Here is a 66,192-nt window from a genome sequence, read left to right as displayed (position 1 = left end):
CTTCAGTAATCTTAAAATCGCCAGATGTCTACTGTCTTCCTGGTTTTATTGAGTCTGCTTAGCATGGGTACTTTCAGGAAGTGGATTTATACTTTACTCACAAACATTACAATAAAAGGTGTGACGTCACTTCACTGACGTACTCTACAACCAAAACAGTCAAGTTAGATGCTGCATATTGCTACTGTTAACTGAATTGAAAATGGGGGACCCTGATGTAAACAAGACGAAAGTCTTTCTCTGGTCTGCATCGCCTTAACAATTGTGTGTATTGAGCTGTACTGTATTGTACCCATTCTGCAATCTGTTAATAGAATTTTCAATCAATCAATCAATCAATCAACACTAATAACACGCATGATTTATACATTTTTTACGATGACAGGACAGTAGAAGCTGATTTATTTTGTACCTATACTGAAAAGTATGTTCTACAAGCATAGAGTGTGGGTAGTAGGGTTAGTAGCTTCTGTCGAAGCTTCTAAACGAGTTTAGTGACAACAACGCCGGTCATATACTGTAGATGTGCTTCGCATCTAAAGAACAAAAATAATAATAACATGTTAGCTCAAACAATAAACAAATGAAAGAATGACACCCTCCATCATATACTAGCTATATAGTCTGACACCCTGTTTTTTTTTTTTTTTTTTTTATCTTTTTCCCCCTCCATTTTCCTCCGATTTTCTCCCATCCCAATGTTAGTCGTATGCCAATTCCCAGTCCCTTCCTGGTCGCTGCGCACTTACCCCCCACAGTCAGATCATCTGGGAGAGTGGAGGCTACCACGTGCTTCCTCCGACACACGTCCAGCCAATCACCGCTTCTTTTCACCTGGCAGCGCGGATTCTCATCGAGAGGGCGTAGCGTGTGGGAGGATCACACTATCCCCCTCAAGTCCTATCCGCGCTTAGCAGGCGCCCCGACCGAACTGTAGGAGTCGCTGTTTACAACGACCCGGACCCACCCCGCCAGCTTCTCCCACCCTCTAATACAGCCAATTGTATTAGTGCAGACGGCCAGCCAAGCTGGTGACAACCCCGGAGCTGTGAGCTGGATTCGAACAGGCGAATCCAGCTCACAGCTCCGGGGTTGGTGACGAACGCAATCTCCGCTCGGCCACCTAACCGCCCTCTGACACCCTGTTCTAACAGTGTCTCCTCTTCTTTGTGCCAGTAGCGTCTGACAGGCAGACTCAAGACTCAAGAGGTTTATTTGTTTATACCAGGGCATACAGTGAAATGTGGGTGGTCATGCCCGCATCGATTGTGCAATAATACAATAATAAAATAGAAAACAGGTAATAAGAAGACATAAGATGTGCATGATACAAATAGACATGCTAAATTCCTGAGAAGGCACTGGTTCCTATGTACACTACTATACAATATACAATATACAATTTTAACTCCGACATTATGCTATACTTACTATATCTAACTATACAAGAACCACAGGCAGGAGTGTAACAGGGAGGAACAGGGGCCAGGCAGTGAGTGCATACCAAGGAGTTTTACTGCACCGTGGAATGGAAAGAAGTATCAAGTACATCTCTGGACAAAAAGCCTCTGCTCTCTACCTCGCTTACACAAAGCTACTACACCAGAGAGACCATATATGGGCACATACACAGAGGATTCTCTCTTGTGTGTGCAAACACAGGAAAGCTGTAACCTTGTGACATAAGGTCAAAAGAATTGAGACAAATATTTGAAGAGTCTTGTCAACAAAATGCCGGTGCAACGTATGGAATGGTTACAGAATAAAGTGCAGTCACCAAACAGTTCTCTGGCGGGTATAGAGACATCTGGCACAGGAAGTTGTCTGCAAAAAGCACCACTAAAGATGACATTGAGTGTTCAGGTCAATGACTTCAGAGAGATCTCCTCCACATATCAGTGGCTTCGCTTTCAACAGCCTCTGATCCCTGGATGAGGAATTTGTGGCCAGGACACGGCCCTGATGCTGGTAAGGAATCTCTTATCTAGAAAGGTTCAAGCTGCCAGTAAACAATCATTTACTCTCTGTGCTCACTTGTTGACGTGCCCCTTTGCTGGAAACACAGTGAACGTGCAGGACACAGTGACTCTCAAGTGTGTTGATTCCTAAAAATATGAAGAGGGACACACACACACACACGTATGATGCGATGGCAGTCGACTTTGGACCAACAGATACACATCGCTGTATGACATGTTATGACTCGGCTCAGAGTAATTTATTTTGAATTTCAACATGGCGCTCAACGTGACTTTGAAATGAGTCGTGACAGTTCCCCACTAATGCACCCCCCCCCCCCCCCCCCCCTTGTTTTTGGTTCTGGAACTGATGGAGCAGCATCAGATACAGCTCTCATTCCTGCCTCTAGGTCCCCGTATGTAGAAGCGGAACACAAACAAACAGTTTGGGAGGAGCCCTTGGTTGGCCACAAATATTCCTCAATTATGACTGCCACCCGCAGCCGCTTTTCCAGCTCAAGAAAACGTTCACATTTTGGTATTTTTACCTCCGTAGTCCAGCTCGTTTTCTTTGAATGAATTCTAGCTTGTCTGTCTGAAGGGCTCTTGAGGCTGTGAGCAAAACCGTCAGAGTTATTTCTGTCTATAATAAACAAATGCAGAAAATGGGGACAAAGTCGTTTTTCATTGAACTGGGACCCATTACAATTATGTCTGCACAAGACATGACATTTAAACATTTGCACAAACATAATAAAAAATATATATCAGACAAGGGATTTACTGTAGACAAATCAATTGAGGACTGGAGTAATAACTGTATCCTTTAACCCTTTCACTACCACACTACAGAAGGTTAACCTTTCACTACCGCGAGTGGTAGTGAAAGGGTTAACCTTCTGTAGTGTGGTTGTGAAAGGGTTAACCCTTTGGTAGTGTGGTAGTGAAAGTTAAGGTCTGCCATAGCAGATGGATGAGCCTTGTGCTGAGAAAGACCACTATAGGGAGGTCGAAACAGACAAGACCCGGGGCCCCATTCCTGGATCGCAGCCGTTTCACCGTAATTCTCAGCGGTCTGAGTGGTGACAGAGCCTTTCTGTCAGTATAGCAGGAGCAAATACCTGCCACAGGTGGAATTCTCCTCAGGTTTAATGGGGGCACCTGCAGCCGAACGCAGCGACCCCAGGAATGTGGCACCTCGTATTGTTCAGCAGGGGCCTAATCGGCAGTGCACATTATGAATAGTGAACTGGACACTGTGTAGGACTCTCAGACGATGAGACAGCATTCCAGTAGCCTTTCAACTTGGGAGATTTGAGTCTTGCTTTGTGCACAATATGTTGCTTATTTCCTATTGCACGTAGGAACTGTCCAACTGTCTCCAACCTGAGCCAATCTGTGGTATCTATTTTTTTTTTTATATATATTTTTTTTTATCCACTTTTTCTCCTTATTTTTCTATTTTTCTCCCATCCCAATTTTCGTATTTCCAATTCTCCCCTCCCCTGTCTTGAACGTTGCTCGACTATGCCTCCCACTGGTCGGTCGTAGGGAGGATAGAAGCCTTGCATCACGTGTCCCCTCCAGTACACGAGGAGGCAGCCTGTCACATCTTTTCACCAGACAGCGCGGACTCTCAGTGGCGAGGTGTAACGCATGGGAAGCTCACACTACCCCCGCTACTTCCTGTCTCTGCTGTGCAGGCGTCCCCCCAACCGACCTGTAGGAGTTGCTGTCCACAACGTCCAATCCCCACCCATCGACTTCCACCCGCTACCTCTGCCAATTGAGATAGTATGACGACTGGCCCAAGCCGAAGGCAATGCTGACACCGGGATTCAATCTCTGGTATCTAGACATAACACTAACAGCTTTAGCCAACACCGTGGCGTCCGCCCTCTCTACACTAGCTGTAAGTGTCAGACGACGTCTATAAGCCAATGGAACATAACTGAAGAAACCTCATGACATCAGGACATTAGACGCACTCGGGTTACAGTTTGCGCTAGGGTTGCGCCCTCCCCGTGCCCCTGCTCCACCCACTCTCCCCCGCTCCCCCTGCTCCCCCTGCCCCCCCTGCAGCTGAATGAATATGCCCCTGCATGGAGCAGTCTGATCCTAAAGGGTGCGGTCACAAGGAGCCAAGGGACTCTATATATATCTGGACCATGTCTGCAGAAATCCTCAGATGGCATTTGACAAGGAGCCCACCGGCACTGTACTTTCACTCCCTGACTATATGCCACCGTCCCGTACTGTATTCCTGCATGAGGTTTCACCTCTCAGATCGGCGACACTAGTGGGGTAGTGGGGTAGCGTATATAACTATGGGATCAAAACGGTACAGCTTCTCACAGTAACTATGAGCTTTGGCCCCGAGAGGTGACCATGTTCTGTGCCAACAGCAACACTGTAACTCTCACTTCCCAGAGGGAGCACCCAACAACACTTCACAACATTCTGTGTGTTAATGCAGGCATTACGGTTAAGCTTCCACAGAGGCAGAGAAATTGTTTTGTGTAACGCAATAGCGTTTTAGCCACAACAGAATTCCCTCCAGCTTCTCTCCCGAGGGGCTCTCTTATGCAAACACGTTCTCAGGCAAGAACAGCTCAGCTCCTCCCAGAGTGAAACCCACCAAGGGAAACCGGACATTCCATATTCACAGGGGGCTGTCACTGTAACAGATCCACCGATACGGCCATATTATAGCATCACATTGAGGCAAATGGAAATACTGCGTTGTTCGTAGACACAACCGTTGTCACCAAACTTCTGTGTGGAATTAAATCAAACTCACGCTGTTATGTTCATGGTTTGATTTGATTTGATTTGAAGTCTTTATTTCGAACATGCAATGAATACAACAAACAATAACAAAAAGCAAAACAACTCAATCTGCATGTTCGAAAAGGAGTAGGAAGAAGTATACACTTATTTAATCCTACCCCTTTTCCACTACTCAAATGAGTGTACTATTTTAAACATAAAAAAGAAAAGAAAAAAAAAATATATATATATATGCAAAACAAGAAACAAAAACTATATATGTATAAAATAAAATAAAATAGAAAACAAAATAAAAATGTAAACACCCGTGAATATCAAGTCCCTTCCTCATCCCTGTACCTTGTGAACATAATTTCCTTATACATCAGTTTGAATTGTCTCATGTTTGGACATTGCTTTAGCACCACATTTAGACTGTTCCACAGTTTCACTCCACATATCGAGATGCAGTGTTTTCTCATGGTAGTGCGTACGTTTAGCACCTTTAAATTGTGTTCTCCCCTCAGATTATAACCCCCCTCCCTATCATGGTTACGGTACAATGCACAAAAGTATCTCAAATCTGTGCCTAAAAGGAGCAATGAGTTGTCATATAGCGAGAGTTGTTATCTACAGGCAAAACACAATTTAATCTATGAGGAATGAGCTCCTGGTCAGGTCTGGAGTGTCCTCACTGTCTTCTGCCACCTCGGAAGACTATGGTATTGAGGCGATTGCTGGCTAATGGCGTGCTGGTCATAACGTGTGAATAGCATGTGGAATCGCACACAGACAAAGCCTATAGTCCAAACACAAAGCGTCAGCTCTCCCATGTGAAAACACAATACGATGCAACATTCACTTGGCAATAACTGTGGATGATGTGACGGCTAGAAAAGCACAGCTTTTAAGCATTAAATCATTTGTTAACTTTGTGTACATTGTTTTTAAAGGTGCTTTATTTAAAACTCAATGGATTACATACTTTTCACATGTACAGTATATCTAAAATGCTACTTTCATACTAAATACTGCACTACTAAATGGTCATTAACATTTTACAGTGTAATCTACATACAAAACAAATGCTTTGAAAGGCCTTCGTCAAAATGCTCTTAAAAAAAATCCAAAACGCTTTGAGAAGTAGAGCAAAGATCACAAAATTATACCTCTGGAGAGTTTTTTACTTCAGCGGCGAAGGAAAGGAAACCCAGTGTAGCTCTGAAGCCACACAGTCAAACCATGTATTGAAAGGAGACCGTCTACTGCTCCTGTTTTTATGTTGCTTTTAATTAAATTAAAAAGGCCTGTGCAGTGCACACTTATTTGTCCCCTTGTCTATCTCCCATGGGCACCTGCATGTAAAACAGCTAAATCTGGATGCGTTGCAGTAAATCTCCCGGTACCTCAGATTTTCCGACAGGGCAATAATGTCTAGTCAAAGAAAGGGGTTTGTGACTGCTTACATCAAAGCCATGTTATTGGTCCTAGGGCTATTTTTACTGTTTCAATATGTTAAAAAGAAAACACGATAATGGAGCTCATTTTCATTCCCAGAATGCCGCAGCAAATCCAGCATGCCACCACAACATCTCCCCAGTGTAGGCCTACTCTAGATGAAAATACTGTGGAGGACAATTTTAGGATCAGATTCGATTGCAATGCAAAAGCACAGAGGTCGTGCAGATACAAAGCCCTTGATGATAACAGTAACATGGATTATAACTCTTGATTAATACTGATGATAACGGTAACATGGATTATAACTCTTGATTATGATAGGCCTACTGATGATAATGGTAACATGGATTATAACACTTGATTATGATATTGATGATAACTGTAATGTGGATTATAACTCTTGATTATGATATTGATGATAACGGTAACGTGGATTATAACTCTTGATTATGATATTGATGATAATGGTAACGTGGATTATAACTCTTGATTATGATACTGATGATAATGGTAACGTGGATTATAACTCTTGATTATGATACTGATGATAACTGTAATGTGGATTATAACTCTTGATTATGATACTGATGATAACGGTAACGTGGATTATGACTCTTGATTATGATATTGATGATAACGGTATTGTGGATTATACCTCTTGATTATGATATTGATGATAACGGTAACGTGGATTATAACTCTTGATTATGATATTGATGATAATGGTAACGTGGATTATAACTCTTGATTATGATATTGATGATAACGGTGACGTGGATTACAACTCTTGATAATGATATTGATGATAACGGTAACGTGGATTATAACTCTTGATTATGATATGCCAGTCTTTCGTTTGAACTGTACTTGCTCGTCTTTTAAAATCAAAAGTATTTGTAAGGCCCGACAACACACGTTAATGTCCCCATGGGCCGGACACGTCTTCTTTAAACAAGTCAAGAAGAAACATCACAATAAATCAAGAACAAAACAAAAACACCATGAAATCCAAAATTAAATGTTAAATAAACAAATGCAACACTCCCAGACATACCCCATATCTTGATTTAAAACTATTTGGAAAATAGAACCAGGATTAAGATTTGAAATATACACACATTTATATACGTCTTATTAAAATCTACAGATTTCCGAAGACTGATAGGAATGTAAGGCTTGGTTGGGGTCCTGACTGAAGCAGCGGCTGAGCTGTAGTTATTTAAAGAAAACAAACTATCACCCTGCATTCACAGCACCAAGGAAAGTTTAAAGGACAAAGTATTTACAGAACCCTAACCTTAAAGCCATATGTGTCAGCCAACGCCGGTTTTCTGCGCCAGAGGAGAGGAAAGTATAGTCAACAATAAAAGACACACGGCAAGTATATTTCACCGCTATACAAGTGTCTCTCTGTTATGCCATGAGCTGGCACTGACTGCAGGAGAAACGTCTACCTATCACTGAAAGTCTACGGGCCACCCATTGAAGATGCATGGGTTTACGCCTGAATTACCATTCCAATGGCAGGGACTATAGAGGGGCCTTTGATTGATTGATTGATTGAAAAGTTTATTAACAGATTGCAGAATGGGTACAGTACAGTACAGCTCAATACATACAATTGTTAAGGGGATGCAGACCAGAGAAAGACTTTCGTCTTGTTTATATCAGGGTCCCCCATTTTCAATTCATCATATGACACACACGACATACAGATAGACAGTACTGCTACATCTATACATTTATGACATACCAGATTTGCAAATACAGTACTGTTTGTGATACAAAAAGTGTCCAGAAAAAGTGTATATACATTTGACATAGAAACTGTAAATTGGAGGAGGTTGGGTAGGTGGGGTGGGGTTGGGTGGGTGGGGCTGTACATTGGAGGTGGGGGGGGGGGGGGGGGGGTTGGGCCTGATCAACAAATGGGTGATTTTATCATACCCTGCTGTTTCCAAGAGTTTATATCACTACTGTGTGACCGGCTGAAAACAATATGAACGCCAGTCGTTGAATTAGCTCCACAAACAGATCATGTGAACAACTTAAGCGTTATTTTATTGCAGATATCGTATACGTGTATCAGTAATAGCCTAAGAACCAGACCAAAGGCGATGCACAACATAAGATCCTATGGGCAGATTATTTTAGGGGCATATCCTGTAACGACGGTCCCCCGGACACTTGGCACTGTCTTGGTTCCTTTTTACAGACTGGGGCAGGTGCTCCAAGACGGAGGCGATCCTAAAAATACCCTCAGGAGAATCTTTGTGGGAACTAGGAGAAGACTGAAGATGTCTTCACTCTGTGACTCTTTTCTCACTATCTCAGTGTAAAGAGTCTCAAAGGGAAAAAATTAATATTCTATTAAAATATTGCACGATAGGTAAAGTTGTCTGCAACGAAAGGCCGTCTTAGTCAACTGATAGTCGTGGAACTTTGTGGATTCATCATTTAGTTGATTTAATCATGTAAAAGTGTAGAATTGTGTTTCCCGCGTGCAGGATCTCTCTCAATCACATGTTTACTAGATATGTTAAAATTGTTCAGGAAATAACTCATTCAGTCATAGACAGACTAATTGACTAACAAAGTTTTGGCCGACTAAGACCAAACCGACCAATGAATTGACTAAGGGGGGGCATCCCAAGTCAACACTCTTGATTCATCAATTAATGAATTAATCTGTGCTACAATTTCCAAACTCCATTTCTGAATCCAGGTTTGCGTTTAAATAAGATATAAATTAGCATTGTTATCTTGGGACAGCTTCGAACAACTTTTCTTCAGTCAATCACATCCCGGCCGTGTGTCACAACAGCTGCTCAGTTGTAAATTAATGCCGTCCCACTTGGCTATTTGATAGATGCCGTCGGCCAAGCGACGCATCAACAGTTTGCAGGAGGCAATTTGGGACACACCTCTTGGTCTTAACACCCCTCTTCTTGTGAACAATACCCCCCCGCGCGGTGCCTCCAGTCTCTCACCGCCACCACCTCTTCTCACAAAGCACTTTAGACCTGGGCCCAATACCACTCATCCCTTAGGAACTAACAAACACACTGATGGCTGTAAGCTGATGAAAGCCCATGCACACAGCCATAGGACCACTGGCTCAGCTGCACAGTATAGTCCCAGATCCCATCCTGTTGGGGGCAAAGGAGAATAGTTATAGAAAGATATGAAGTAATATAGAGAGATAGAAAAACAACAACAACAATAACAATAACAATAATAGTGCATTCTTATCAATTTGACGTCAGACATGGTGAAATGAAAATGGCAATTAAATTGGCTATAACGCAAATGTCACTGAATTACTATAAACAACAATCAATTAATTTAACTAATTATTTATGCTTTAACATGTGCAGTGAACTAATGATACTCCATCCAGTGCCCCTCAGTTGTCTTCATCCCCATCTTCTCTATCCGTCAATGGCTTTTATTACATGAGGCAAAGGAAGCAGGGGCTGTTGGCTTGCCCATCGAACCCCATATATAGGCATATCAACGGTCAAATGTCTGGGAACGACGAATCGCAGAGCAGATCTTAAAAAAACTACAGGGCACGCCGAAGGCACCCCCACAAGCAGTCTCCAAAAAAGTCTTGGATGACCAAAAAGAATCCAGGCGCCCCCCCCTTGAAAGTACATAATTGACAGGGCACAGTGGAGAAGAGCTTGCACTCAGCTTAGCGTTCGGTAAGGCACAGACGCACTTTCCTCTCCTCCTTGTTTCTCTGGACTTTTGGGTCACACAACAATAAGCAGCCATGGATGCCATTAAGAAGAAGATGCAGATGCTCAAGCTCGACAAGGAGAATGCCTTGGACAGAGCTGAGCAGGCTGAGGGAGACAAGAAGGCAGCAGAGGACAGGAGCAAACAGGTCGGCATTTTTTCTCTTTTGCTTTTTTTTTGGAAAATCCCAAAGATCCTTAGAAAAAAGGCAGGAATTACCAGTGGTTGTGAGCTTGGTTACACCGGTGAAATGGATCACCTCCTCAATGTGGATTAATTGCTTTTAAAGGATGTTTCCAAATAAGGAGCATTTGAGGGGAAATTTAAGAATAAGCTAATTTTTCTTGATTTTTGGGATATTCTAAATCTTCACCTCAACTTCTTGGCTAATTGGTGATGTGAATAATGATGTATTGTGTTGACTATTCTGTCAATAATGTAACGTATAGTCAACCATGGATAGATGGATACATACATAGGCTATAAGATAATTAAACATATTTTGATAAATAATCATTAGTAAGTGCATGTCTGTGCTGTTACTCCTGATAACATGTCATTTATATGCACGTATAGTTAGAGGATGATATGAGAGAGTTGGAAAAGAAATTGCGTATTACCGAGGACGAGAGGGATAAAGTGATTGAGGAATTCCAAACTGCGGAGGAAAAGTTGCTGGGCGCCGATGAGGTGGCCACGAAGGTACTTTCTTTGACTTGCATGCAATTCTCCTAACTTTTCTTTCCTATCTCTCTTCCCTCTGTGTGTCTGTCTCTCTGTCTGTCTGTCTGTCTGTCTGCGCTCCTGCGCTCCTGCGCGCTCACGCACTCTGTTTCCTCGCTGATCACGTCTTGAAACTATCCGCACTGAAACACTGAACACACACCAGCTTGAGGACGACCTGGTAGCTCTGCAGAAGAAGCTCAAGGGAACTGAGGATGAGTTGGACAAGTACTCCACGTCGCTTAAGGACGCACAGGAGGCTCTTGAAGTGGCTGAGAAGAAAGCCGCCGACGTGAGTAAAAGGAGAACAACAACAAAAAAGGGCGCACACAATTGCACCATTCCCGCACTAAGCTTTCACACATCTCTGCTATGTCACTGCGAATATGTGAAATGACAGTATAACATTATGGGATTATCTGGCCCTTGGTGGGCATTTCAAATGCATCTATCAGTTTACATGATTTAATGATTTAGGCTATATGGATACAGTAGCCTATAGGTGCTACACACCTGCCAATCATTGGCAACAGGCTGCAATAATAACAATAATGATAATAATAATAATAATAATAATAATAATAATAATAATAATAATAATAATAATAATAATAATAATAATATAATTTGTTAAACTGTCATTTAATATTCTGTCAATGTCACAAATGCACAGGCACGCATGCATCAACGCAAATAATGGTGGTGCTGTTTATACAGTTGAACACATGACTGTATCCGAGCAACTGATCCCATCAGCCATCACAGTTAAACAACCTCAATGTCCCATAATCGTCTCTTGCTCTACAGAGTTTTTCATTCCTTTAGTTCTTCGGCTGAAGACGACATTTATGAGTGGAAAGTGAACTCTCTAAATGTGCAGACTGGTCTCCCAGGAGCGCAGAGAGCACCGTCTGGATAAATATAGCCCACTGCTTTATATGGTCAAGATTGAGCTGCTTCTCTGCGCCGTGCCCGTTTTCGCAACAGGATCAATTGGAGTCAAAATGACACTGTCTCCCACTATTCTCACTGGGGAGTAACGTTTTCCCTTTTATCGTCAGTGGAGAATGCTTATTCATTTCTACCTATTTTTATTTAGATTACCGGCAGTGGGTAGTTTATTATAATTCTTATAATTTGTTATTATAAATGAAAGGAAATCTATACACATAATACATGTGACACCTTGAGAGAAAGCATGCTAGGGTCTCATAAAACATATTTCCCCCAAGTTAAATTATATAGAAAAGTATGGAAAGGCATAAAAGGGCCAATCAAGGATGGTCCTCAAGATCAATTGCTGTAGGAGCCGAGGATAAAATAAAACGATTAGCCTGGCCTACATATGCATAAGGCAGTTACGCTTAGGTTACATTAATCAGTTTGTAATGAAGATCATATTTGCCCCTTGGCTACTTTGAGTAACATTCTTTCTCAGTATAGACTTTATTTCACCACCACTTGCACTGCTCAAAGTTGACCCCCAGAGGGTGCTGTCGTGCCATCCGTATAGGATGCTCATGATAATAACGGGGCGTATCCTTGTCATTTGTCATCATGTAACATTGATATTTTGTGTCAATCAATTGTCACCCATTATCATTTTTATGAACTATCGCGGCAATTTGATGCAGAACCAAGCTTTACCAGAAAATACTTTCGCTCTATATAAACATTGTGATTGTGACTTCCGGTGTAATTTCCCAGGCACTGCGTGCGTCCTTAAAGCGCGTGCACTGACCGTGCAGCCTCTCTCCACTTAGTCTACATTCCAGGGCGTCATCTCGCTCCATGGACATTCCTACTGTTTCATTTGATAATAATAATAATAATGGCAGCTGCATCGCTGGAGGCGGTCAAACGGAAAATAAAACAGTTGCAAGAGCAGGCGGACGGTGCAGAGGAGAGAGCTGGGAGACTGCAGGGGGAGTTGGGCTTGCAGAGGAAATCCAGAGAATTAGTAAGCATGTCTACACCGTTGTACTAATCCAACGCATACGTGCCAAACGGAGCATCACTACAACCTAGGCTCGCTTCGTTAATCTAGGTCATCACTTTGAATTTCTCTCGCTGAGCTGTACTTGGCGTGCAGTGCTATATGATGCTATCTCCCACTCACTGCCCATGTGTCTAGCCTGCAGGCTCCAACTCACTGATTTACTTGTGCCATCATGGATATCATTCGGTATAGGCTTCGATTTCAATAATTAAAAGAGATCATGTCACATTGTAGCCAAAATGTCATTGTATCATCCACAGACAGTAATTGTCATCTGGCTGGCAGGTGCAAACAGAATGGTCCACCTGCTTTACCTCCCAATTCCAAAAGTGAATAAACCAGTTTCATGTTAACTAGTTGCTTCTGTCATAATTATAATAAGTTATTATCCCCAGAGTAGCTTCGAGTGCTTTAATTGTTCCTTAGTGCAAACTGATGGTCAAATAACCTGTTTGTTTACAAAATATTGCAACATTAACAGCCATACCATTATTGTTACTCATTAGTTCTTGGGTAGCCTACCTTTTTATATAATTTGTCCTCAGGTAGGTAGCCTATTTATTATATTATGTGTTCTTAGGTGGCCTACTTATTATATTATTTGTTCCTCATCAGTTCCTGCATAGCCTCCTTTTTTATATACCGGTGATTAGTTGGCCCTAAAGTGCAGAATCATGTCTGTGACGGACCAGGTCTACATGCAGCGGCACCAGGTAGCCTGAGCTTTGAAGTAATGATTACTATCTGCCCGGGGACTTGGGCCTATGTTATTGTGATTGATTGAGTTGCCCATATAAGGACAATGGGTTCATATACAGAGCCAGGTGTCTGTCCCCTGTGTGAGCCTGAGAGCTGACATAGAAACAGGAAATAGACGTCTCTTACTGGAGCATAGTACCCAGCATAGTCACTACAAACGCTTAACACGATTGGCGGTTTGGTGATTTATTTTAAGCAGTGGTGTGTTTTTGGGTAAAAAAAAAAAAACACACACACAGAGTCGCTGATACATTTATCTCTCTTTCACCGGTTTCAGTCGTTCTAGAAGTTTCCAGGTCACAGATACAGTCTTGAGATGCCCTTTGCCCCCAGCAGCACAGCAGCACATTAACTCTTCTGTAGGTTTCAAGGTCTTGGAAGTGGGAAGCAAGGTGGAAAAAGATCTTGAAGTTTGTGTCGTCGCAGCGGTCATAAACTATGAGGGGATTCTGTAGCCGGAATTAATTTATTTTCTTTAAATATGAAATACGTTTACTGTATAGCTACTAAATCTATAACCACAAAGTTACTGGTTAATATTAACATTCAGCAGAGTATATGTAACCATTATGCAGGAAACGTCCACTGTTGTGGTTTATCTAGGGAGGCGTATGTGTGTGGCCTCTGACAGTGTAATAGTCCCTGGCACACCATGACTTGAACCTTGTTAATGTTCTCTCTAGGGCCTAGCAATGAGACAGAGACATTCAGCCCTCTGTCAGCCCAGGGGCCTCGGATGATTATCATTATACTTGGAGCGCAGGGGAAGCCCTGTTGCAGTGGGGGGAGGGGGGTTCTCCTCCCTCCAACAGGTATCTCACTGCAGAAACCCCATTTTAAAGACCCATTACAATCACTATACAGGGCACTGTTAAATCGTACTAGAGAGCACCACCATACTAAGTAAAATATCTAAGTCGCACACATTCTTTGCGTTGATATTTTTTATGTTACTGATGATGTGTGAGTGAATTTGGTCCCAATCGTCGATCCAATATGTTGACGGGTTCTGACGCGCTGCTCTTCTCTCCTACTCTCAGGCTGAAGCTGATGTCGCCTCCCTCAACAGACGCATCCAGCTGGTGGAGGAAGAGTTGGATCGTGCCCAGGAGCGTCTGGCTACTGCCCTGACCAAGCTGGAGGAGGCTGAGAAGGCAGCAGATGAGAGCGAGAGGTGGGTTCTTAGGGTCCAACGTGTATATATTCCCCCCCTGTCCTCCCTTTTGAAGACGTACTGCAGTGAGACAACACTCTGACTGGTGATTGATTGATTGAAAACATTATTAACAGATTGCAGAATGGGTACAATACAGTACAGCTCAATACAAACAATTGTTAAGGGGATGCAGACCAGAGAAAGACTTTCGTCTTGTTTACATCCGGGTCCCCCATTTTCAATTAATCAAGAGACCAGGAGACATAAACAATGCAGCAAAGCCTAATGCCAGACAATGTATACAGTCACAGTAGCTGCATCAGTGTCCTTTCCTGTCATTCCAAATCTAAAAGCTACGTTGTTATTCTCCCCTCTGCCACACCAGAAAGCCAATCTGCCCCTACATTTGAAAGGATATATTAAAAGATTTGCCAGTCAATGTGAACAATGCATATATACAGTCCTCCACCTAGTTCTGTCCTCCGGTCTGGAGCTGTTTGATCTGCAGGGAGTTAACGGCAGTGCTGTGAGGAGGAAGTGACCCCTGACATCTCTTTGTCTGTTTGTTCGTCACACAGAGGCATGAAGGTCATTGAGAACAGGGCCATGAAGGACGAGGAGAAGATGGAGATGCAGGAGATCCAGCTCAAGGAGGCCAAACACATCGCTGAGGAGGCTGACCGCAAATACGAGGAGGCGAGTTTCTCAGCGGCCAGCTGCCTTTCCAGCTGTCTCCACACCTGTCCAGCATAACTTATACCAGACTAGTTCTGTTTAGGAAAGACATTCATTCTGTTTTGTAAAGTTGACACGCAGTTGTAGCTCCCTGACATTCTGATCATCAGTGACCGGCAACTGTGAGCAGTTTATTTGCTGAACAGTATCCAAGGTCAATTTTGCGTATTTGAATATTCACAATTTCAATGTGAAACTACAATGCGTCACTCCAAAATGATAGTACCTAGCATCTACTGCTGACTCACAGTGACACTGTTCTGTAAAGACATCAAGACAAGTGTCCAGAACATTTCATTATTCTCCCTGAGATCGCCCCCTGGTGGCACATATCTGCCATGATTGGTAGTCATGTTGTGAACGTGTTGTAGAACACATACTTCTCAATGTTTTGAAACTTTTGATGCTAATATATAATTTAGCCCAGGCACACCGCACCATGTCCCACATCACTTTATTCATTTCAGATGCCCTACAGGAGAGTTGTTGCATGTTGTTGTAACACTTGACTGTGCTTGCTTACACTTAAAGGTCGCCCGTAAACTGGTCATCATTGAGAGTGACCTGGAGCGTACAGAGGAGCGCGCTGAGCTCTCAGAGGGGTAAGATCATTTAATCCCTACTCCCAAATCTGCACTTAACCTGCATGTATTGTCTGCTGATGTTTTAACAGTTAAACGCTTAAAGGTACTATAGATAAAATTGGTATGTAGCGTAATCGTAAAAAAACAAAACAAAAAACATAGTTTTTAGAAAGGTGTGGAATAAAAGTGTTTATTCCCCCCAAAAAAATATTTAAAATGAATGCATCACTTAAAAGAATTGTGTGTCCAAGATGAATGTTGTTGTTTACATGTTGGAGGCATGTATATCCCCTCTACTTCCCATTTCCCCCTCATGGAATGCACCTGATTGGATAAATGACATGCTGGTGCTCTAGTGTGACACTAGTGGCTGAATGTTATCTATAGCACCTTTTTTAAAGGTGGGGTAGGCAATATTTTTCAGGAACCTTTTTGGTCATATTTGGTGACATTCTCTCTTTATATTCCAACAGCTACTGGTAAATCAAATGTATTGAGAAATAAATCCTTGTCTCTGTGAGACTCCCAGGCCCTGTAATCAGACATTTCCCATTTTCAGGTTCTGAATCTTAAGAACCAATCAGAAGTGGTGTTTCTGGGATCACATTGGATACTCGAAAAATACAATCGGAGGCTACAAATATAGATACTATTTTGTATTATCTTTTGAAGCAGCTTGAAGCTGCCTGTGCCTCTCGGCATCTGTAGAACACCTTTTGGTTGCGTGTGTATAGCACATTGTGCCGGGCTTCGGAAGTGACACCTGCGCTCTTATTTCAGCTCGACAAGTAAAGCTCACTCTCGCTCATTTCCTCAGAAAATTGCCTACCCCTCCTTTTTTTTCTCTTTTTTTAACATTAGTCCACAAAGTACAAGACTCGTTTTCATTTTAAACAATGTGCCTTCTCTTCTTGTCGCATGTGCTGACAATTTGCATGCGCTCCATGGTTTGAATGGCTTTTTTGGCTCTCGTACGCCACGCCCACTAACAGACGGACTCGGCGGGAGGATGTGGAGCTAAGAGTCTTGGAGCAATGCCTAAAATCACTAAACTCCTCAAATGAAAAGGTACTGCTACAGCCAAACATAATACACAGTACTAATATATGGTTAGGTATGTTCTCATCAGACGACTCTCCCAGAGTGGCCATCACTCTGTCTCTCTCTCTCTTTCTCTCTCTCTCTCTCTCTCTCTCTCTCTCTCTCTCTCTCTCTCTCTCTCTCTCTGTCTGTGTCTGTCTGCCTTGCTCCGCCTGTTGTTTCTTTTTCCTTGTTTTATGGGGCTCTTGTTCTGGGCATCTGTACAGTCTTTTCACACCTCCTTAACCTGGCAGGAACTGTGCAGAATGAAACCTCTCACCCCCACAGTTAACAGCATAAAGAACTAAACTACCGTACAGCTTTAGATTACTTTTACAAGGGATGTTTTTTACCCTCTTTTTCGTACTCACATTCCTGCTGCGCTTGAGGCACGTTGTGGTTCCATCCTCTTTTATTATTATAATTTTTTTTAATTATCCTCCTGGTTCTTACTTTTATGTTTCCCTCTCTTTCTCTCACTCTGTTCCTCTGGCCATTTTGATGTCCCAACCCCCTGGTCTCTCCATCCTCGGCGTCCTTCTACGTGGTCACCTTTTCCCCTCCAACCCACTTTTGTCCCCTTTTTCTTTTCTTCTTCTCCTCCTCCTCCCTCTCTCCCTTTTTTATCTTTAAAACGCCAGCAAATGCTCTGAGCTTGAGGAAGAGTTGAAAACTGTGACCAACAACCTGAAGTCTCTGGAGGCCCAGGCTGAGAAGGTAGGTGTGGGGCTCTCAGCCTCGACGCATGCTGTCGTCCACCTCCTCGTCTCCTCCTGGAGAGTGAAGACAAAAAAACTGGAATAACTTAGTCATCTTCGTAATGCCTGCCCGTAGAAATATATGGAAATGATCATTCGGTGTTGTATCACTTCTGTTCACTACTCTGATTTATAGACGTGCCACTGCGTCCACCTGTCTGACTCTTATCATTTGTTTTTGACCCACAGTACTCACAGAAGGAAGACAAGTACGAGGAGGAAATCAAGGTCCTCACAGACAAGCTGAAGGAGGCAAGTTTCAAGGGTTTTTTCTGGGGGGGGGCAGACGTTGTAGCCAGTGCTGTAGGATCAGTGTTACTGTGTGAATGTGAGTGGTTGTATTAGCAGTGTTACTGTTTGAATGTGAGTGGTTGTATTAGCAGTGTTACTGTTTGAATGTGAGCGGCTGTATTAGCAGTGTTACTGTGTTAATGTGAGTGGCTGTATTAGCAGTGTTACTGTGTGAATGTGAGGGGCTGTATTAGCAGTGTTACTGTGTGAATGTAAGCGGCTGTATTAGCAGTGTTACTGTGAGCGGCTGTATTACTGTGCAAATGTGAATCAGGCTCTTATCAATCTGTCTTGTCTACCAACAGGCTGAGACTCGTGCTGAGTTCGCTGAGAGATCAGTAGCCAAGCTTGAGAAGACCATTGATGACCTGGAAGGTATGATGTTGTTGATTTTCACTTAAAAAAACACTCTTGTCAGCATTTTGTAATGATGTCCATTATGGTGACGGACAGTAAGCGGTCAGTGCATTTCTTTTTCAAAATCAATATTTTCCCATTCTCAAGTCTATTTTCTATGCTTCCAAATTCTTGACCTGCTTTGCCCTCATTTCCATCATCTTATTATTTCAACCCTTCCCTTGCGATATTCATATTTCACGTCATCCTGTGCAGTTGATGGGATTTGGGATCCTGTGTGTGCGATGGATTTAGGTGACGGGACATGATGCGTAACATCGGCGCCTGTGTGACATTAGCTCATGTTATCCCCCCCCACTGGAGGACGTCTCCTCGCAGCCAGGGGTCACACAGTAAATCACCTACGTGTGTAGCTGAAAGAAGGCCTCGCAGGGCTGTCACAGTAATCATGAGGGCCGGGGAGGCGGCCATCTGGTAATGAAATGAGAGGTCCGGAGGGCCCGGGGTTCTACTGTTCATCATCTCTTGATGATGCTGAGGAATTTACTGTGGCGTTTCTATCCTTTCTCTTGGTGTAACGTTTTTTTTCTTTTTTTCTCCCTTTTCCATTCTGTGCGTCTCTGTCCTCCTTGGCTGCGTCTCCACCCTCTGGATGCTCCACCCTTCACCCCCTTTCCATGCACGCTCCACCCCTACCTCCCACTCCCCTCCACCCCCACCCCCTGAACCCTTGCCCACCAATAGATGAGTTGTATGCCCAGAAACTGAAGTACAAGGCCATCAGCGAGGAGCTGGACCACGCCCTCAACGACATGACCTCCATGTAATTGTCCACCTGTTTTGCCTGCTGCTTGCCTCCCTATCCTCACTCTGTGCCTGCCTTTCCCCAACACTCCAACCACCCCCCCTTTGCCTCCCCCATATTCTCTATGTACCCGTCATATCTACTATATCCACCTGCTGTTTCTGTTCCTACAAGAGTTAAATAGCCATACAAATTGTGCAGTCGTTTCTCTATATGTTATCTCTCCACGTGGGATACTCTCTAAGATAGTCTTAAAATGGACAACGCTGTATTATGTTGTCTGTGGAACCACATCCCACCTCAAAAATGGGCAAGTGCGACTCACACAGTTAAGTGGTTTCCGCTTTGTCACTTCCTAATCATGGGACTCTTCATTTCAGCCCCAGTAGGCACAGTACAGCTGGTGGAAGTCACGTTGTTGTTCCAACAGAACATAACGTGTCGATTTATTTTTGTTTACAAATGTGACGCTTAACGCTGTCGCTCATTGTATTACTCTTCATGTCGAAAGTAATCAATGTTTATTTTTTTTTGTGAGTTTTATGCAAGTAAATGTCATGTTCAGAATACAAATGCACGTGGGCATTTGTATTCGGAAAGCCATTCAAGCGAATGCTTTCGGTATTTTGTATCAAGGTCATGGGTGTGTCTCCCCTTGTACCTAAGTGTGTCTCCCTCCCACTAGTGTCCGCTACTAACACGGTCTGCTTCTATCCAGAAGAAAGTCCCCCCCCCCCCCCCCTTTTCTGTCCTTAACATTAGCTTAGGTTGTCACTTGTCTTGCCGTCACTGACTAAGCTGAGGTCCGCAAGTTGTCTTTTTGGTGGGTTTTGTCCCTCATGAATCAGACAACCTTTGAGGGACATGACAAGGAGCCCCATTTCGGACCCATTCATGGTCCAAGTGCTGCTCCTCGTGATCCAACAGCCTCTCTGTAGTAGAGTTTGTCGGACTGTTTTACTTGACATTGTGGTTTCCTTGTGACTTGGTGTGACTCCGCTGTCTTGCAGTAGTAGTAGTAGTAGTAGTGCGCATCTCACGTTTTCCACAGCCCTGTCCCCCCTCCCCAGCCCTGCGGTTCATTGTATCCTCTTCTCTTCTGCACAGATAAATTGTTCACACTTCATCAAAGACGCCTCCCGCCGGCTGAGTGGCTTCTGTCTGCTCTCTCCAGCCTGGTCTTCGTTCCCCCGTCCCCCTTTTATCACCCGCTCCCGCCCCCCCTCGTGTCTCCACCCCCTCATGTCAAAGTCGGTTTTATCCCATCTCTTGTACAGAACCTTAGAAACCTTCTGCGTTATGTAAAAATAAACGTCCTCACTTCCTTGTAAGCTGTATCTCTTTACTCTGTCCTTTTTTCCAATTTGATTTCTGTTTCCTTTTGCATGGCTGTAATAAAACCAGGAAGCCATGATTTCACGCCATGTTCCTATTGATTGTTCATGCAACCGAAGAGGTAATTTAGACCATTTCTGTGTGTTTCATCCGAAGACGACCATTAGACATTTTGTGATCAGCACTTGACCCCCCTTCCCCCCTCAATATAGTTAGCAAGATCTCGTTATGTCAGTCATTTCTTTCATCAAAATTGTCCTCTGCTGAAGTTTGAGATATTTTGGGAGGGTTACGGCAGCGTTGTAACCGCACTGTAGCCGAAAGGCCCGTTGGTAATAGGATTTTTGAACTGCTGAACACAAGTAGCAGCGTGGCGGCAGGTGTAGAGAGGGCTCTGTGATGTTTTCTGAGGAAGCCGGAGGCATGAAGTGCTGTTGGGATTGTCCGTCAGGGTAGAGTAGCGGATGTGAACCCAGGTATGTCACCTTGTGCTTGCGCAAGCTTGGTGGACAAAGCTTTAGATGAAAAAGGTCGCTTGACTCTCCATTGAGACCCCAATGATGATGACATAATTTGATCTTTGTTTGATTATACAGCATCCTGTCATTGATTTTAAATAAATATATAGATTTACACATTCTGTTTTTTTTTTTTAAATTAAAACGCAAAAGGAATAAATGTCGGATGCACGGTACCATGTTGAACGGTAGTTGTTAAGAGGTATCTGTTTTAGATGACAGTGTTCTTGTCGGGTGTCATTTCTTTTTACATTTCTAAATTATTCTACAGAACCATAATTGAGTCAACTTACTTTTTTTCGACTCAGAATTGTCCCGACCAAACAAAGGTTACATGGAGTTCACACTTTCAAGTTCCAAGATGGTAGCCTATCTCTGAAACTCCTTGCCTTGTGATCTATCATTTTTATTCTGGCTGTGGACTGATTTATCATAGTTTCTTAATAAGAATTGATGAGGTTTTGGTGTTGCTGGCTGTGTGTTTAGTGAACAGTACGATACCTTGGATGCTCCCACACACCCACTATTACTGAATGTCCTCAAGCAGAAGTATTACCCCTCCCCCACTCTGTTATCCAGAGACAGTATTAATCTCTTTGTAGTATATCTCAGGGTGAACCAGCGGCTCCACACACCATACCATCCACTTGCAACAGCATTGGGTTTCAATGTGCTCAATCATCCTCTGTCACATCTCTACACACCTGCCTGAAATCCCTCATTGTCACTGTACAAAAAGAAATGAAAGAAAGGGGACAAATCTGAAAATAAACTGAAGTAATTCCATCTAGCCCGTTTGCTTCGAGGCCGTTCAGATATTGCAGCATCGTGAGGAGACATGTACTTGGTCGGTGGGCCGGTAGGTATTTACAGGAATGCTGCTGTACTTCCTCCTCTCTGCACTTTGCCAGTTTTACTCTGATTTCCTCTCTTCTCTCTTCTCTCTTTTCTTACTTGCTGTCTGACTGCAAAGATCCCCTCTACCAGCAACTTGAGAAAAACCGCCTGCTCTCTAATGAACTCAGGGTGGCCTTGAATGAGGACTAAAACAGTGTGAATGTTTTCATCAGTATTAATCATAGAGTTGATACCGTATTAACGACAATCCAATCTAAATACACGTCCTGTGTATGAAGTGCTGTTACTATATGTTGGTGTTGACCGTGATACCTGCACTGCTTGAGATGCTCTGTGTTGTTGTTTGTGGAAACCGTCTATACAAAATACGCAAAATCAGGGATTATCATAATAACATCCATTTAATGTCAACTTGGTTGACATTGTATTATTCCAATTATTATGGATTAATGTTGCATATTGTGTTTTTATAATGCGTTGGTTCTCAAACGTTCATGGCAAGGACCCCCAAATTGACACCTAATGGGTCATGGACCCCTATTTGATGAGAGTGTGTCTCAAAGACTGATGTGAGAAAATATGGTAACACTTTATATTAAGGTCCTTGTAAGAAGCATTAGTTAATAGGTCATAAGGCCCTATAACATGCTTATTAAAATTATGTGTTAATAATGACAAACATTGTTTGATTATAAGCACTTATAAGAAACTCATTAACAATCTATAGACTGCTTAATTTAAGAACGCTAATAAAAAGCCTTGGGTTTCTTATAATTGTGTATAATAGCATTACAAACACCTTTATTGAGTCTTACTAACTTACCTATTCTGTTAAACCTTTACTAAGCTTTTTATGTTGCTTTATTAAGGTACAAAAACATTATTAATTTATTAGCAGTTATCTATGTACTTATTAACAGTTAACTAAGCTTTTTGCAGCTACCAGATCTAAAGCGAGAACAATGCCTTATTAAGGTAATTAATTCAAGTAATTTTTCATGCACTTACTAATAGTTAACTATGCTTTTCGCAGTTCCGCCATCTGGGATGAGCACTACATGTGGTCAAAGTTGATCAAATGTGAATAGAAAAACTACATATAAATACAATGTTTTAGCAGTGAGTCGCAAAAACACACTTTAAAACGGCTCATCTGAATTTATTTAGATTTTTTATTATTTATTTAAACAAATATTTGTACTCTCCACTTTCACACGATAAAGGATTTATTAACCTTAAGGCATTGTTCTTGTTTAGATCTGGTACAGTAGCTGCAAAATGCTTAGTTAACTTTTAATACGTGCATAGTTAACTGCTAATAAATTAATAATGTTCTTTTTTTTACCTTTTTAATAAAGCAACAAAAAAAGCTTAGTAAAGGTTTAACAATGACAGAATTGGTAAGTTAGTAAGACTCAATGAATGTTTAACAAGTTTGTTTAACAAGCTTATAAAGCTTAATACGCTTATTAATGTCTTATCTAACAATACATGTTTTTATGATGCTATTAACATATAGTCTTAACACATAAAGAATCATATATATAAAGCAAATCCCAAATTTGTCTGGGGACCCCCTTGACCCCCCTCAAGGACCCCTGGCAGGCCCTTGACTGCACTTTGAGAACCACTGCTATAATGCATACATAAGATGGAATTGCTTTATTGTATGCCTTATTTGCATGGTGTGCTTGACTACCATAGACAAACCTAGTTAACTCTATAACAATGTGTCTCAGTCTATCGTTAACTATTTTACATGTTGTAGCTCGGGTTTACACTGTACACTAAATGAATGACTGACCTGAGTGGCGTGGCCACTGCCAGTTTGAATATTAATACAAGCCAACCCACGTGATTTTGTTAACTCTGCTCGCTTGTGTGATTTTGAATCTTCTCTTTATTTGGTGTCCTAACAGAGAAACTGGCACAGGCTAAAGAAGAGAACCTCGATATGCACCAGATGCTGGACCAGACTCTAATGGAACTGAATAATATGTGAAAGCATTGGTTGTCTCCCCACTGGTTTTGGCTTTTCCTCTTGTACTTCTTGCACCTTGCTATGCCATAAACCCCTCTTTTGTCATTCCATGCTCCACGGTGTAGAACAAGCCACCATGCTATTCCTATTGCACAGCCCTGCTTTCAGTGGAACTGGACCAAGGGGCACCGCTAAGGGAAGGTACAACGACTCCTTGTAATGAAGCCCAAACTGAGAAACACTATTGTTTTTTTCTTCTTCTTGCAAAAGACATTTATCCTCGTAATGATGTCGGCATTCTTTTGTAATCATGGAGTTAGGTTTTGTTTGACAAGTTGTCTGGTGAAATGACGTGCCATTTACAGTAGTTACGGCGGTTGTTTTTGTACATCTGCATTGAGGCTAATCTGGTACATCATCCATTCCACCTTGATTATGCACATACCATACATTTCTAGCCGAGGACAAAGTGGAGAAATGTTGCACTTAATTAAACCTCAATCTTATGCACATCATCCATACTGTAAGACGGAACATGGCCTCTGTACTTTTCTTATTTTCCATGTTTTCCTCACAAGTGTAAGTATACTTTGGATATGCCTGTCTGTCTGTATACTGGTGCTACTGTATTGTCAAGCAGTTTGAGGAAACATTTAAACATTTCTTTTTTCATATATTTTTTTTACTGCCTTCAATACGTGATCCTGACCAGAAATGGATCTTTTCCTCACTCCCAACTATATTTATTTTTATTTTTTGGAGCGTGAAACTTGTTGCAAAATGTTTGGCAACATTATCTTGCAAACGCATTTCGTGTCTCTGTTTTTTTTCTTTTAAATCATGGTTCACCATTTTTTCATCTTTGTCTAAAAGTGCAACATTGGTTCAGTCTTCTAGTTGAGCATTGTTTTACTGTTTTATTAATGTAGATGTTTTAAATGTATATCATATCTAAATTGTATAAATAATGGATATAAATAAAAGCACATGTTTGAGATTTTCTAACTTGCTTTGTATTCTTAATTTAGGTTTGTTATCAATCATAAGTGTACAGTATCTTAAAGGGGCACTTCCCTCAAACAATGCTGATTTTATTTTGGACATAATCTCACAGACATCCAAAAACAGTTACACATTAATTTAGTTTAACAGTTATTGAGAGTAAATTAGTTTGAATATGGCCACCAGTGATGTCACCGGGGACATTGAATCCTTCTGTTTACTGCTCAATGAAATGATAAGGTAGCGGTCCCTATAAGATATCTATATATATTCCATCTACATCTATAATCTATATATCTATAATTTCATGGAACGGTAATTAACACAACAGAAGGATTCAATGTTGTAAGAATGCGTTCTCTGTTCTTATCTACGTTGGCCGAAGGTCTACCTCCACTGAGTAGGAGATGTAAGAGGCCACTATCTACAACACAAAGCCAAGCTCACAAACGCTGCTTATTCTGCAAATATACAAGCAATAGGTACTTAGTTAGACTACCGTTAATTGGCAGAAGTGCTCCTCCTGGCTAACGGCTAACCTTGGGTATCCCTAATCCCTATCTAAAGGGGGAAACAAGGGGACACACAATTCCTACCTGTAATTTACTTAAACTACCATGAAACCAACAAAGGTGATGGAGAAGGAAAGGCACAAACAATGGAGGCGACAAACTAAAGTGGGAAGGGGTAATTAACCAAGCTGACCCCAGGTCTGCTAAAAACAGCTGTACAGTGTGGGGGAGGGGGGGGCACTGGGTTCTGCATCCAGAACCAATCTTCTCCAGGAAATATAGGTCAACTTGTTGAAAGAGAATGAATGAATGCCACTCGCGCATTTATTCACAGTTCCAATATCAAACACAAAACATTCAAGCAGAGGAGAGCATTACTCAGCTTGGGGGGCGAGGGGTGCCGCAGTGTTTGTTCTCAAGCCAAGGCATCACCGTGGTTTCTGCTCTGCAGTGGTTGGTTTGGAAAGGCTGTAGAGGCATTTTCGAGGCTTGGAGAACAGTCACAGATGATGTAGAAGGAGAAACGTCTGACCATTTATTTTGGCCATGTTGTTTTCACATGGCTAACATGCTAACGTTTCAGTTCAGTGGCCTTTGATTTGATTAAAATGTATTGTCATTGTACAACACAAATAAGTGCAAGGTTACAGTGAAGTGCATAACAATACATTTTGTAAATATGCTAATGTGATGTATGTACAGTTTTATAGGGCTGTCCCTGACTAAGGATTTGGATAGTCGACTTTGATTGGCCGAAATTTGCCGATAGTCGACTGATAGTCGACTACCCCCCTGAATGCAAAAAAAGAAAGTAATTTTTTTTATATCATTCCATTTGGGCTGTGGGGGGGGGGGGCTGTCTGAAGGAGTCGACTGAAAGCCATCCTTTGCAAAAGCATGCAATTGGTCCACTGATGAATACATCTTGATATTTGTCTAGTCTAGTGTGTTCATTAGATGGGTGAAATCCTCTTTCAGTGCCTTCAGTGTTTTCTTAGGCAGTTAGCCTTGCTCGTATGCGCGCCATTAGCGTTAGCCACGCTTCTAGGCCTCTTTGCTTTTGGAAAGAATGATACAAAAAAAAAAATATATATATATATATATATATATATATTTTTGCATTCGACTAAGGTTGGCAGTCGACTACGGCTCCTTTCGATCGATTAGTCAACTATTCGACTAATCGGGGTCAGCCAGGCACGTGCACACATAGAGCCCAAGGGGTGCTTGAGCACCTGCCTTTTTGAGCCTCATAAAAAAGTGCCCTTTTTCTTTTACCGTTACGCATATAGACTGCCCTTCCAACTGAAGAATGTCAGGATAGAATCAAAATATTAGGTAAAGAGAGAGAGATGCCCCATATTCCATTGCAGTTTGCACGGCCTCCTCAGCGTGCCTCTCCGCGGACCTATATATTTTATGTATAGCGTGGGTGGTGATGATGATGATGATAGAAACCGCTGTGTCCCTCAATGAGTGGTATTACACTCATTGAGGGACACAAAGAAGTCAAGTCCAATGGGATTTGGGAATCTCAAATACAAATCAAGATTGGAATAAAAAAATGCATTTATATTAAACAATACAGAATATACAGCACTTCTTGGGGTCTGTAGGGTAAGCACTTATTCCCTCCCCCCTGAACATTTATGGAGATGTATGGGCCTTTTAAGTCAGTGATAAAAGTGTCTCAAGGATAAGTGAGCTCCTGCACTGATTATTATAGTTCAATATTCAATATTTGATCACCAAAACCCCCCATAAAGCATAAAAAGGGGCCCCCCGCCCAAAAAGGGCCCTTAAAAATCAGGCTTGCGCACTCGGTTATAGCACACACAGGCAGGGGTGTAAAAAGTACCCAGAAATTATACTTAAGTGAAAGTATGGGTACTGTCTCAAAATCTGACTCAAGTAAAAGTCAAAGTATCTGGCTAAAAACACACTTGAGTAAAAGTAAAAAAGTCCTACTTTTAAATGTACTTAAGTACTAAAAAGTAAAAGTATTTTTTTTTAAAGGGATAAACCAGGGGTCTCAAACTCATTCCATCGTGGGCCAAGTTTTCATTTTAACTATACATTGCACCAGGTGAGTTAGTTGAAGAGGTGAGCCAATTAGTGAAGTCATCAGCTGGTGTTTAGGCAAGGCTGGAATGAAACCAAGCACACTCTGCCCACAATGGAATGTGTTTAAGCATTACATCACACGCAGGAGTGGTTTGTGACCAATAAACCATGCCTAGGGGTGGTTGTTAGGCCCGAGGCGCAGCCGAGGGTCGTTAGACCCCCCTAGGCATGGTTTATTGGTCACAAATCACGACTGCACGTGGTGTAAAGCTTTTATACAACTGCCAGATTCATCCAACCTTATTTCTATACAATAAACACACATTAATCGAAGATTTATTGAAAAAACCATCCGCCAGAAAAAGTAGTTCCCACAACTCCATGTGGAAGCAGCTTGAAGTGCATCCAACCAAACTAACACATCCAACTGTGTATTATTGGAATGATTGAGAGAAGTTGCCTCATGTGGAAGCAGCTTGAAGTGCATCCAACCAACTAACACATCCAACTGTGTATTATTGGAATGATTGATTGAAAATTTATTAAAACGTTTTCTTTGCCCTATAGGAAAAAAACGTTTTCTTCGCCCTATTTTTTTATTTATTTCTTTTAGCCTAAACTTAACCAGTTGGAAACCAGGGGTACAGTAATAAAATTAGCAATCAACCAATCAATCAATTCAATAGACCATGCTCACTTAAAACAGCGCTGCTTCTCTCTCAGTCTGACTCCCCCGCTGTTGCAGACAGGAGTGTGTGTGTGTGTGTGTGCGTGTGTGTGTGTGTGTGTGTGTGTGTCACAGTGTGTGTGTGCGTGTGTGTATGTGTGTGTGTGTGTGTGTGTGTGTGTGTGTGTGTGTGTGTGTATGTGTGTGTGTGTGTTTGTGGGTACGCCAGCGTCGGACAGTGTGAGAGAGAACGCTGCAAGAAAGTAGGAAGGAAGAAATTTAAATCAATCAATTAATCTATCAATCAATCCGCGATTTTTCTTTTGTTCTAGATTGAGTCAAGACCCATCAATTACATCATCCAACATTGTTTAAAATACTAACACATTCCCCTTGACAGAATCGCTTCATATTTAGTCGTTATGGTGCTTTCAACATAACCATTTGATCTCCGCGATCCTGTTTTCTCCCGGAGTGAGCCGGGGAGGGTTATGTGATTTGGTTGTGGGCGGGTCCTGAGCCCAGGACCGTGGATTGTTACCAATAAAGACGTGTGAATGGCCAATCAGAATCGAGAAATTTGCATGCCGTTGTATAATCTGTGATAGACAATGCTGAAATGACACTTTTTTGCATTAAAATTATTTAATGCACTTCTCCATTGAAGGTAAACTAACATGGACGGCATTCACATCACAGCATGAATAATATCACAATATTAAAGACCGAATACTGTAGTATCCTGAATAATATGACAATATTAAAAACAGAATAATGGTGTATCCTGAATAATATCACAATATTAACCACAGCATACTGGAGTACCCTGAATAATATCATAATATTAACCACAGCATACTGGAGTACCCTGAATAATATCACAATATTAAAGACAGAATACTGGAGTACCCTGAATAATATCACAATATTAACCACAGCATACTGGAGTACCCTGAATAATATCACAATATTAAAGACAGAATACTGGAGTACCCTGACTAATATCACAATATTAACCACAGCATAATGCCGATCTGACTGTCTATTCTTCTGATAGCAGGTGTTTAAAGGGGAACTATCTTATAAATGGCCTTTTTCAGTGTTTAGCATTGTTTCCTAGCTATGTGGACTTATATTAATAGGATCTATGTCTCCAATTCTCATATTGGCGCATTCTTCCAATTCTCCTCTCACAATATTCACCCTCACTGAACTGAGTCATCTGAAAATTTGCATATCTGTGATGTCAGAGATTTCTCAGCTGCATAATAATGTGGCAGTTGATGTGGCAGTTGGCACCAGGCCACACAGTGGTTGGAGCCCAGCCTCAAAACGGCTTAAGAACTTGAGGTAGAAAAATGCAGTTTTTGAGTACTTGATTAGAAATACAAAACAATAAAAGAAATTGAAAAAAACCTTACAGATGTGTTCCATAGACTCACAGGAATTGTGTCAAAGTGCCCAAATAGTGAAAGAAATTGTAAAATAGTTCCCCTTTAATCAAAGATCCCCACTTTCTAGTGTTGCACAAGGACCAATCAGCATGGGTATGGGCGGGTTCATTTTCCATTGATGGGGATTTGATTGGCTGTTTACCTGTGGTCGCAGGATTAATAACGTTAACGTTAGTTCGACCAGATAAACAATTCAAATATTCTAATTAAAATAGTTGGACCTGTGAGATTTGTACTTTGTACTTTGTAGGTCTGCATTTTAAATGTAAGGAGTAAAAAGTATGTTTTTTTTCTCTGAAATGTAATGGAGTAAAAGTACAAAGTATACAAACCTAATAATACTTGAGTAAAGTACAAATCCCCCAAAACAGTACTTAAGTATTGTAACGAAGTACAATTACTCAAGTACTTTACACCCCTGCACACAGGTATAGTGCCCTTTTCAGCCTTTGAACACCTGCTGCTTTTAAAGTCCTGTGCACGTCCCTGGGGTCAGCCCTACAGTATTATTATGTACAGTGTATAAATGCACGATGGTAGTAAGCCATGCTAGTCAGTGGTATAACTAATAAGAGTGGGTATAGGTTATATACAGATATAAATACAGTGTGGCACAGAGTGGGTAGGGGGCTGTTTGTCACTGTGGTACAGAGTTCAGTGAGATTCCCACTGAGGAGAAGACGTTGATTCTGAGCCTGCTTGACTTGGAATGGAGATTCATATAGCGCCCCCCAGAGGGAAGGAGGGCAAAGTATGTGCCTGGGATGAGCGGTGTCCTTGACAACACCGCCTTCCTCAGATACCGTTTGTGTTAAAGGGGACATGCATTGCTATTCCTTGCACTATTTGGGCAACTTTACACAATTCCTGAGAGTCTATGGAACACATCAGAAAGGATTTTTTCAAAAAGAAATGCATTGTTTTATATTTTTGATCAAGTACTCAAAAGCATAATTTTTCAACCTCAGGATTTCAGGCTATTTTTGGATGGGCTCCGCCCATAAGCGCTTTGAGTGAGAGTCACCCACAGTCTGCGACTGGCAGACAGAGAGAGAGATAGAGAGAGAGAGGGGGAGAGGGAGGGAGAGAGAGAGGGACACAGAGCATAAAGTTATCTCTCCACTGCTTCCCTGCAAGGTCCAGGTTGTGTGTGTAAATGCGTGTGTGTTTGTGTTTCACACACTCCTGCACCGCGGTCCCTCTCTCTCTCTACCAGGGAGAAGCCCTGTGCGTCAGGTTGTGTGTAAAATGCATGTGTTTGTGTTTCCCCGCGTGCGCCGTCAGGTTGTGTGTAAAATGTGTGTGTTTCCTCGACAGAAGCTCCTCTCTCTCTCTCTCTCTCTCTCTCTCTCTCTCTCTCTCTCTCTCTCTATCTCTCTCTCCCTCTCTATCTCTCTATCTCCCTCTATCTCTCTATCTCCCTCTCTCTCACTCGTTCTCTCTCTGCCTCGCTCTGTTTGAGGAAGTGAAGATATTTCCACTTGCTCTGCTGTCGCTGTCAACCATAGAGGGGGCGTTAGTTATGCAAATCAGTACCCTATTCACGTCAGCAATAACCTCAAATCAGAACGGCTTAGTTGAGTGAGGGAAGATCTTGTGAACTCGAGACTAGACTGATGAGTCAATATGGTAATTAGAGACACAGACCCATTGATACTAACCCCTATTGCTATAAAACAATGCTAAATACTGGAAAAAGCCATTTATAATGCATGTCCCCTTTAAACAGTCTCAATAGCAGGGAGTGATGTACCAGTGAGTGAGTTACTCTTTCTATGTCTGACCAATTTCTAGTCGATATAAGCAAACTGTTGTGATCAATATTTCTGGCCCGAGAGAACACCATGAATTTAGTTTAGCTTAATTTAGTACAAGCTTAAGGCCTATAAGCTCATTTTGCAGAGCATTAAATGAATGTTGTAGATTGTTAGTAGCTTTACAGAATTCGCGGTACAGTAGATAATTGTGTCATCCACATATAAATGGGCTTGACAGCCCTTCAAGGACAAAATTATATAATTAATATAAATAGTAAATAAAACTGGGCCTAGGATCCATCCTTGTGGAACACCTTTTGTAATGGGTAATAATTCTGACTGGGTTTTGCCCACTTTCACACATTGGTTTCTGCCTGATAAATAGCTCCGGAACCAACCGCAAACAATCTCATCAACTGTACAGTCTATTCGACAGAAGAGAATGTATCAACCGTATCAAATGCTTTGGACAGATCTATAAATAGGGCAGCACAATGTTTCTTTTTGTCTAATGCAGAAACTATATAATTTTAAACTAAAGTGGTAGCTGAGATTGTACTGTGGTTGGCTCTGAAACCAGATTGATGGGGGCTTAGAACAGAGTGGTTAGAGAGAAATGTTTTGAGTGGGTTATTCACTAGTTATTCCAGGATTTTAGCTAAGCAGGACAACTTGAAAATTGGACGATAATTGTTCAGGTCAGTTCTGTTTCCACCTTTATGCAACCTCTGTCCCATTGATATGGATGGGGGCATGCCCTCTAGTCTTCCTGAAGTCCATGATGAGCTCCTTGGTTTTCTTGGTGTTGAGGGCGTAACATTTCTGTTTTCATACTCAAGCATGTAGGGTGGACAACAATCGGCAACCTTTTTCTATTATGTATGATCACCTTTTTGGGGGTATAAAAACATCAATAGCATCATAATGCTATGATCAAGAGTTCTAAAATATATCTAAATCTTATCCACATATTCCCCTCCAAACAGCAGCAATTACTTTCTCAAGTTTTGGCTGCTTTTAAAATTGTTCTTATACTAAACCTCCATAAATTACAATTGAAATTCAATAGTGTTAAATTGAAAGGACTTGGAGTTCCAAAACCATTGCTGATTTAATCATAGGTACCCCCCCCCCTTTCCGATCAGCGGCAATTACTTTCTAAATTCTTTGCTAAAATTCTCATCTGTACGAGTATCAAGGGGGCCAGAGGATAGAGAGACTCCAGCTCATTCAAAACTCTGCAGCTAGGCTATTCGTTTTTATTTTATTTTTACGATTGCTTTTACTCATTTTGCACATCAGAGTTTCAATGTGCAAAACTCTTAACACAGACTGCTATACTGCTCATTTTGGGTTCAAAATGTAATATAGCATGCAAAATAAATCAGAGAATGTATGTGTCAAATCAGAGAATAGTATATGCAAAAGTTTATCACAGCACCAGAACATTAGATAATGCAAAAAAACCTGTTAAGGTTTGGTGGGTCTTTGGTGACTGAACTCAAACTGGAAAGAAACAGACTAAGAAACGACAAGCTGGATGTATGGATCACAGACAAGCTGGATGTAGCCAATTACTTAAACATTTTCTTCACAAACATAGCCACAACACTGGTAAACAAACTACCCTCCCACTCAGGGCATTATGGGGTAGAACACATAGTAGCTTACTACAAAAACCTAGGGGTCCGCAAGGACGACTTCAAACTGGAAATGGTAACAACAGATGAGGTACTCAAAAAATTGAGCGCCCTCCAACCTAACAAGGCCACTGGCCATGACAACATCCCCTCCAAATTCCTCAGAGACTCACCCCAGTCATCACACACATAATAAACCTCTCCATAAAACAGGGACACGTCCCCAAGGACTTCAAAATTGCGAGGGGGACCCCTCTGCACAAAAAGGGCAGCAAATTAGACCCAGGCAGAAAAAATAGTCTACGAACAGGTCGAAAAGTACCTAACGGAAAGAAATCTAATCTACGAATTCCAATCTGGCTTCAGAACATCCCACTCCACTGACACATGCCTTCTCTATTTGAACGACCACATCAAACAAGAGGTGGACGCGGGCAAATACTGCGGCATGGTCATGCTGGACCTACAAAAGGCCTTCGACACTGTCAATCACTCCATTCTGATTGACAAGCTAAAAGCAATTGGTTTTGATAGTCTATCAGTGAGCTGGATGCAATCCTACCTTGAGGGGAGGGAACAGATGGTGGAGGTAAACGGTACCCTATCCCCCCCCCCCCTCACAGTGAGCTGTGGTGTTCCACAAGGAAGCATACTAGGACCGCTACTGTTCCTAATTTATGCAAATGACATGTCGTCAGCTTGTGAATGCAACTTGTTCCTGTTTGCGGACGACTCAGCCCTGCTGGTCTCTGACAAGAACAAGTTACAGGTTGAAAAAACCCTCAGCTCGGAACTAGGCAAAATCTGCATATGGCATATGGCTTGCTGATAACAAACTATGATTACACATGGGCAAAACAGAGTCCATTCTCTTCGGTTCAAATAACAAACCGACGGCTTCTCAGTTACAGTGGGTGACAATATTGTCACAAGGAAAGATGAAATTACCTACCTGGGTTCCATCCTAGAGGATAATCTCTCCTGTGACAAAATGGCATCCAATGTAATAAAAAAAGTCAACCAACGAACTCGATTCATGTACCGGATCTCCTCTCTGGTAAACAAGAATACCCTAAAGACTCTGGCAGGAGCACTCATTCAAGGGTACTATGACTATGCTTGCACCTCATGGTACCAAAGCACCTCAAATGCGCTAAAAACAAAATTACAAACATCTCAAAACAAACTGGTCAGACTACTGCTTGACCTTACTCCTAGAACCCACCTCACCCCTGCCCACTTTGACAACCTAGGATGGCTTAGAGTAGACGACAGAGTACAGCAACTTGCAATGGGCCTGGTCTACAAGATACACTACACGACCAAGGTACCCATGTACATGTCAAAATACTTCCCAAAGGTCAGTGAATACCACGATCACAACACCAGAGGGAGCTCGACAAATCATGTTAAACCCAGATTCGGCTCAAACAAGGGACTAAACACGTTTCGCAATTATTCCACATCAATGTGGAACGCCCTACCTAAAGCTGGAAAGGAATGTGAATCACTACCCGCTTTCAAAACCACTCTCAAAGAACACCTACGGGAGACTGCAATTCGAAACTGGCCCCTGTAAATGTCCTAACCCAACCCCCTCCAATGTACAGTAATTTACCTAGTATGGTTTTGTCAATATTCCAATGTACAGTTTTGCTTGTTTGTACAGTGTCCCCCCCCCCCAACCCCCTCCAATGTACAGTAAATTACCTAGTATGGTTGTCAATATTCCAATGTACAGTTTTGCTTGTACAGTTGTACAGTGTCCCCCCCCCCCCAACCCCTCCTACCCAACCCCCCCCCCCCCCACCCAACCCCACCCAACCTCCTCCAATGTACAGTTTTTACGTCAAATGTATATACTCCCTTTTCTGGACTCTTTTTGTATCACAAACAGTACTGTATTTGCAAATCTGGTATGTCATAAATGTATAGATGTAGCAGTACTGTCTATCTGTATGTCATGTATGTCATATATGTCCTGATGAATTGAAAATGGGGGACCTTGATGTAAACAAGACGAAAGTCTTTCTCTGGTCTGCATCCCCTTAACAATTGTGTGTATTGAGCTGTACTGTATTGTACCCATTCTGCAATCTGCTAATAAAGTTTTCAATCAATCAATCAATCAATCAATCAATCAATCAATCAGACCACATCAGTCCGCCTGTTACTGTTCCGCAACTGTAAGTTACTTCCTGGGTATGCCTGATTGGCCCCGACAGGCACGTGACAGGCGCGGCCACGCCCCGCGGCAGCCTCAGGACGCGCAACGAGGCTGCTGAGAGCTGTCGCGCGGAATAGCCTGGTGTTGTATTGAAATTGCACAATAAGAACAGCAGGTGGCGACAGAGTATCAATCTTGACTCCATTTTATTGCAATCTGCCACTTTGCACTCATTACATCCACACTGTTATTATTGTATTGTAAATGAGACTCATTACATCCACACTGTTATTATTGTATTGTAAATGAGACTCATTACATCCACACTGTGATTCTTGTATTGTAAATGAGACTCATTACATCCACACTGTGATTATTGTAAATTAGATCTATGTTATTGTTGTTGTGTGAGTGCTGGTGGAGGAGATCCAAAATACAACAAAGTATTTTATTACCTGCATTGTTTTTACCTTTTTCTTATTCTAAAATGGTAAATTGTGCATTTATATAGCAGCTTTACAAATGTGTTCCTCACATTCACCCATTCATTCACAAACTGATGGCAATGTGCCAACCTGCTCATTGGGAGCAGTTAGGGTTAAGTGTCTTTCTCAAGGACCCTCTGACCCTCAGCACTGGGGCCCCCCAGGGCTGCGTCCTTTCCCCTTGGCTCTTCTCCCTCTACACTAACCAATTCACCCCCCTGGACAGTTCAGTCAAGGCCTTCAAATACGCCGACGACACCACCATCCTGGGCCTCATCTCCAACAACGACGAGTCCATTTACCGGCAGGAGGTGGACAGAGCAGTGAGGTGGTGCTCATCCAACAACCTCCTGCTCAACACCTCCAAAACCATGGAAATTGCCATAGACTTCAGGACTTCAAAAAAAACACCCATACTCCCAATAACCATCTCAGACCTCCATAACCCTAACTGAATCATTCAAGTTCCTCGGCACCCACATCAGCAATAAACTCAAATGGGACATTAACACCACTGCCATCATCAAAAAGGCCCAGCAGCGCCTGTACTTCTTCAGGCAACTGAGGAAGTACAGAGTCCTACAACGCCTGCTGGTCGAATTCTACACTGCCATAATTCAAAGCATCCTCACCTCATCCAAACACACCAAACACAAACTCCAACGCATCACCAAGACAGCCTCCAAAATAATTGGCTGCCCCCTCCCCTCTCTGGACTCCATCTACACCTCACGCACAGTCACCCGCTCTTGTAAAATAGTCAACGATCCTCTCACCCAGCACACCACTTATTCCAGCACATGCCCTCAGGTCGCTACAGGTCCATTCTAACCAGACACACACGCTTCACAAACAGTTTTTTCCCCACAGCAGTCCGAACACTGAACACCCTGGCCCTTCCCCCCTTGCACAGACGGGCAAGCATCTGTCACTGACTGACACTGTTACCTTGACTGTCCTGTATGTACCTATGTATATATGTATTTATTGTGGGGATTGGGAGGTGGGAGGGGGGCGTTTTTGATGTTTAATGTTTCATGTTGATGTAACCAGTGCCTAACAATCTGTACCGCAAACAATTACCACCAACCATCGTTGTGTGGCATTAAAGTATCTTGTATCTTGTACCTCGACACGCTGCCCGGGAGGGAACCTTCTGATTACCAGACGACTGCTCTACCTCTGGCTCTGCATTGCTTTTATTCTCTGTATGTCTAGTTTTACTGCTGTGAAGCACTTTGGGCTGCAATTCTTGTATGAAAGGTACTATACAAAAAGTATATTATTATTATTATTATTATTATTATTATTATTACAACAACAACAGAGAAGACAATCTACGTATCAGGAAGCCAGTGTATACAGAGAAGACCATCTGTACAAGTATCAGGAAGCCAGAGTATACAGAGAAGACCATCTGTACAAGTATCAGGAAGCCAGAGTATACAGAGAAGACCATCTGTACAAGTAGCAGGAAGCCAGAGTATACAGAGAAGACCATCTGTACAAGTAGCAGGAAGCCAGAGTATACAGAGAAGACCATCTGTACAAGTATCAGGAAGCCAGAGTATACAGAGAAGGGCTTAAGAATATTTGGCAAATGTTGAGCAAGTGCAGTAACTGCAGAGTCAATACAGCGACTGGTACAGGTTTAATTGCTATCTGGACATTGTAATTTAACAATTTACAGTTTACAAAGTACACTTTTTTGCTAATAAAAAAGATATATATATATATTAAACCGGCACGTATTACGAATTGTAATTACACAACCATGACTCAGTTCTTTTTCATGGATGTTTTTTTCTTGACATAGCTATGTTCCATGTTCAGACAGAATATGTATTTGCCAATGTGTGTGACGTTTCAAAAGTTCACTTAGAATCTTGAATATAAGTTAAAAACATGGCCACTCTTTCTTTTTTCTCTTTTTGCCTGCTTTCTCTCTCTCTCTCTCTCTCTCTCTCTCTCTCTCTCTCTCTCTCTCTCTCTCTCTCTCTCTCTCTCTCCTCACCATATCTTCTCTCTATCTCTCCTCACTCTCTCATCCTCTCCTCTTTCAGACTGTCACTCTGCTTTATCGCTCTCCATCTCTCTTCCCCTCATCTTTTCCCCCCTCTCATTCTGTACTGTACCTCTCTGTCTCTCCCTCTGTCTTTGCCTCTCTCTCTTCTTCTCCCACACTGTCCCTCATCTATCGTCTCTCAGTGTCTGTCTGTCTGTCCCCGTCTCTCTCTCTACACACACACCCACATGCTCGTGCTGATATTGTTGCACTAAAGAATAGCTCCTTATACGGCGCTCCCCTATGCTGTAAATCCTTTTTTTCTCTTAATATGTAGAGAGGGGGAGGATCTCAGGATTTGGGCTCCTGTCTGGGTCCAACTCTGGGCTGTTGCTGCTGCTGTCCAGTAACACATCTCCTTTTGGAATGGGAGAAGGCGGCTCAGCCTGCATTTGGAAAGCTTCCATTGATAATGTGGACCAGGCCCACTTCAATACAACATCTTCCTCTTCTCTGTTGAAATTGCACAATAAGAACATCAGGTGGCGACAGAGTATCACTCTTGATTCCAGGGCCTTCAAGGATAACATACCCCAGGTAGCAGAGTGATGTCGAGATGACATCAGAATCGTCGTTTTTGTTTGAGGTTGCAAATACAATACACTGCCAAGACCCTTCGGATATCCACCCAAGCCCTGGTCTTCTCGGCAGCGGAGTACTGTGCCCCAGTCTGGAGCAGAAGCCCACACGTGAAAAAAGTTGATGCGGCTACTAACAACGCCCTCCGGATCATCACTGGATGCCTGAAATCTACACCCGTCTTCCTGCTGCCAGTCCTTGCAGGAATCGCACCAGCTGGCCTACGACGAGAGGCTGCCACTCTCGCCCTAGCAAGGAAAGCAGTGAAGCATGACTGGCACACCCTACATAACACCACAACAACAACAGCACCTATGAGCAGACTCAAGTCCCGCCACCCCTACAACAAGGTGGCACAAGAGATGCTCCGTTCCACCACTGAGGACCTATCCAGAAATGGATGGCTGGCGGCAGCCTGGAAGAGAGAGTGGGAGAGTGCTGGGCCAACCCGTATCCACCACTACCACGCCGCTGGGGTCGCCGCTGGGGTCAGTCGCTTCAAAGCATCATTAAAGAAGTGGGGCCTGGCAGACAGCGCTGCATGTGAGTGTGGAGACCCTGAGCAGACTGTTGACCACATCCTGACCATCTGCCCCCTATACAAACCACCCTCGGAAGCCAGCCTCTTTGATGTGGGACCAGAGTTAAGGGCATGGCTACAAGATACAGAGTTGGACCTCTGACGTTACACGAAAGAAGAAGAAGAAGAAGAAGAAGAAGAAGAAGAAGAAGAAGAAGAAGAAGAAGAAGAAGAAGAAGAAGAAGAAGAAGAAGAAGAAGAAGAAGAAGAAGAAGAAGAAGAAGAAGAAGAAGAAGAAGAAGAAGAAGAAGAAGAAGAGTATCACTCTTGATTCCAGGGCCTTCAAGGATAACATACCCCACGTAGTAGAGTGATGTCGAGATGACATCAGAATCGTCGTTTTTGTTTGAGGTTGCAAATACAATTTTAAATCAACATTGAATTAATGTTGACAACTGATGGCTTTTTTATGTTGGAAAAGCAACATTGAATCAAAGTTGACAACTACATTTCAATGTTGATTCAAAGTTATTTACATTGACGCTTCACTTCCGCTTCTACTAAGCAAGCTGCTTTCTACTGCTGCTCTGTGTCACTCTACTTTATTACTACTTCAATGATCTTACATTAATGCTACTTAACACTCATTAACGTTTCAGACTCACTAGACTAGTCTATAGCTTCTATGGTGCTTCGCTTCCCTGGAACTTTTAACTCTATTATTTACATTCTTAGTTGGCAGATCACCTATCATTAGCCTAGCTTAGCTTGCTATCACTACAAATGCCGGCACTCGACGAATGTGCTGGCTGCCTTAGGATGAGTAAGAAGATTGTAGAGCTGGAGGGTCGAGTTTCTACCCTGTACCAAATTCAAGAAGATGAGCGACTCCTCGACTCAATGGTCCTAGCGACAAGTCTAGCCACTGGGTCCGTGAGCAACTCACTCACTGTTAGAAGACGACCTGTGGCCCAGGCTAGGAGCTAAACTAAAGCAGTGGACTACTGTCGGGGCTAGCAAGAGGAATAAACGAACCAGCAACATGTCTCGTGTTACCTCACCCCCAATTCCACTAGGAAATAGTTTTGATCTACTCTCAGAACCGCACATATCAACACCCAAAGCAAAGAGACCCAGAAGCGCCGAACACTTTATTCATCTAGCGTCGGAAGCTAACGGCCTAGCCAGTGAAGCTAACGGCACGGCCACAGGACTGTTGTGGGAGCCGACGAACTAGCCCTAATGCTATAACAAACGGCCCCAGAACTGTTGGAAAGAATGCTAACTTCACACAGAAAACAGACTACATCTTGATTGGAGATTCCACGACAAGGTTGATGTGGAAATGGCAAACACTGAAAATCTAGACATGTCTAGACGGGATCATCCCTATGTTCCCCGGGTCCTATGTTCCCCGCTTGATTGATTAATAGATTGAAAATTTTATTAATTTTTATTATTTTATTAATTGTTAATGTCTGCCTTGTTTCGAACTGGTTAAGCTTAGGCCCTCTTTCGAACTGGTTAAGGTTAGAGTTTGGAATCAGGGCTGGTGGTCTAAAATGTTCAATCAATCAATCAATCAATCAAAGCGGGGAACATAGAACCCGGGGAACATAGGACCCGGGGAACATAGGACCCGGGGAACATAGACATGCTCCCGTCTACACAACACATGTGTCAAGAAGCTGTGAGAACTACTTCCAACAATCACCGACCAAGCAGAACAAAAATTGTCATTCACTCTGGATCTTTTGACATCCTACGAAAGAAAACGGACACTGAGACACTGAAAGAGGATTTCACCCATCTAATGAACACACTAGATATCAAGATGTATCCATCAGTGGACCAATTGCATGCTTTCGCAGAGGACAAGAAGCCTTCAGTCGACTCCTCAACTTCATCTCATGGCTAGCCTGTCATGTACATGGACTGAGATTCATTGACAATTTTTATGTTTTCTGGAATTGTGAAGACCGTTTTCAGAGAGATGGATTTCACCCGAACCACTTTGGATCCAAATGACTGGCAGTGAATCTACGTCATGCCTTGGTGACCCAACACCCAACGCACACCAGCAGCATGAGAGATAAGCACAAAGGACACATTCTCACTGCTATCGTGAGGTACAACACAGGGCATTCCGACCCCTGTCTCACACAGGCCACTGGCAACCATAGCAACTCATCTGATGAGTCATCAAATGTCCCTGAAAGAGCTCATCAAATCAGCCCATCACGCACTAGAGGAGATGAACACCCTGCTAACACCGAAAGGGTATTAAGTGGAAAGTACAGACGCCATGCGATCTCTCAGAATATACCGGTAATCTTAAGAGCGCTGCGCTGCGCTGTTAGGCTGCCTAGACTCATTACATCAACACTTATTATTGTATTGTAAATGAGGGCTATTTTATTTAACGATTTTATTGCGCTGCAGTACTGAATAATTTTACTGTCTATTCTATTTTACTAACTTTTATTGCACTTTTTTTTACTGTCTATTCTATTTTATTCTTTTTATTACTGCCTATTTTAAAACGGAATCAAACCGTAAACAGAGAGGCCTATTGGGATGTTAGATCCTAATGTGAAAAACTATGATTTGCTTGATTTGTCTGTAACAAATGAATAATATGTTGTATATGTCTGCACTTTATGCATTGCTCATTTTCTTTACTGCTGTGAAGCACTTTGAGCTGACATTTTTGTATGAAAGGTGCTATACAAATAAAATTATTATTATTATTAACACTGATCCAAGTTGGTGATCTGGGTAACGCTGGATACTAAGTTACCAGTAATGGGGAGAGAAAACATAAAAGATAAAAGAAGGAGCACCAATAAGAGCTGGATAATTTATTGCACTTTGACTAATAGTTAACATTCTGTTTCTACTTTGACTGTTGTGAATGTGTCTAGTTGCAAAAACCAATTGCTCACATTTGTTGAATGAATAGTAACAGCTCTCTCTCTCTTCCCCCCCCCCCCCCCCCCCCCACCGGTTACTCTCCTTTTGTTGATTTCCTGACTTAAGAGTCTGAGTCAGCTACACGTCCGAATAACACTCTGAGTTATCAAATACAAACACATCTTAGAAAGCTGAATTAATCTTTGTCTAACTCCAACCCTTTGTGTTTTTTCCTATTTTCAAAAGCTCCAAACTCTGCTTCTAAACGAGCTGCTCGCTTCCTGCCAAGTACGGAAATCAATTAGGTGTGCGGTGGACATCAAATTACATCAAAGACGTACATTTTATACCCTTCTCAATTTGTGAGCCTTTAAGAGATATGCCGTGAAAATAGCAGGCAATCTGCGAACGTGTCCCACATGTCAAATATGTGTAACGCTGGAGGTACACAGCCGTCACACGTCAACACCATCCTAGAGAAGCACTAAGCTGTCGCAGCCTGAATCAGTGCCAGTCACTGTTTTAGAACTCACGGATCTGCACACATTTGACCCGGATACACAAGGATTGCTTCGTTTCGACTAATTCAAGCAATGCCTCGCTGGCGTTCTGAATAGTCAGACTGATGCCAATTCAAATGCCACTATGCAAATTCCTGACGCCTTTTCTAAAGACATTTTGTGCTACGGTTGATGCTGTAAAATGTTGGTGCATGTGGCCCTAGCTCAAATCTGCATAACCTCAGCACTACATGATTAGGTGCAGAAGCCTGCCAGCACTACTGGTGCATGCTCTCCACTTAGGGTCTGCTAAATGAGGGACTGCTCAGGGTCGCATGGCATTTAACTTTGGGCCATTTTAGAGGTAACGTGTTTAGAGGCAATCCCTTAGTGAATCAGCAGTGTGTGGAGGGTGCCGGGCAGGGGCGGAGCTTCCTACAGGCGACATAGGCGGTTGCCTAGAGCGCCACCCAGAGGGGGGCGCCAAAAACTGGCCAGTGGGGAAGCTTGCCTAGGGACGCCAAATGTGCTAGGTCCGGCCCTGGTGCCGGGAAGCAGTGGCATCACCACATTGAGGGACATCTTTCATTGGAAATAACAGGGGTATATAAAGGTCAGCAATATCCCTAATTGTTTGTTTATTTAAATGGGAAATGCAACCGAACTAATGAAAACCTAAACCAAAAGTGAAAATGTCACTGTCTTCAAATACTGTTTTTCACTAGTATGCACTCTCCTACTGAGGAATCTACCTTGCCTATATTACTCCCTACGATGCTAGTATGCACTCAAGTCTGTAGCACTCAAGTTTGACACTGGTTGACGAACAATGTTACTTACCCTTAGCTGCCAGAGTTGTACCCTTCCTGCTGACTTGTTGTACAGAACTTTGTCACAAAGTCGCGTTGGATAAAAGCTAAATGTAAATGAGTTAACTTCCGCTTCAGACCATTTCAAACTGCTTTTTTTTTAACCTGGCAACATGGTCAAATAGTAGGCCCCATCAGATTTGGAGTCCTTTCACAGTAACAACTGATCAGTGAAGACCAGTCATGTGACCACATGTGACATATCTCTAGCCACTAGTATTTCTGTGTATTGCTGTTATGTATTTATGTAGCGTGATCGAATCTGCGTTGTGTCTGGTGTGAGGTGGACGTAGACACGGACAACGGTACTCAGTTGATGGTGTTTATTTCCTGTTAATGAACCACAAACAGCATACACACAACATGGCATTATCGACCATCGTCACCGTGGTTTAGTCCACCTCTGCTCTCGTTCTCAGCAAGCACAAAGAGCGCGCGCGCACATTTTAAAACAGCGCGCCGTCTACAGTTACCACCATTAATTACATGTAGCTCAGTACAAGTCAGCTTCAACAAAAACATATGAAACAATATGAAATGAAAGGCAGTGTGTAAACATTAATTAAACCAAAATACAAAAACAACGGTTCATACCTGTTAATGAACCACAAACAGCATACACACAACATGGCGTTATCGACCATCGTCACCGTGGTTTAGTCCACCTGGTATTGCCAAACAGAATACTGAGTTAGTACACGAACGTACTATGGCTGTTTTACACAGGGCGAATTAATGTCATTACACAACAGGGTATTTCAGTACCAAAACCAAAACATAAATCAGTTTTACAAGTTATACAAAGCAATTAAATCCAATATTAGATAAACGAAAGCGCATACCTCTGCTCTCGTTCTCAGCAAGCACAAAGAGAGCGAGCGCCCCCACCGGCGTGTCTCTCGTCGACAAACCGGCTAAACCATTGTGTACTTTAGTTGAACGTATTTACAATACAACAATTATTCAATGGAAAGATATCCTATCTTCTCTAAACCCATTATAAAAGACCCAAAAGGGATTTCGTTTGGAGAATTGGTAACTCAATGTGAGGAAATTAATATAAACTAGTAACCAAGGCACCCCTCCAAAACTCTAGAGTGGGCTCGGTCCACTTTGTTCCTTCAAAGTAAGAGTGTTTCCATTTTGACCTACTTATTTAAGATAAAAGATACCAGTTTCTGTCCATGATTCTAGCATAACAACTTCACTCTGCTACATACTCCCCTACTGACTTATGCCAGATCATGGACAGTGTTCCCTTCAATCAACTCAACAGCGTAAGTATAAACCAAAGAAACAGAAAATAATAAAAAATCACAATGAATCAACGCGTCACATGTAACTCAGTGTATTCCCTTAATTCCACACCTAGAAAATAGGTTGACCAGCTCAAAAGCTATCCGATAAAGGATCAGGAAAAATAAAGGGTAGCTAATCCCTCATCTAACCACAGGCAAAAAAAACATGCCATGTACATATTTATACCATGGAATACACCAAAATTACTAAATCATGTCTAATGCAATAGACAACCGTAACTACCAGTATGACTCAAAGAAAACCAAACAGCAAAATCAATGAAAGAAAAGAAAAAAAAAATTTTGTAATAAAAAGAATTACCCAAAAGAAAACAAAAAAAATTGTGTCACCTCTTAGGATGACAGCAGAGCCCTGACCCTTTGTACAGCCATCGTCTGAATGAGCCTGTTAACTGGCCTGATGAGCCTCCCCAGCCTAGTATAAACCCCTTGAGGTACCTCAACTACACTCGGTGTGACATCGACAATGGCCGATTCAGGTTCACTCACTGGTACAAATAAGGATGCACTACAGGGGGCCTCCTCCGAAGCCATCATGTCTCCAGCAAATGACTCCACAGTTGTCGTGTCTGACGACTGATCACTATCCTGATAAACAATTACAGAGTATGACTCCTCTGATTCAACATCTGCATCTGGTCCCTCCATCCAAAAGTGGCGTGGTTTCTTCAGTTTACACTCCTGCTCCTCACCATTATGTGACTCAAGTGTAATTCTATGATGTTGATCACTACTCATGCTCCCCACCTGCTCCTCTGCTGGCTCTGATACACCCATCCCTGTCGCGGTATCTACTACCCCCTCCACACTGGACTCAGGAAGATGAGCAACCCACCGGGCAGTTCTCAGCTCATCCTGATCAGAATCATCTGTCATTTCCTCACTCGGAACAGTGCCAGGAATAGACACCTCAATCTCTGACTCGTCCCATGACGGCAGAGGCAGGAAATTGACGGGCATAATCAAGTTCCTATGAACAGTCTTAATCCTCCCTGTGACAGGATGACGGATACTGTATATATTCAGCCCACTGTTTTTACACACCACAGTATAGACGGCACTCTCCCAGCGGTCAGCTAGCTTTCTCTTGCCTCGCTCCCCCTTATTTGCCAGCAAGACCCGATCCCCCTTCTCTACCGCATGTCCCTTCAACTGTCTATTATACACCTCAGCTTGCCTGGTCTGTTGCTTCTCAGCATGCTTTTGAGCAAGTGCCATTGCTTCCCTCAGATCCTTCCCCAGTGATTGGACATACTTATCCACATCCACCGTATCTCCATCCAAAAGGACACTCTGAAACATGACATCGACAGGTAATCTTGGAGTGCGACCAAACATCAAAAAGAAGGGTGGGACCCCCGTGGTCTCATGCACTGTGCAATTATAAGCAAACGTCAAAGTGTTCAACATCTGAGGCCATTTCACCTTGGAACGAGGTGGCAAAGCACGGATCATACTACCTAAAGTGCGGTTTAGACGTTCTACTTGTCCATTTCCCATGGGATGGTATGGCGTGGTATGGGATTTTTCAACCCCTGCCATCTGAAGCATTTCGGCTATGAGTGCACTCTCAAAATTAGCTCCTCTGTCGCTATGAATGCAGGCTGCAAAACCATAAACAGAAAAGAAATTATTCCAGAGCACTCTGGCCACCGTCTTTGCAGATTGATTGGGACACGGATAAGCACACGCTAGTTTGGTAAAATGGTCAGTTATAACAAGCACATCAATGGACTTATTATTGGCATCCTCAGCCGACCAAAAGTCAATACACACCAACTCCAGTGGTGCAGTGGTGACTATAGATACCAGCGGAGCCCTAGCCTCCGGCTCAGGTGCTTTGCTCAGTACACATCTCTTACAATGACTCACATATTCTTTGACATCCTTTTCCATGGAGTCCCAATAGAAACGTTGTCTAGTGAGCCACAATGTGCGCTGCTGGCCCTGGTGCCCAGCCTCATCATGTACCCCTTTCAGCACCTGTCCTTTCAGAGCGCTCGGTACAACATATTGAAAGACCTTCTTCTTACTCACAACATGTTTTGAAACACGGTACAACACTCCTAATTTTGTTGTGAGTTTTCCCCACTGTCTCAGTGTGCGGTTTGTTTCTTTCGACTCATGAACTCTCTCTCTTCGAGATGGGCGGCGGCCTCTATCTACAAAGAATTTGACTCTACCAGTGACAGGGTCCTGGCACTGTTTGTCGTACAATTCCTCATGAGTGAGGACAGGCAATGGGCTCTGTCCCATGGACACCAACCTTTCTAGCTGCTGCACGTGAGAGACTGCTCTCATAGCTGCGCCATCCTCCCAACAGCGATGTGTGTGGAGTACAGCTGATACCTCTTCACGAGATATGCTCCCACTGTCACTACCCACCTCACCACTGGCCTTAAGGGAACTCTGAGTGGACAATCCTAGGCCCTTCCTCCTCACCTCTGGTTCCTCACAGGTAAGACGGAACATGTTCTGCACGTCATCCACCTCCAAACCTCTAGCCTCCCTCAACAAGACATCATACGAGGTCCTTGTCAGCCTGTGCATCACCCTAGGCTTAGCAAACGGCTCCCTGCTCAGTGCATCAGCTACTGTATTTTTAGGCCCAGGGATGTACTGAATGTCAAAATCAAAAGGTGCCAGCTTAGCCACCCATCTCTGCTCGCATGCATCGAGTTTTGGCTTTGTGAGGATGTACTTAAGTGGATTATTATCTGTCCACACTGTAAATTTATGTCCTCGCAGCCAATGGCTAAACTTGTCGTGTATAGCCCATTTCATGGCGAGAAACTCAAGCCTATGAGCGGGATATTTAGACTGAGCATGATTCAAAGATTTACTAGCAAAAGCTATGGGCCTGGCTGTGCTACACCCTTCTTGCACTTGTGAAAGCACAGCTCCCAGTCCGCTAGTGGATGCATCTACAGACAATAAAAATGGCTGAGAAAAGTCAGGGTGAGCCAACAGAGTTTGTCCCACCAATGCGGCTTTTAACGCCTCAAAGGCCTCCCTACACTCCACAGTCCAGTCTGCTGCACTAAGCCTACGAAGGGGGGCAGCTCTCTTCCCTTTTACTTTGCCTCTCCGTGGCTTTTTCACACCCGTGGTCAACTGAAACAGTGGTCTTGCAATTACAGAGCAGTTCTCAATGTAATGTTGATAATACACCATCATTCCTAAAAATGACCGGATCTTATTGGCAGACGGGGTGCCCCCATCCGACTCCATAATATCGCTCTCCGTCACACCCACTATCGCCTGCACCTTATCGGGGTCCGTGGCTATCCCTTCCCGAGAAACAATGTGTCCCAAAAACTTCAGTGACTTTCTCAGAAACTGACACTTAGATGGAGACAACTTCAGGTTGTGTTCTCGTAAATGCTGAAATACCATCTCCAGCCTCTGCAAGCTCTCTTCTTCCGACTTGCCAAAGACCAGAAGATCATCTAAGTAACAGAGAAGACTCAGCGAGTTCTGATCACCAAAGATTGTGAGCATCATTCTCATGAACGTAGCTGGACTGTTACACAGCCCCTGGGGCATACGGTTATATTCATGTAAACCGAGAGGAGAGGAAAACGCAGTGTATTTCTTATCATCCTCATGCAGTGGGACATTGTAATACCCGGATGTCAAATCCATGGAACTGAAAAAGGCATTGCCTCCCAGCGCTGCAAGTACATCTGCTTGATGAGGTAATGGATGTGCATCTTTCACAGTACGAGCGTTTAACCACCTGAAATCTGTGCACAGTCTCAATTCCCCATTCTTTTTCCAACAAAGAACAAGGGGGGATGCATACTCGCTACTCGACTTCCTAATTATCTCCCTGTCCTCCATCTCGTTCAGAGTCTCTCTCAATTTTTGGTAATGGGCGGGGGAGAGCCTCCGGTAAGGTAACCGGAAGGGCCGATCGTCAGTCAGTCGGATACGGTGACAGAAGCCACCAGCCTCACCACAATCCAACCGGTGTCTAGAAAACACATCCTCATAGTTCTCGATCAGATCAGTCAGTCTATCTTTCCAGACTGGTGAGACCTGACAGTCATCAACTGACAGGTTCTGGAGCCCTAGACTAGCCAGTCTATCGTTCCCCCTAGCTACATTGTTGCTATCACAACTCCTAGCTGTCAGACTGCCGTGAGAGCTGCCACTACTCACTCTACCGGCATTCTGGTGGACTGACGTGTCCGTATCATTGTCAGAATCTTCTAATGCAATGCATGGATATACGTCAGCCACTTTTGCATTTCTTCTCAAGGTGATAGCCTTGTTAGTCGGATTTATAATCTTGACAGGAAGCCACCCATCCCCCCAGAGAGGTGTAACTACCCTGCCAACTAGTATGTTACGGTGCACACAACGAGAGGCGCTGGGCTCAACGATAACAGTACTTCCCATAGACAGTTTTGTCTTGGGTGGGAGACAACCCCACACTACATGCTCACTCATCGGTTCAAGTGTTACGGCCTGTTTCAACTTGACTGTTCCCACTTTGTCAGGAATTTCCTCCCCCCTCCATCTCTCAAGATTGGCCATGAACCTGATAAACTGACTGTTTTCGTCCTGACATGGTGACTCAGCTTTTCCCAATATGCGCCAGTAGGCCCCCGTGGATTTGAACTGTCTAATTAAGGGCTTCATCACATTGGTGCCTATAATGAGCTCATCTACCTGGCCCTCCACTATCAAGACTGGTACCATGTATTCAAAACCGTAAAGCTTGAGTTTCAGCTCACACGTTCCCACCGGGCTAGTTTGTTTCCCACCACACCCCACAAGAACAACATTGGTAGTCGATATTAAATCACCCGTCACTACTCCTGCCTCCCTCAGCCGAGGAACCACATCAGCGCGCAGAGAAGTAGCCATGGATCCACTATCTAACATCCCCTGTAACTCAACCTTGTCTCCTGTCAATACGGTGGTGAAAAATAAACTGTCACTTTGGGATGTTCTGGTCACATTCTGCATAATTACTGTCTTGTCTTTGGGTGCTGCTTCACAAACAGACGTATATACAGACTGGATATCATCATTGCAATTGGAGGAAAAACCATAGGGGCCCACATTGTCCTCCTTTGAACGAGGGCCGGCTAGTTTTCCTGGGGAGGACCAGCCTGTCTCTGACCAGGGGGCTGTCTAGGAGTGGTCTGCCCACAATAGATACCAATATGCCCTGGACTCAGACACTTGAAACACAGCCTGTGCGTCCTGCAATGTGTCCTAGTATCGTGCTCCGAACTGCCACAAACCTGACATTCTTGAGAGGGTCTGGGGAACTGCCTATGGGGGCCATTTTGTACATAAGGACCATTTTGTACGTAAGGACCATTTTGTACAGACTGAGTGTTGTTGCCTAACGCCATTTCTAACACTCTCAGAACCATATCCATTGTGTTATTCTCAGATACAGGCGTCAGCTGCTCTAGCTCTGGACTACTGACAGCCACAGGTGACGCGCTCTGTTCGTGATTAACAACCACCCTCTCCTGTGATGACTCAATGGCGACCACTTGTTGTGTCAACCGACCTCGACTCGCTCTATGTTCTCTCAAATATTCATCCAAATGTCCCTGCACCTCACCTGCTGTCCACTCACGAGATGGCTTACTTTTGAACACTAAAGACAACTCCTTATCGGGGCAGTTACGGATGAACATGAGAACTAGATGCTTGCTCAGGCTAGTCTGAGATTCCCCCTTACTAAGAAGACACTGCTCTGTGGCTTCTGCTGCTTTGTTAAGCCTAATCCAATAGTCAAGAGGATTCTCGCTTGCATATGCTTTGACTGCATAAAAGTCAGCTAATGGAAGATCTGAGTGAATAATATCACCAAAATGTTGTCTCAAAATGCTAAAAATAACACCCACCTCACTGACAGTTGAGTTGCTACGCAGCCATACTTTGGTAACGTCCCGAGCCCTCCCCATTAGCTTGTTCATAACCTCCTCAACTTGTTCAGTTCCAGTACAGTTATTTTTCTTTCTGAGATACGTCCTCATGAGTTCCTCCCACTCAAAAACAGAGCACTTATCCGTGTTGTCCCCTCTAAAATAGGGTGGGGCATTTGCATCTGAACGTAACACCAGATTCATTTTGGATGCATCAATCACAGTATTCCCACATTGGTCAGGTTGGAACGTCTGTTGGGGATTTTGAGAAGCTAATACAGGTGAAATCCCCGTGATTGTGTTCTGCATTAACGTCATCCTAATAGCTTCCCCTATTTCTGACCCAATGGATCTTATCAAATTGGCCATTTGACTGGGGGATGTTTCAACACTAGTGTTGTTAATTTCACCAGGTGAGGGAACAACCGGGGTGAAAAGTAACGATTGGGCATTTTTCTCTAAGTGACCCTCTACCCTCCTCCTTTCAGGACTAGAGGAACCTGAGCCACCTTGACTCCCCGGAGTAGACTGCATAACCGGTGTGTAATCGAGAACCCCTCTCCCCACAGTAATCCCTCTCCCCACAGTCAAGTTCCCTGTAGGAGTGTTTCCTACATTCAAAGTCATTTTCAATATCAAATGGTACTTTCACCGTTTTACTCTTCAGCGTGTTTTAAATAACACACTCGAAATCAATAAACTTGATTAGAGACTATCTTTTTCAAAGGATTCAGTGCTCTCCAGCCTCCTCAGGAACAGACCTCAGGAACAGGCGGCGAATGCAGCGTCCCCGTGACCAGGTCGCGCCAGCAGCATCCACGCGTCTAGGCCGCACATGAAGCCTCCACGTCTCTCCAGCAACACCGGTGGTCGGCTACCGCTGACCAGTTGATCCGGCTTGTCTCGGCACCAGTTGTAGCGTGATCGAATCTGCGTTGTGTCTGGTGTGAGGTGGACGTAGACACGGTAAACGGTACTCAGTTGATGGTGTTTATTTCCTGTTAATGAACCACAAACAGCATACACACAACATGGCGTTATCGACCATCGTCACCGTGGTTTAGTCCACCTCTGCTCTCGTTCTCAGCAAGCACAAAGAGCGCGCGCGCACATTTTAAAACAGCGCGCCGTCTACAGTTACCACCATTAATTACATGTAGCTCAGTACAAGTCAGCTTCAACAAAAACATATGAAACAATATGAAATGAAAGGCAGTGTGTAAACATTAATTAAACCAAAATACAAAAACAACGGTTCATACCTGTTAATGAACCACAAACAGCATACACACAACATGGCGTTATCGACCATCGTCACCGTGGTTTAGTCCACCTGGTATTGCCAAACAGAATACTGAGTTAGTACACGAACGTACTATGGCTGTTTTACACAGGGCGAATTAATGTCATTACACAACAGGGTATTTCAGTACCAAAACCAAAACATAAATCAGTTTTACAAGTTATACAAAGCAATTAAATCCAATATTAGATAAACGAAAGCGCATACCTCTGCTCTCGTTCTCAGCAAGCACAAAGAGAGCGAGCGCCCCCACCGGCGTGTCTCTCGTCGACAAACCGGCTAAACCATTGTGTACTTTAGTTGAACGTATTTACAATACAACAATTATTCAATGGAAAGATATCCTATCTTCTCTAAACCCATTATAAAAGACCCAAAAGGGATTTCGTTTGGAGAATTGGTAACTCAATGTGAGGAAATTAATATAAACTAGTAACCAAGGCACCCCTCCAAAACTCTAGAGTGGGCTCGGTCCACTTTGTTCCTTCAAAGTAAGAGTGTTTCCATTTTGACCTACTTATTTAAGATAAAAGATACCAGTTTCTGTCCATGATTCTAGCATAACAACTTCACTCTGCTACATTTATACATTTTTTTTTACTGTTTTTATGTGTCCTGTTTGTATCTATTTGTACATTTCTTACTGTTTCTATGAGTCCTGTTTTTATGTTTGGGGACAACGGATGGAAATTAGCCTCGTGCTAAATCCGGCAATTTTTACATTCCACAGTGTTCAAAAAACGATATTACATTACATATAAAAATTCATCATGAAACATGCACGTCTGAAATTCTGACATGAATTCTGTGTTATTTTCATCTCTCATTAGTCTTGTATTGTATTGTTTCTAAAAGCAAAGTCTAACACACAGTATCCTCTAATTGTTCATTCCATTTCATAGTTGCTTTCAATAGTTGTCTTCCAGAAAATTGTTATTCAGTTTTCTATTTTATTTAATAAAATTTAATAAAATGTTCTATCTGCTTCCTGTCTGGCCTTTGGAAGAAGTACAAAACTGTTGTAATACCAGTATAAAACCTACATTAATAAAGTGGACCAGGTTGGAGTCTAGTGGAGTGCCCTTTCAAAATGTGCCCGTTGGGATTGCTTGGTATTGCTGCTTGCAGCTTTCTCAAGAAACAGCTCATCCAATCAACTTCATACTCAAAATTGCACTTACTCTGGTCCTCCGCAACACGCCCGCCGACGCCGAGTATGAACTAGAAGTCGATCGGATGGACGGTTCTCGATAAAATCAAAGGACAGACATGCATACAGATATTCCTTCCGTTTTAGCAGTAGGAGTTAAATAATTGTGTGTCCTGTACTGTGTAATTACAGTCCTGTGCCACTACCGTGAACGTTGCAACAGCTGTGCTCAACAAGAACAGCAGGTGGCGACAGAGTATCACTCTTTATTCCAGGGCCTGCAAGGTTATACTAGATACTAAGTTACGGGAGAAAAAATTAAAGGAGGGAAAAGAGCTGCTCCAATAAGGTAAGAGCCCTGAATAATGTATTGCACTTTGCCTTATTTTGGGCACACATTGACATAAATGCCGCCTGGTGGTGCAGTGGTTAGTAATGTGACCCCCGCCCCCCCCCTCCTACCAACCTCCTACCTACCAACCTCCTCCAATGTACAGTTTATTCGCCAAATGTATATACCCTCTTTTTACTATTTTTGTATCACAAACAATACTGTATTTGTAAATCTGGTATGTCATAAATGTATAGCAGTACTGTCTATCTGTATGTCATGTATGTCATATATGTTATGATGAATTGAAAATGGGGGACCCTGATGTAAACAAGACGAAAGTCTTTCTCTGGTCTGCATCCCCTTAACAATTGTGTGTATTGAGCTGTACTGTATTGTACCCATTCTGCAATCTGTTAATACAATTTTCAATCAATCAATCAATCAATCAATCAATCAATCAATCAATCAATCAATCAATCAATCAATCAATCAATCAATCAATGTTGCCTCACAGCAACAATGTCCTGGGTTCAACCCCCAGCAGGCGGGCCTTTCTGTGTGGAGTTTACGTGTTCTCCCTGTGTTTGTGTGGGTTTACTCTGAGTACTCTGGTTTCCTCCCACACCAAAAGACATGCATGCTGGGTACGTACTCCTGCCAGTGCCCTTGACCAAGCTACTGGTATTACAACTGGAGTTGGTCCCCAGGCACCACACCGTGTGGCTGCCCACTGCTCCTACAGAGCTAGGATGGGACAAATACAGAGGACCAATTTCCCCAAGGGGATTAATAAAGTATAATTTAACATTCTGTTTCTACTTTGACTGAATATTTTATTACACTAATGACAACTTCGAGGTCAAATACATTCTGAAGTAGAATTCACATTATTTCTATAATAGTGTAATATTGATTTAGACTTGGGTACATGAAGACGTCCCCCTGAACACCAGAGAGACTCAAGTGGTGATGTCATCAAGAGACAAATCCCGGAGCTGCTCCATAGACCGTGAATAATGGGACAATTCCCAGGACACTATGGCAGTAGTACCTGTGGTGATTTGGGAAACTGGGATATAGGTTCAGAGCTGTACGCCCTACATTTGAATAAAACTCATTTGGACATCACAAATTCAAGTCGTGCTCTGGGCCCATAAAGCTTCACATAGTAGGAGTACTCTTACTCTTCACAGAGTAAGAGTGACCAGGAACTCTTGTCTTCGTGACCATTGATGATTGATTGATTGATTGATTGATTGATTGATTGATTGATTGATTGATTGATTGATTGATTGAAAATTCTATTAACAGATTGCAGAATGGGTACAATACAGTGCGGCTCAATACACACAATTGTTAAGGGGATGCAGACCAGAGAAAGACTTTCGTCTTGTTTACATCAGGGTCCCCCATTTTCAATTCATAACATTTGACATACACGACATATATGCAGTACTGTTACATCCAGACATTTATGACATACAGATATGTAGTACTGTTACATCCAGACATTTATGACATACAAGATATACAAATATACAGTACTGTTTATTTACAGACAGCATTTATAAAAGAGAATATATACATTTGAGGGGGAGGAAACTGTACATTGGGGGGGGTTTCGACATCTACCGGGGCCAGTTTCGAATTGCAGCGGGACGTGCTCTTTTAGAGTGGTTTTAAAGGTGGGTAGGGATTCACATTATTTTACGGCTGAGAGTAGGGCGTTCCACATTGTTGTGGCATAATTGCGAAACGTGTTTAGTCCCTTGTTTGAGCCGAATCTGGGTTACATTGGTTGCCATTTTGTCACAGGAAAGATTTGCCTCTAGGATAGAACCCAGGTATGTAATTTCATCTTTCCTTGTAACAATATTGGCACCCACTGTAACAGAGAAGCCGTTGGCCTTGCTGAGTTTGTTATTTGATCCATATTCAATCTAACAAGACTGAAGCTGACTCTAGATCAGTACTCCCACTTTGAGAGGCTTTGTGAATAGGCCGGTACTCCAATTGTCTATGTTTGTACTGTATATCGACTGTCCACAGTCATTGGAATAACAACATGTAGCTTGCATTCTGTTTTAGGGTGGATTTTCTCTCTAGTCGGCTGCTAGAACGAGAAGCATCCATCTGCAGACAGGCAGAGCACAGCGCTCTCAGGCCCCACGCTCTCAGGCCACGCGCTCTCAGGCCCGCTCAGCAGCGCCACCCACCCAATGGCTGATTTGGGTCACGAGACCGTCATGAGACCGCCGCCATCTTAGCGCCACCCACCCAATGGCTGATTTGGGTCACGAGACCGCCGCCATCTTAGCGCCACCCACCCAATGGCTGATTTGGGTCACGAGACCGCCGCCATCTTAGCGTCACCCACCCAATGGCTGATTTGGGTCACGAGACCGTCACGAGACCGCCGCCATCTTGGGGAAACAATCTGATTGGTATTGCAGCAGCACGAGGCTGTGCACGGATGAGATAAAACTGGGAACGAGGTTAGCACGAGGCTGTTTTATTGTGGATCCCCATTAGTCTCTACACCAAAGTGAGACTACTCTTCCTGGATCGAACGTAAGTAACGTTACGTTAGCATAACTAACACTTGAATAACTACAAATATAGGATTGATTGATTGAAAACTTTAATCATTTATGACATACATATATGCAGTACTGTTACATTTGTGACATACAAGATATGCAAATATACAGTACTGTTAAACAGAGATCCTAACAGTAAATATATACAAGGGGGAGGGAACTGTACATTTATGATGAATTGAAAATGGGGGACCCTGATGTAAACAAGACGAAAGTCTTTCTCTGGTCGGCATCCCCTTAACAATTGTGTGTATTGAGCTGTACTGTACTGTACCCATTCTGCAATATGTTAATTAAAGTTTAAATAAACGCATTCATTCAAGATATCTGGCCTCGCGCGGATCTCCCACCTGTGCCCGCACAGTGCAATACTCCAATTCAGCCATTGGGTGGGTGGCGCTGCTGAGCGGGCCCCAGACCGCCGGGCCTGAGAGCGCGGGGCCTGAGAGCGCCGTGCTCTGCGGCTCTGCAGTTGGATACTATTGGCTAGAACTCGAGGAATCTTTTCACACAGACTCTAGTCTCGCGAGATGGTTTCCCAGTATTCAGACAATTAAACAATTCTACAGTGAACTGTGCTTGGTCAGCAATTTGGCACCAATAAAGTAAAGGTGCGCCAAAGCAGGTGTGGAATAAGTTCACACCCGATTGACAGCGTGTTCCACGTCAGTTCAGTTGCCATCAAATAACATAGCCGGGAGGTTGCCGTCTGTAATGTCTGTTCACAGGTAGCGCGCATAACTCACATTACCCAAGGAACAGGTATAACCTCGGAAAACAAGCAGGGGCTCAGATCCAACGCGGTGTTGTGTTGCTGAAGCTTTTGAAGTATCGCGCCTCCCCCACGAGACCGGGCACTAATAACCACAGTTTCTTTGATCAGAGATTCTTTTGAACATGCACCGTCATCATCATCTGAGAAACGCTGCCGACGGCTGCTGAGTGGCATCTGACTGTAATCCCTTGTGTGATATCACTTCAGCAGGCGGCTCGCAGCAGACGCTTTACTTTGTTCTCGACCCAAAAATGCTGTCACTTCCTTACAATGCAATTCAGCACTTATTGATGAGACTTGAAACAAGCGGTGAAGAGGGGAGCGGTTACTGCGATACGTTACTCGGCCAGTCCTTCAGGTACCGGCAGCCGTCAGGCTCCACAAGTTGGGAGAACTAACGGCTGGAGAATTTGAGAACTGTTAGGACTGTCCGACCCGACACTTTCAGCGCCATGCTAAATCCCCATCTCTGCCGCTAGAAGGCCATCTTAAAAATGGTAATTTCCGCTGTGTTTGTGTGTGTTCTGTATTATAGCTGTGGAGACAATGGTGTGGCTCATTTGACAGACACTACTTGTAGTCCAACATGGAAGAAATAGTTTATTTCTACACACTGTAGTTTGTAGTTTATTACACGCTAAACATTGCGCATTTCCAAGATAATACAGTCTTTTTTCATAGATCGCAAGATAAAACGCGTTGTGCAATAAGCCCGAATCGTTCTGGCGGATTCCCTGAAACCCCAAATACTCCCAAATCAAAGGTATATAACATCATATGTACCTTCACAAAATCATCGAGGGGGGGGGGGGGGGGGGGTAGTCTTACCCCGGTTCGGTAAAATAGACATAGGGGGTCCTTACCTTAGCCAGAAGGTAATCCAAAAAGAATAATTCCAATGATCCCATTGGCGATCATGATTACTCGTTTATATGTAATTACATGTGGTTACAGGACACTATAGGTTTTGAGGCGAGCAGATCTGCTAGCGATTGCTTTGGAAGAGCTCCTCCCCCACAGAGCGAGCCTCGATAGGCCGATGCATTCATTGACTCTCCTGTTGCCTTTCTATCCGAGTTCAAAAGGTAGGCGATACTGCCACCTGGTGATATTCGATCAGCATTGCAATTCCAACGTAGTTAAACGAGCCAGGGACGGCTAGAATGATCCGGATGATGATTTAGAACGGGGATCAGCGCTCAACCACTGGCGAGATAACCCGACTTTTTTCGTGATTGGCGCAGAATGGGTTAATACTAAACACTGGTGCAGTGTGCTACTACGATATATAGCATGTATACTCTTATTATTATTACTATTTCTATTGTTCAGAGAAGAGAGTCGATCCAGGCACTCAAAAAGATGTAAAATCCAGAGGGAAGATGGTTAAAAGGCCTTTATTAAAGGTGGCTAAGTCATTTAAAATCTAATCAACAAGTTTCGACCATAGCGGTCTTCATCCTGATGAAGACCACTATGGTCGAAACATGTTGAGGTTGTGTTTAACCGTGTGGTATACCTGTGTCACCTCAGCTGCAGTAACCTAGAGGGGAGGAGTGGGATGATACAATTGAAATGAAATGAAATTGAACAGTATGACTTTAATATTGTTGTCTGAACACTATTTATTTATTTAAGTTTAAGTATTTATTTAAGTATTTTTGCATTTATGTTTATGAATTATATTATATGTATTTATTAACTGTTAATCCATTATGAATAATTCCGTTTTCCAGATGAGCATAACAACATAAGAGTTTAAATGGGCACACTATTTAATTATATTGATTAATATAAATACATGTTTATTTATTAGACTTTAAAAACTCAACATTAATTAACAATCAACCATATTAGTCAACTGAAATAGCCCTAGACTATGCCCACATCAGCAGCCAATATGTAGGCTCCTGGCTGCCAGGGCAGGTAAATAGAAATACTGACATCTAGTTAAAAACACAACCAGATAAATAAGATGTAATATCCCATACTGAATCAATCTCAGGAGATGTTTCAGTCATGAAGAACTGTGAAACCTGTGCTTGGGTCCTTTGAGTTCTTATATTTCTGGAATATTTCTTGTTCTCCTGAGGCATGCTGTTCGACGTCAGTCAGTCCACCATGCGCCACAGAAAACACACACCTACAATACTTTGCAGTTTGCTTTATAAACATCTCCACTAACGCTATCAAGCCACTCAACACAGTTACATTTTTCAGGAACACTGTCTTTTCGTCTCAACCTGTTTTCTTATACAAACAAATTGTCAGATGCAGTCAGGTTCATTCTTATTTTACTAGGTCAGCTGATGATGGACAGATTATGTTACCACGCCCAAAATCAAATGCTTTAAAGAGGACTGTTGTTTATCGTGCCATCAATCATTGGAATAACTGCCCACTGAACATAAGTAAATTGAATAGTAAAGTGTCTTTCAAATACCACCTGAGAATGCACTACTTTAATATGTGAGCAAAATATTCTGATGTTGATAATGATGTCTACAATGTTTTACTGTCTTTAGATTATCATTGTTAATTGTGATTGTCATATGTATCTCATGTTGTTATGTTTTGTGTTTTCTGCTGTCTTTCTGTGTGGACCCCAGGAAGACTAGCTCGCCACTTAGGTGACAGCTAATGGGGATCCTTTTAAACAATAAACAATAAACTCACGTCTGTACTTCTGGAGGCGTTTTCTCTTTTTAGGACGCGCCGGTGGAGTATGTATTATGCTGTATTCAAACAGCCCAGTGATGCAGTGACTGACTGAGCTGAGCACAGAACTCTTCTTAGCAATGTGAAAGCGCAAATTCTCATTGGTCGTGAGCTGCTGAGTGCCGCCCATCATACCAGAGTTGCCACGTCTGTTTATTTTCCGCAACTTTTGGACACAATTTAGCTTGTTTTTGTAGGTCGGCTGGCTCATTTCTCTCACAATACTGGCAACCTTAAAATACGGGTGCGTCCCGTATCAGTTCAATACGGAACGCGTCTTTTAGTTTCCAATTACGGGACGATTCCGTATTTTAAGGGACGGGTGGCAACCCTACACTGCGCCACGCTAGCCTGTAAGCTAGCTTGTATGCTAGCTGCCCACTGCGTCACGCCAGCCTGCATGCTAGCTTCCCACTGTGTCATGGCAGCCTGAATCATCTCCTGCGCCCTCCTTTGTACTTCTTCTGGGGTAGTTTTTCTCTCGCCTTTTCTCGTGTTCCTCCTTCCTCCTCTCTTATATCCTTGGATTGTCACTTTTTATTTCGCTTCGAATTGTTTTACTTCCTTTTTTGATATTCAATGACCGGGAGCTCTTTCATGTGGCTGTTCACCGAAATCTCTCTATTCTATTTCTATTATTATTACTATTTCTATTTTTTATCTTTTCTGTCTGTATCTCTTTTCCTCCTGAGACCTATAGCCTGAGACCTCCCAGCCTATTGTCCTCATTGCTGGACTGTGTTGAATGGGTACTTTGTTGAACCACTGAAAATGCTTCTTCCAATAAGATTCCATTTGAGCTTCTCTGATTGATCAAAAGGAGGAGCCTCACTGTGAAACTTAAGGGTGGAATCTCTGCACTGCTGCTACACTGGTCAATGAAACTCGCTCAAGGTATACTGTCCACGTTAACATATGTTTGGGAGCAATCTGATGGAAAATGTTACACATTATAGCTTTAAAGGTGCTCTAGATTACCTTTTTATGTAAATTAATCATCAAATGTTTTAAATACATCCACAGAGCTTTTAGAAAGGTGCGGAATAAATTTTTTTACTAATGAATTTATCATTAAAAAACATTTTGCGGGTCCAAAACTAATGTTGTTTACATGTTGCATGCATGTATCGCCTCCCTACCTCCCATTTCCCCACATAGAATGTACCTGATTGGATAAATGACATTATCTCTATAGCACCTTTAAAGATGTGTTTTGGAGCAAAATAATCGGATTGAAAATCGCACACATTGTAGCTTTAATATTTATGTAACATGTCTCATTTAGACTGATTCAACTAGAGAATCTCAGACCAGTCTAAGGTCAGTCTTAAACTAACTGGCCTCAAATGTACAAGACAGGTTTATGCAATGTGTGTGAGATTATGAGTGTTATAAATCACTTTTGTTTTTTGGTGGAAAACCAGAGGAGTAATCAAAACACTGGAACAGATGGAATCTTGAATAAGTTATTTGAAAAAATTTAAAATGCTTTGGCAGTCCCTCTTCCTGGCTCAGCATCAGTCCATGCAGATGGTACAGGCTGTAGAAATTAATAAAAGGACAATTGTTATTAATCTGAATGTAGACCCATGCAGGAGATAATAATCTTTATTTGTATAGCACCTTTCATACATAGAATGCAACTCAAAGTGCTTAACAGAGCAAAAACACAACATTTTACAATAAAGCAAAAAAAGAAAAGAAAAGAAAAGCAGGAGTTTAAAACCACACAAAATAAATAGCAAAACATGATTAAGAAAATAGCTAAAAAGCATAAAATGACAACAGGGATTTTAAAATCAGCTAAAAGCTAGATTTTGAGCTGTGCTTTAAAGCTATCCACAGAGGCTGCCTGTTTTAGATGTAGTGGGAGAGGAGATTATTCCAAGCCGTCGGCCCATAGAAACAAAAAGCTGCTTCGCTGTAGGCTACAACACTTGACAAATGGATTTGTACTTTGAAGATTTAACATCCTAAAATACTACAGACTCACAGAGAGATAATCAATTGCATCAAATGCCGGACAGCTTTGTTGCAACATACTATTATGTTTAACTTTCTAAGGCTTGCGCTATACTTGTACCTGTTCTAGGATCAGTTTCTCTGGAACCGGGCTGCACTGCAGTGATGCTTGCTGGGCGTACAGCCACCAGTTGACCCTCCTTAGCTCCATAACTGGCTGTAGCTTATCTGTGTTAGTTTTAGAGGTCTGCAAGGGCCTGACATTTAAGCCACAGTCCGGCCCAAGCCTGTAGCATTCAGGCCCGGCCCTACCATAGCCCGAAAAGTTAAGCAATTATTCGGCCCTAGCCCGACTTAAGCCCGAGGCCAATATTATGATGACAGACATCTCACTCACTCACTCACTCACTCACTCACTCACTCACTCACTCACTCACTCACTCACTCACTCACTCACTCACTCACTCACTCACTCACTCACTCACTCACTCACTCACTCACTCACTCACTCACTCACTCACTCACTCACTCACACACACACACACACACACACACACACACACACACACACACACACACACACACACACACACACACACACACACACACACACACACACACACACACACACACACACACACACACACACACACACACACACACACACACACACACACACACACACACACACACACACACACACACACACACACACACACACACACACACACACACACACACACACACACACACACACACACACACACACACACACACACACACACACACACACACACACACACACACACACACACACACACACACACACACACACACACACACACACACACACACACACACACACACACACACGCAGCCTTCAGTCAGAGTGACAGGAAAATGTCCTCTACAGCTCATGTTTCAGGAGCTCAGAAACGATCAGCATTGCAAGAGGAAAATAATAAAAGGTTAACAGCTAGTCACCAAGTATTTTCACAAGAAAGGTATTTATTCACAGAACTTGTTTTGAAGCCCATAACAGCTTGGCCAACATTTTGTGGCTGACGTTAGCTGATTGATTGATTGATTGATTGAAAACTTTATTAACAGATTGCAGAATGGGTACAATACAGTACAGCTCAATACACACAATTGTTAAGGGGATGCAGACCAGAGAAAGACTTTCGTCTTGTTTACATCAGGGTCCCCCATTTTCAATTCATCAGCTACCTGTTGCTATAAAAAAATTAGATGAGTGTAGATGAGCCCAGTGAATTTGTATCCAGCAGCTATGCCCTTTTGCTATGGCTAGCTAACCTAACCTGTATAATGTTACATGCTAACATTGCACTGCTCTAATGCACAGATGCGGCTTCAGGATCAGTACCCCTTGTCCCCTTCCCTCAGGCCAGCTCCCAGTTGAAGGAGAGGGAGGTAAGCAGCAGGGCTTGGGGTTAACAAACAGATTTTAAAATATGCTTACCATGCATGCATTGAATACAACTTTAGGTAATATTCACATTTAGTTACTCTAGTTGTAACGGCAGCATGCCGGCGCCGTTTCCTGGTGTAGACGGGGAGTGAATCCATACGCGCTCAACGTCCAAAGAAATAGTTTTCCACACATTAAGCTCCGTTATCAGACACCGATGTGGTGACCCGATTTAATTAGAATAAGTAGGTTACATGGGAGGGTTGATCACAGTGATCCTAACGTCTTATAACCTGGTCTAATTGCTTAAAGTGTAATCTAAACAGTTTCCGAAAGCGTCCTGAAGCGCTGAAGCGGTAAGAAAATCATATGCTTTCCCCATCGACTACCGCCCAACAGCTGATTCCTATCACCTATTTAATGATCTCTGCCGCGCCGTCGCCGATCACCCGACAGGTGCAGGTGATCCACTCACGGCGCAGCAGAGTCCACCCAACAGGCTGCACAGAATCATTACATTCCCATAAATTGTAACCTTCTATTGATAATAATAATGATAATAATAATACTAATAATAATAATAATAATCAATAACAAAAAACACTCATTCGGCCCTTACACCGGCCCCTAATTGTGCCTACACAATTACAAAATATGGTCGGGCGAGTGTTCATTACAGCTGGCAATCCTCCTTTGACTCCAGTAGTAGGTCCTTGTTATCCGGAAAGGTTTCCAGGATCCGTCCAAGCGGCCAGGAATTCCTGGGCGCTGTGTCGTCCACTATGACCACCAAGTCACCAGGGGCGAAGTTCTCTTTGGCTATTTATGTTATCAGCTGTGCCGTGGCAGATTCACCTGTCACGTGAATCACCACAATACAACTGAGAACATTCCACGTCACAAAATAAAAAATCTTCAAGTTGATCCACAATCCACTTCACTCCAGGGTTTGCCATGGTGGTGCATTGGAATGACGATGTGAATCAAACACCACTCATGTTCTTTCCACTTTCTTTCTTTCTTTTGTGATACACCCTGTGATGGGGTATGTACCAGACACAGCCATCCTTCCTTGGTTCTTGAAGAGGTACCTTCTCTGTGGTCTTAGATATTCCATCCTCTTTCCTCTTTGATCTTACAGTCTTCTCTCTGCTCTTAGATCTTCCTGTCTTCTTTTGCAGGCTCATGGCTCGTTGTGTCGTCACCTGTCTGTACTCTGCATGGTACCCTTCATCCTTCCTCTTCTTTTGCAGGTGCATGGCTCGTGTCGCCACCTGTCTGTTGTTGCGTGTCATCACATCTCCTTTCCGAAAGGAGAGTGGCAAGTTATACTGACCATCTTTTAAGTTTATCGAACTGTTGGTGATGGCTTTGGGTCTTCTTGTCACATCCACCACGTTGACGTTCAGTGGACCATATCTTCTTGTCACATCCACCGCGTTGACGTTCAGTGGACCATAGACCGCCCATCCCAAGAGTGACCTTACAGCATATGGTCCGTCATCCTGGCTGTTCACTATCTGCCGAGGCTCCATGGCTCTCGGAGTATTGACTCCAATCAGAAGCTCCACATCTGAGTCAATGTAAGTGATGTGAACATCCTTTAGGTAGGGCCATTTCTTCAGTTCCTCTTGAGTAGGGATGTTTTCTTTTGACACTGGGATTGCTGGTTGAGTGTATAGCGTAGGCAGTGCAATAAATGTGTCATCATTGATGTTGCCTACCTCCAGGCCTGAGATCTCATATGCTGGGACATGTTTCTCTTGTGCCATTGTCTTAAGGAGAATTGATGTTTTCCGGCCCTTAGCGTTCAGCTTCCTCATGAGGCTCTCTGTGCAAAAGGATGCCGAGCTGCCATGGTCCAAGAAGGCATATGTCGTTACATACCCACTTTCGTCAGCCTGTTTCACCTTTACTGGCACGATGGGTAAAGCACAGTCCTTACCGGCCCCATTATGTTCACCAAGCCTCACCAGAGCACTACCCACAGTCTTCTTGGTCAGGGGTGGTGTCCTCTCCTGTTGAGGTGATTTCCATTCCATTGACCCGACTGTTCCTTTTTGCTCATCCGGTCCTTCTTGGTCATTTGTCTCTATGTGTAGCAGAGTCAGGTGTTCTTTCTGACAATGCTGACACCTCATCCGCTGGCTACAGTGCCTACTGAGATGTCCCTTGGTGAGACAACCAAAACAAAGTCCTTTCACCTTTAAGAACTCTATTTTGTCTAGATGTTTCTGAGCTCTTATCCTCCTGCAGGCTTCAAGTGAGTGATCGCCTGCACAGTACAAGCAAGGAGTTCTAAAAGCCACAGAGCCATCTGCCTTGCATCCTACATTACCGACGGTTGACGGTATGTTTGTGACTGGTGTCACTGTCGTGACGAAGCTGCTTCTCTCTTTAACCGGTGCAGCCGCTGTTCCTGCTCTTGTTTGCCATACAGAGGCTGCAGTCTTGAGGTACCTTGGGGCAGCTCCGTCAGGACTGTAATCCTGAATATTGCCCCACAATGGGTCGGAGGCGATTTTGGCTTGTTTCTCCAGGTAAGCCACAAGATCCTTGAATTTGGCTCTTTGCCCAGTGCGCTCCTGGATGTCGTAGGCTGTTGACCTCCACCTTTCTCTGATCCTAAAGGGTATCTTGGATAAGATCAGTCGTAGGTTAGATGGATTGTCCAGCTCATCCATATAGTGGAGCTCCTGCATTGCATTACTGCATCCTCTCAGGTAGAGGGCGTAGGCGCGCAAAGCCTGACTATCCTCCGGTTTGATGCTGGACCAGTCCAAGGCCTTCTTTATATAAGCATTAGTTATCCTTATTTCATCACCGAAATTCTCTTTAAGTAGTCTTTTGGCTTCCACATATCCATCCTGTGGATGCATGTGTAGGCAGCTCCTCACAAGATCTTTAGGTTGCCCTGTGGTGTATTGTTCTAAAAAGTAGAGTCTATCTTGCTCGCTGGTGGTTCTATTTTCTATGCCATACTCGAAGGCTCGCATGAATGACCTAAAGTTCATAGGATCTCCGTTAAACATGGGAATCTCCCTGGTTGGGAGTAGCGCCAGATTCTGCTGTGAGACAAGTATATCTGCAATGTCGTTCTGCCTTGCCATGACATTTGATAGAACCTGGTCTGTTTGGGTTTGACCCTGTTGTCCTGCTGTAGCTCCAGATGGTTGTAGCTGAAGCTGCACAGGGTTCTGATGCTGATATGGAGCATGTGGTTGTTGCCAAGGTTGTGGCTGAGGTAGCACATATGGTGGTGGTCGATACTGTACAGGTGGTAGTGGCTGTATATATGGCTGTTTGGGTCTCACTACTTGTGGAGGCCTCTGTTGTTGTTGTTGTTGTTGTTGCTGTTGATGCTGTTGTGGTTGTTGCTGTTGTTGATGCTGTTGTGGTTGTTGCTGTTGTTGTTGTTGCTGTTGTTGTTGTTGTTGTTGTTGTTGCTGTTGTTGTTGTTGTGGTTGCTGCTGTTGTTGTTGATGTTGTTGTTGTTGTTGTTGTGGTTGCTGTTGTTGCTGCTGCTGTTGTTGATGCTGTTGTTGTTGCTGATGTTGTTGTTGTTGTTGTTGTGGTTGCTGTTGTTGCTGCTGCTGTTGTTGATGCTGTTGTGGTTGTTGTTGTTGTTGTTGTTGTT

At 43.0% G+C, this 66,192-nt stretch overlaps 1 protein-coding gene across 4 annotated transcripts; it reads left to right on the top strand.

Annotated features, from left to right (window-relative positions):
* Positions 1-9,864: 9,864 nt before the first annotated feature.
* tpm1 (tropomyosin 1 (alpha)) lies at positions 9,865-24,876 on the top strand (the record flags this gene model as incomplete). Of its 4 annotated transcripts, XM_084335021.1 has the most annotated exons (10): positions 9,866-10,080; positions 10,822-10,947; positions 14,454-14,587; positions 15,148-15,265; positions 15,836-15,906; positions 17,610-17,685; positions 17,916-17,978; positions 18,323-18,392; positions 19,119-19,197; positions 20,287-20,516. In XM_084335021.1, the coding sequence occupies exons 1-10, from the start codon at positions 9,967-9,969 to the stop codon at positions 20,288-20,290; spliced, it is 855 nt and encodes a 284-aa protein (XP_084191147.1). In that variant the 5' UTR covers positions 9,866-9,966. The 4 variants fall into 4 exon arrangements, with proteins under 4 accessions (XP_084191149.1, XP_084191147.1, XP_084191148.1 ...); XM_084335023.1 differs by lacking the exons at positions 10,822-10,947; positions 20,287-20,516 and adding an exon at positions 10,509-10,634 and having other exon boundaries at positions 9,865-10,080; positions 19,119-19,201; XM_084335022.1 differs by lacking the exons at positions 10,822-10,947; positions 19,119-19,197; positions 20,287-20,516 and adding exons at positions 10,509-10,634; positions 23,810-24,876.
* Positions 24,877-66,192: the final 41,316 nt, after the last annotated feature.

This window comes from Notolepis coatsorum (genome assembly GCF_963971535.1).
Source record: "Notolepis coatsorum genome assembly, chromosome: 18".
Taxonomy (NCBI): domain Eukaryota; kingdom Metazoa; phylum Chordata; class Actinopteri; order Aulopiformes; family Paralepididae; genus Notolepis; species Notolepis coatsorum.
The sequence above is the reverse complement of the archived record's forward strand: the minus strand, read 5'-3'. Positions and strand labels throughout refer to the sequence as shown.